The sequence below is a fragment of the Typopeltis vanoorti genome, chromosome 6, assembly GCF_054136105.1.
Source record: "Typopeltis vanoorti isolate ZY-2024b chromosome 6, IOZ_Tvanoo_1.0, whole genome shotgun sequence".
In the NCBI taxonomy this organism is placed as follows: domain Eukaryota; kingdom Metazoa; phylum Arthropoda; class Arachnida; order Uropygi; family Thelyphonidae; genus Typopeltis; species Typopeltis vanoorti.
Window position 1 is genome coordinate 147,898,237 of NC_143554.1, and position 72,089 is coordinate 147,970,325.

General features: G+C 34.4%; 2 protein-coding genes across 2 annotated transcripts; both read right to left on the minus strand.

Moving 5' to 3' along the window:
• Positions 1-35,237: 35,237 nt before the first annotated feature.
• Positions 35,238-36,349, minus strand: LOC150106064 (BTB/POZ domain-containing protein 6-B-like). The gene is made up of 2 exons (XM_090394619.1): positions 36,123-36,349; positions 35,238-35,364 (listed from the first exon to the last, which is right to left on the minus strand). Exons 1-2 carry the CDS (start codon positions 36,347-36,349, stop codon positions 35,238-35,240), a joined length of 354 nt encoding a protein of 117 aa, XP_090250745.1.
• Positions 36,350-40,190: 3,841 nt separating this feature from the next.
• On the minus strand, positions 40,191-51,523 carry LOC150106065 (BTB/POZ domain-containing protein 6-A-like). Its single transcript, XM_090394620.1, has 2 exons — positions 51,431-51,523; positions 40,191-41,265 (listed from the first exon to the last, which is right to left on the minus strand). The coding sequence occupies exons 1-2, from the start codon at positions 51,514-51,516 to the stop codon at positions 40,191-40,193; spliced, it is 1,161 nt and encodes a 386-aa protein (XP_090250746.1). The 5' UTR covers positions 51,517-51,523.
• Positions 51,524-72,089: the final 20,566 nt, after the last annotated feature.

Sequence of the window (72,089 nt, forward strand, 5' to 3'; positions counted from 1 at the left end):
ATGTTTGGAATTTTTCTGTGGGCATATGTGTCAATGACTTTAGTTGTTGTGTTTTGGTTCACGTATGGGATTATGGGTGATGGTAGAGATAAGGATTCGTGTCGTGATTGGTGGACACTTCTGACCAGATGAAGATCAAGATAAGATAAGGAATCATGACGTGAATGTTTGTTGTTATGAGATGCAGATAAGTGACATCATTTGTTAGTTGTAAATAAGTGACGTTATTGTTATGAATGGAGAGGGGGGATATATTAGTGGATAAGGAATCGTGTCGTGATTGGTGGACACTTCTGACCAGATGAAGATCAAGATAAGATAAGGAATCATGACGTGAATATTTGTTGTTATTGAGTTTTGAATGTTTGGAATTTCGCTGGGGCCCTTGTCTGTTGGGGACATCATGTGGTGTGTTTGGTGATATTTAGAGATAAGAATCGTGACGTTATGTGTTTGTATATTCACAGTTTCGAGGGTTTTCTGAATAATTAATTATATGCTATGTCACTCAAACATACAGTTTTTTTTTTCTTCTATAGATGGTTGTACTAATTTTCCAATACATTTTGAGGTATTTCTTTCCTGTTAAACGGTGGGATTCTTAGAGTAAGTCGTGATGGCGGCAGTGTAATAACCTATTCGAGCTTTTCTGAATAATTAATTTTATACTTAAAATACCTGTCCTTAAACACACACATACACATTAGACATAAAAACCGCTAATGTATCCATGTTGATACTTTAATATAAAGCCCCTGATTATTCTTATGGAAAAAAAAACTATTCAGTATTAGAATTATGCTTACCAAAAAACATACGAGCAGTTGTTATGTTTAAGTTAAAAAAGTACTTACAGCTTTCCAGATGACTCTTCTAAATACGAATATTCCAAAATATTGAATTTTATATCCACAACACAACACAAAAACCACAAAGAATGAAATTTCTGTAAATACTGTAACCTGAACTAGTTACGTCGTCCTTTAGATTACAGACCGTAGATGCTGTGGTTTCGTCATTTGCAATATCCCCCAGCGAGCGGTTTTCTTCAAAGGGGATGACATGAGTCACATTCCTAAATTGGGGTATTGTGCAAAAGGTAGCATTTCCTCAAGTTTGGATATTTCTCAAATACTTACATATGACTAAGGGATTAGTATCCACATGTTTGAATGACATATATCCTAAAATTATTCATTCTTCGTTACTCGGAATTCATAGGTATAGTAATTAATGCTTACATTTAATTTTAATTTAGAGTACTATCCGATTGGTTGTCTGTATTAATCTTTCCCACTGTTGCCCAAGGTTGGTGGGAAAGTCTATGCGCCATTTTGTTTAGGTTAAGTGTTATTTCCGGTTTCGAATTCCGATTGTTGTTAGAGTATGGAATTCTGACAAGTGAAATTATTATTATTATTTTTTTTAATTTTTTTTTTCAAATTGAATGGTTATTTTCTGTATTTTACTTTTAAAGGTCATATTCTAACAGAATAACTGAGCAGAATTAATAAATATATAAAATATATGTGAATTTATTTTCCAACACTGAATATTTCTCATTAAGTCTTATCTTAAAGTTGCCCATGCTTGGTGGGAAAGTCTATGCACGGTTTTGTTTAGGGTAAGTGTTATTTCCGGTTTCGAATTCCGATTGCTGTTAGAGTATGGAATTCTGACAAGTGAAATTATTATTATTATTTTTTTTTAAATTGATTCATTATTTTCTGTATTTTACTTTTACAGGTCATATTCTAACAGAATAACTGAGCAGAATTAATAAATATATAAAGTATATGTGAATTTATTTTCCAACACTGTAGATTTCTCACTAAGTCTTATCTTAAAGATATCTCTCTTATCTGGTTGCCAAATAGTTGTACCTAGGTGAAAAATAGTGTGTGTGTGTAGTAACGTGTTGGTTTAAAATATCTAATGGCTCTGTAAAATAACCAAATTCTAGCAGTATTGTAATTTCAGGTGAAATCTTCTGCACTAAAATTCTGGTTATTAATTTAATACTCGATTTTTTTTGCTTCCAAGAGTTGACAGTTTCTTGATATATTTGAGGGCTTGCATGAACAAATAAGACTTTTAATGCACTGAGTCAAAAAAAAAAAAAAATAAAATAAAATAACAAAAATTTGGTTAGTTTGTGGCATTAAATTTTACAAGGAGAAAAAAAAATGTTGTGGTCTTACTTAAATTTGTATTTTGACTGTTGTCCTCTCAGCCCGACTCTTTTTTTTTTTTCCACAGTAGGGATATTTATATATTTTAACACAATTATTATATGAGATATTCTTTCCAACACAAATAAATAATTATGCATTTTTATTTCAAATGAATATTAGCTCAGAAAGAAAGAAAGAAAATTGTAAAGAAAAAAAAATGTTTACCTTCAAATAACTATTTTGGAATCACAGCAAACAAGAAATTCATCACCTTTTCAAAGTTTTGAAATTCCTACCCATATTGTTTTCATCATTTGGTATCATTTAAATGAAGAACGGTTGTGGCTATAAAGTTTGTTAATGTTATTGATTTTTCTCTTCCAATGGCGGTAATTTTTTTTGATACATTCATACTGATTCTTTGTTATCTGCATGCTACGATACCTTTTTATTTTCTACAACAAACGTTTTTAGAGTTTAAGTAACGTGATTGGCTAAAATACCAGCTGTTTGTCTCTGTAAAATAATCAAATTTTAACAGTCGTATTGTTAAAATTTGGTACGACTGATTTTTCTAGACTGGTGAAGGTATTTTTCTAGTCTACTTCAGATGTAGTAACAAATTGTCACTTATCAGTTCATTTTTACTTTATTCACAAAACTACAAATTCGTTATTTGGTATGGTCTCTGTTTTTAATTCCCCCATTACTAGAATGTACGGGTGGTAAAGTTTTGAAATAAGTTTCGACTCGAAAGAAGAATAAAATGTTTACATTCAAATAACTATTTATGATCACAGCAAGCAAGAAATTCATCAGCTTTTCAAAGTTTGGAAATTCATACCCATTTTGTTTTCATCATTTGGTATCATTTAAATGAAGAACGGGTATGAGTATTAAGTTTGTTAATGATTTTGATTTTTCTCTTCCAAAGGCGATTATTATTTGATATATACATGTTGATTCATTTGTTATCTGCATGCTATGATATCATTTTTATTTTCTACAATAAACTTTTTTAGAGTTTAAGTAACGTGATAGACTAAAATATCAGTTGTCTCTCTGTAAATAACCAAATTCTAACAGTCGTATTGTTTGAATTTGGTACGATTGTTTTTCTAGTCTGGTGACGGTATCTACAGATGTAGTAACAAAATTGTCACTTTTCAGTTCATTTGTACTTTATTCACCAAACTACAAATATGTGTTGTCAAGTTTTGAAAAAAAAAAGTTTCGACTGGCAGTGATATGTTTTTAAACTTTTATCATGTACAAATATCTTAAAAGAAAAGAAAAATGTACCTTCTTTTCTTTTTTACATCAAGCTTTTTTAAGAGTTTGGTAACGTGATGAGTTAAAATATCTGCACTCTGTAAAATAACCAAATTTTTATCTTACTTTGTGTTGGGAAAGGTAAAATTTGTATTTGTGTTATCTGGAGAGTATAAACCTTTTTTCTATACTAAAGTTTAAGAACTTAAGTTATGTTTCAGGTAAAATTATCTGCTTTCTCTCTGTAAAATCACCAAATTCTAACAGGTAGGATTTTCGAGTATGCGAACGAAATGTTTACAGATAACTCAACAAAAATGTCAATAGGTAGCATTAGACAAATTTCTAAATGCTTAATTACAGGATATCAGGTTTCTCATGATCCTTGCATTAATTTCACAGTAGTGATTTTTTTTACAATAATTAAACAGAATTGCATTAAGGTATAAAGTTATGGATTTAATTATCAAATTCTAAACTGAATAACTGAGTAAAAATTTCACTGTGGAAAACACAACAACAACACACATCTTTGTTCATTTAAGTTTTACAAAGGCTTATTTTATTTTGCTGAAATATTACTTACAACGAAAAAAAAATCGAAACTTGTAATTACCTAAAATATTTCACAATATTTAGTTTACACTATTTTCCTGAAGAAAGAAAATTTCAAAGACTTTTGTGGTTCACTCATTATTTTACCTTACTGGACCTAAACACCACAACACAACACAACACAATACGATAACTGCACTGGATGAACGAATTGCAGTAACTGAAAAGACACTCGACTCGATTGTTTTTCTTTAGAGTACTGTTTACCTGACCCTTTACCCTGACCGTTCCTTCCAAAATGAAACTTTCGCGCAGATGACTCACAGACATGTTTTCGCATTCTGGTGGATTTATGTTGATGTGTGTTTATCTTACTTTGTGACATTATAGTACAAACTTTATCTCTGTGGCTCGAATTAATCCAAAGGAAGATGAGCGAGCTACCCATTTTTGTAGATATCTTTTAGTGATGTCACCTCAAACTGATAACCAATGAGATGAACGATCTCGCCATTGCGGATGTCCGAAATTGTTTGGATGGAAAAAAAAATAACATTATGTGTTGGGTGTGAAAGGGTAGTCAAGAGGTTGACAATTGTCTTCCCTGCAAGGCTCCCCCACCCACGCTATCCTCCAGAAGATGTCTGCTCATCTAAGGGAGATGAGCTAGTTTGCCGTTGTCGGATTTCTTTTAGTCATGTCGCTTCCAACTGATGCTAAATGCTCCCCCATCCCATACTCTAACCCATCATCCCTCTCTCCTCCAGCAGATGTCTGCTCAGGCTAGCAGAGATGAGCGAGCTTATCATTTGCGGATATCTTTTAGTGATGTTACCTCCAACTGATACTGATAACTTTGGAGGGAAAAAAAATAGCATCAGGTTGTGGAAGTGAAAAGGTAGTCAAGAGGGTGACTGAGGTATTCCCCGCAATACTCCCCTAACCCCCCTCTCCTCCAGAAAATGTCTGCTCAGCCTCGTGGAGATGAGCGAGCTCATCATTTGCGGATATATTTTAGTGATGTCACCTCCAATTGATACTGATAACTTTTTTGGGAAAAAAATTTAAAAAACGCGTTTTTTATTTTTTTTCCCAAAAAAGTTATAAAAAACCCATTTTTTTCGTAAAAAGTTATCAGAAAAAATGCGTTTTTTAATTTTTTTTTCCCAAAAAAGTTATCAGTATCAATTAGAGGTGACATCACTAAAAGATAGCGGATTTTATATCTAATGTGTCTTATGTCACATTCAAAACTCAATATGTGTGTGTGTGTGTGTGTGTTTAAGGACAGGTATTTTAAGTATATAATTAATTATTCAGAAAAGCTGGAATAGGTTATTACACTGTGGCCATCACGACTTACTCTAAGAATCCCACCGTTTAACAGGAAAGAAATACCTCAAAATGTATTGGAAAATTAGTACAACCATCTATAGAAGAAAAAAACTGTATGTTTGAGTGACATAGCATATAATTAATTATTCAGAAAACCTCGAAACTGTGAATATCCAAACACATAACGTCACGATTCTTATCTCTAAATATCACCAAACACACCACGTGATGTCCCCAACAGACGAGGGCTCCAGCGAAATTCCAAACATTCAAAACTCAATAACAACAAACATTCACGTCACGATTCCTTATCTTGATCTTCATCTGGTCAGAAGTGTCCACCAATCACGACACGATTCCTTATCCACTAATATATCACCCCCCTATCCATTCAAAACAATAACGTCACTTATTTACAACTAACAATTGATGTCACTTATCTGCATCTCATAACAACAAACATTCACGTCACGATTCCTTATCTTATCTTGATCTTCATCTGGTCAGAAGTGTCCACCAATCACGACACGAATCCTTATCTCTACCATCACCCATAATCACATACGCGAACCAAAAAAAATCACCCATAATTCCATACGCGAAACAAAACACAAAAACTGAAGCCATTGACACATATGCCCACAGGGAAATTCATGACTCATGAAGCCACGCCCACCGGACGCATTTGGTCAAAAGCGCCTACCCTACCCTACTACTGACAGGGTTTAAGAGATCATTCTGATAACTTGCCTGTGGTAGAAAACAGCATAACGCTGTGTTCTGCAGTTGAATATCCACTGTGCAAAGAATGCAGCTTGTGTCGCTTTTCTACATATTGCACAAAATAAAAATTGCATCATAAAAAAACCACATCAGAGAGAGCCTCTCGTGGTGAAGTTTGGATATCCGTTTTTTGCTTAGTTATCACTTCTGAATCGCGCACAATGTTATCCTGCAAGTTGGGATGCATTTGGTCACTGGATAGTGCTCCGAAAGGAAATAAATAGGAATAATTTGATTGTGATCATCGTGACCTCTTTCTTTCTAAATAATAAAAAACACAAAATATCCTTAGCCCAACCAATGTGCAAATTGTACTATAGGTTTGCAAAATAACCTAATTAGTAATAATGGAATTAGATTATATTCGGGTGTCCAACATTCAAAATAAAAATGCTTAGAAGTCATTATTGATAAGAAATTTCACTGTTACAAGCAACATTCCATGTATCGGAGACAAAACCTTGCAGAACAGTAAGAGTCTTCTGGATAAATTATGAAAACTAATCTTGGGATTAGTCCAAATTAGTCATTGTAAAAAATTATTGTAAAAATTAGTCCATTTTTTACAATGATGATGTATACTGCATCCGATTCGAATGTGAATATCAAGTCAAAGAAAAATCAACAAAAATAATTTAAATGTCCCACGCCTTAGGACAATATCTTTCGAGGCCGCTTTCCTTAATGATCTCACAGTATTCTCGGAGTGAACATGCATGCATCCTGCCTCATATCAGAAACTACATCCGGAAGATACAACAGAAATTAGATAATGATCAGCCATTGTACGAACTTCGTTTGACTGCAAGAAGTAGACTCATTCAACTAAGAATATACACTCAGTTGAAAAAAAAAATGCTTTCCTACCAACGAGAAAGAAGTAGTTGAAGAAAAAAGTTGCATATCTTCAACTTTTAAGAATGAAATGTGCCCGACAACAGTAGCTCTAATTTCATTCAGAACGTTCTGCACATAACAATCCGAGATAAGTGTGTATATATCTCCCAGAATTATCACTATTAGCGCCGTGGCTGGAATAAAGATTTTAAAAAGATTGAGGTTGCTTAAACAACCTCAATATTTTTCTGTATCATCTTAATAACTTTCATCAGAAAATTCAGTTCATCTATGATTTGGAATCCAACAACTGTCTTGATTTTTTGGACTTAAAACTTACAAGATGCTCTGAAACATATCAAAATCTCAATTTTTAGAACGCCCCCCCCCACACACACAGTACCTTCATGTTTCCTCCCATCACTACCTTCTGCATAAATTTGGTATCATTTCACCTCAGGAACATCGAGCAGGATCTTTATTAACAGACGAAATGGAGATTAAAAATTAACGTAATTTAATAAAAAGGACCTTTCTTAATAATGGCTTCAATCTTATGAAAAATTTATCTCTCACCGTCGTTTACCTGCTATTAAAGATTCTTCTTCCCCACGAGCATATATATCTTTGCCATACATCAGCTCCCTCTCTACCAAACTGGCAAAAATTATTAAGAAGTTCAACATTCAAACATATTTCACTACGTTTCCTAAACTTCGCTCCATACTTAGTAGACCTAAAGTAAGACATCTCCCTCTTCAGTGTCCAGGAGTTTACAAAATCATTTGTGAATGTGGCAGACCATACTAAGGTCAGACTGCTAAATCTGTGCTTTTACCTATTGAAGAACACAAAAGAAACATTTCCTGCAATAGGACCAGGGGCAGCTCTCTCTCAAGCCACGTCCTTTTCTCTATAAACTCCGACGAAGGTGCCAACTCTCATAGACTGGTCTCAGTCGTCCAATATACATACTTGTTATGATGAATTCGCGAGAAGGATACTTGAATCTAAAGAAATATCACTCGATTCAACCCACATGAATAACAGTCTCAGCTACAATTTATCTGAGGCGCACATCTCTACTGTCCAATATTGGCGTACTCGCAATAGCTCACGCACATAGCTTACTTCAAGTGGAATTTTAGTACGTACTCTTTTTTAAACTGTACTTCAGTTTTTTACATTAGATCTGTTGTTTTTATTTTACAAAGGTTCTGTTATTTTTTATGCAATTCTTTCTATTGGACACCTGATGAAATTGATTTTTTTCAACGAAACTAGTAGTTCCTCACAATTGAACTTATTCTTTTAAATCTCGGTGTTATAGTCATTAAAAACATATTAATATTCATAACATTATTAACCGAGTAAATATGAACTCCAATATATTACTGTATATTATATATATTATTCATCAAAGCTTGATTTGCTTCCTCAGTCTTAAGAAAAGGCTGGTTATATTCCGCTAATTCGGGCCCTACCCAAGGGCCTATGAGTTGTGGAAATACTTTCTGAAAATGAAAGCTGTGCCAAACAAAGCGGCCTTTTGTAGCTGCCCAATTTTTAATCCATCTCGAGTGCTTCTAGATGTTTTTTCAATGTTTTAGGGATGGCGACTAAAACACCTATTATTATGGCAACAATTTTTGTTTTCTTTTGCCAGATTCGTTCAACTTCGATTTGCAAATCACGATATTTTGTAATTTTTTCATTTTCTGTGTTGTCAATCCGACTATCTCCAGGTACTTATATTTCGATAAACGTAACACCCTTGTTTTCACTTTTTTCAACCACTGTGATATCGGGTGTGTTACATTCCAAGCTTTTGTCAGTTTGGATTTTGAAATCCCAGAGTATTTTAACTTTTTCATTCTCAACCACTTTCTGGTGAATTTTATGCTTCCAATAGTCTTTAGATACTTCAATCCCATACTTTTTACATAAATGCCAGTGGATTATCTTAGCTACATTATCATGCCTTATACGGTACTCAATTTGTGCGATTTTGCTGCATCAACTTATAATGTGGTCTACTGTTTCTTCCTTTTCTTTGCACAATCTGCATTTACTGTCTTCTTGAATTTTTTGTATTTTTGCCTTCATAACGTTGGTTTGAATGGCCTGTTCTTGTGCTGCAAAAATTACCGATTCTGTTTCTTTCTTTAGTGCTTCATTTCTCAACCATTGCCAGGTCAAGTTGCTGTCAGCGCTGTCCTCTATGCTGTGAAGGTATTTTCCATGCAATGCCTTATTTTTCATCTTTCGATTCTCATTTTTATTTGGTTGGTTTTGTATTCCAATTTTGTCTCCATGGGTTTAAATAAACCCTCTTTCCTTACCTCAATTAGAAATGTTTCCGTTGTTTGCTGCAGATAATCATTTAAAATTCGTTTTTCTTCTTCAATAACTTGCTTCACTTGTAATAATCCTCTACCTCCTTTTTTGCGTGATAGATAGAGCCTATCAATGTCACTGCGAGGATTGAGGGCATGGTGCATTGTCATTAATTTTCGCGTTTTTCGATCTAAATCTTCTATCTCTAGCTGGGTCCATTCAACAATGCCTGCTGAATATCTCAGAACAGGTATGGCCCAGGTATTAATTGCTTTTATCAAATTTCCAGCATTAAGCATTGATTTAAGGACTTTTCTTAATCGTCTTATGTATTCTGCTCTAGTTCTTTCTTTGATCTTATTGTGCAGAATTTTTGATGCTTCTAAAATTCCCAAATATTTGTAGCTGTCTTCGAATTTTATTGCTTGGATTATTTCACTATTGAGCAGCTCGATTTCGTTCATATCTTCAAACTTTCCTCTTGTTATTCCAGCAATTGCACATTTGTCTAAGCCAAAATCCATTGATATATCTTGACTGAATATGTGTGCACAGTGTTTAGCAACGATCTGAGTTCATTCTCTGATTTTGCATACAACTTCAGATCGTCCATGTATAAAAGGTGAGATATCTTTGCACTCTTTTGTGCAGTTTGATAACCATGAGTAGTTTTATTTAAAATTCTTGTTAAGGGGATCAATGACAATATAAACAATAGAGGAGATAATGAGTCTCCTTGAAAGATGCCCCTTTTTATGTTTACCTCTCCAATTTCTTCCCTATTTATAACCAACGTTGTTTTCCAGTTTTTTATGCTGGATTGCAAAAGTGTTTGCACGTTTTCGCTAATACCAAATAGTTCTGTGCATTTTAAAATCCAACTATGAGGCACCGAATCAAACGCTTTTTTATAATCTATCCAAGCCATACGCAGGTTGGTTTTTCTACGTTTGCAATTTTTAAGAATCATTTTATCAATCAGCAATTGGTCTTTTGTGCCTCTTGAATTTTTGCTGTTACCTTTTTGTTCAATTGGGAGAAGAGAATTTGCTTTAAGATAGCTGTATATTTTATCAGCTAGTATGCCTGTGAGTAGCTTAAAAGTTGTTGGCAGGCAGGTTATTGGTGGGAAGTTTTCTGGGTTTGGACTTTTTTCTTTATCCTTTATGGTCAAAAACGTTTTCCCTGCTGTGAGCCACTCTTCTTTGCATTTTCCTTCTAAAACATCATAAAATTGGTTAGCAAGGCTTTCATGTAGGCCTGTTAGATATTTCAACCAGTAGCCATGTAATTCATCCTTCTCAGGTGTTGACCAATTTTTTATTTTTTTTTGCTTGCTTTTGAACTATTTCAGTTGTTATTTTCATTTGGTCCATTTTTCGTTCTTGAGCTTCATTCGTAATTTGTTCAATCCATTTTGCCTTGTTATTGTGCCTCTTAGGGTTGTCCCATAGGTTTTTCCAAACCTTTAGTGTATTTTCTTTTTCTCTGGTATTTATATTTATATTTTCTTTCAAGTTATCATTCCTGCAGCAATCAATTTTCTTGTAAAACTGGTGCTGATTTGCGCGAAACATCGAATTTTGCTTGTACTGTTCAATGCGTGCACTGTATCTTCTTATTTTAGCTGCAACTGCAACTATTTTTTGCTTCGATTTTTGCTTTTAAATCTCGGTGTTATAGTCATTAAAAACATACTAATAATCATAACATTATTAACCGAGTAAATATGACCTCCAATATATATATATACATATATATATATATATATATATATATACATACAGTTTTTTACCTTGGAGATAATATATATTAAGGGAACCAAGAATTTTATAAAATTGGTTTTTTACTCCTTCTCCCAAGTAAGCAAAACAGATAAGTTTGCACCTGAACGTAGTTCAAGTCTAAAGGTAGTGCAACACCAGGGCAACTCGTTGGTAAGGTGTTAAAGCTCTGATCACTATTCTTAATATTTCCCATAACGTAAAACACATCTCACTAGGAGATGTATACTATTATACATTATGGGTGGGCGGGTCACTAGCCAGACAGGTTTCAAACTTTTTTGAGGTCTCCTCACTGAGGAGACCTCAAAAAAGTTTGAAACCTGTCTGGGTAGTAACTTGCCCACCACCCATAATGTATACATCTCCTCGTGAGATGTGTTTTACATTATGGGAAATACTAAGAATAGTGATCAGAACTTTATCCACCTTTACAACGAGTTGCCCTAGTGATGCACTACCTTTAGACTTGAACTACGTTCAGTCGCAAACTTAACTGTTTTGCTTACTTGGGAGAAGGAGTAAAAAACCAAGTTTATAAAATTACTTGGTATCCTTTATACAGGGTGTTCGGGATAAATTTGACATATTTATAATTAATTATATTTTTCCGTAAGTTACATGTATTAACACACACTTCTCTTCATTTAAAAGTTTGGACCCTTCTTCATTCATATACAAGATGTCAGAAAGGATGGATAGCTGGAACCCACCTGAATCATGGAAGAGAATAACTTGTATCATGATGATTCGTGCCCGCCATCAAAATAAGGATATTACGACTGCTGCCCAATGCTCCCTGAATACAGTAAAAACAATCAGGCATGAACTAGAGACTTGCAATGGTGACTACGAGGATGTAGCAAGAAGAAAGATCCCTAGCAGACGATCTGATTGCGTTCGTACAGCAGAATTCCTCGCAAATCTGCAGGAACAGGTGTTGAAGAACCCTGGCATTGGAATTCGGGCTTTGTTCGTGGAGTTGCTAACTGTAGTCAAGCCCTGGATAACAAGGGTAGCCAATGGTAGGCAGTATGTATGGCAGCAGGATTCGGCCCCTTGCCACACCTCTGGGAAAAGTCAAAAATGGTTGTCTGAAAATTTCTACGACTTCACCAGTCCAAATGTTTGGCCTCCAAACTCCCCAGACCTTAACCCCATGGATTATTTTATATGGGGCGCAGTTGAAAAAGACACCAATCGCACTTCCAGTAATACAAAAGCCCAGTTAATGGATAAAATTAAAACAGTTTTTGCGGCCCTTCCCAGGGAGACTGTAGCATCAGCTTGTTCGAGGTTTCGAAGCAGAATTGAAGCTGTGATCGATGCTAATGGTGGTTATTTTGAGTAAATCTTGTTGACAGTATTGTAATTAACTCTGCCTGTAATGTTTTTTTGTCAATTCATTAAATTTAATAGATACAAAGAAGATTTTCTTTTTCCTTACGAAACTGTCAAATTTATCCCGAACACCCTGTGTATATATATATATATATATATATATATATATATATATATATATATATATATATATATATATATATATATATATATATATATATATATATATATATATATATATATATATATATATATATAAGAAGGACGAAAGTGAGACATACATAAAAATAACCAGTCTTTATTCACTTTCCGTTAAATATTCACAAGCGATACTGTTCGATGTGTTTTCCTTCCCAGTATTCCTAAATTATCTTTCAGCGTGCTGGCAAGGCATCCGTATGATCCCTAGAAATCCTGTCCTTGCATAATCCTCAGAACGAGAAGACACAAGAGGTCTGATCTGGCGAACGAGGCGGCCATGCTTTGGGATAAACGGCTGATCACTCTGGCTTACATCAAATGTTCTCGAAGAACCTCCTGTAGGGTCGCGCGAGATGTGAATGACCGCATTCTGCATCAAACATTAAATCCATGCACAGTTGCCGCTGCGGCACGACAAAGTTGCTGTAGTATATGAACATGCCGCAGGATACGATTGGCGAATGTCCTCAAAGAAGAATGGTCCAATGATAAACGAAGCTGCAAACCAGCACCAGACAGTAATTTTGGTTAATATAAAAGAATTTGTTCTATTGCATGCAAGCGGCTTTTACGTAGTTATATCCGGCAGTATATGAGTTATCGCAGCTTCACAGCTTTTCACAGGCAGGTGAGAGACACAGAAGTTATTCTCACCTACCCAAAACCTCAATCACTACCACGAAGCGTCTAACTACAGTCGAGCAAGGAATACTAAAGCGAATGTCATTCGATTTTCAAAGTCCTGCAGTCGCATTTCCAGTATCAGGATTATCTTGAATGGGTAGAAATGCAGAATCTTCTGTAGAATTTTACAGACAGTTGTGTAAGGTAAATCCATTCGTCTTGATATAGGACGTGCACTCCAGGACCCGACGGTGTTATACATGACCTGGTTTCTCAACCTGAAAACAGGTTGAAACCGGTCTGGGTAGTGACCTCTCCTCATAATGTAAGTTCTTTTCACTTAAACATTGTTATCTTCCAGGTCGACTTATTCACTGATGAGACCTCAAAAAAGGTTGAAACCATCTGGGTAGTGACCTCTCCTAATAATGTAATTACAGTATTACATCCCTTAGGGGCTGTGTTTTTCCATTATGAGAAAATATCAAGGATAGTGAGGGACCTTACTCCTCCTTTGCTTCGAGTTGCCTTGGTGTTGTACTACCAAGTGGTCATTTGCACTTGGATTCGCCGATAGTTTTTCGGTATATATATGAAACTCATAGATTCGTATTTCTCGATCTTAGAGTTTTGCTTACTGGCAGTTGAAAAACAAGGGATTTTTATCCCCTTAATTATTATTGTGAACTCATTCGTTTGTCACGTCTGCCAGGTCTAACTCTGAGTGGTCCCGTTTCTTCAAAAAGACTCCTCATTCGTCGCAGAGAAAATGGACATAATGACCTCGTCGACATTGATTTAGGCCACGAAGTTCGTAGAGTGCAAAAACAGAATCGCAATTATTTAGGTAGTTCAGCTTCACGAGAAAAGCAAGTTGGACAACATTACTTCCATGACTGTGGACAGAATTAACAACCAACGGGAAAGAAGATACTTTAGTCCAACTACTACATAAAAAGAAATTCCAGAAAAACGTCTTGAATGATTTCATAGAATGCGTTGAGAATTGCACCTACAGTGGTTTTCCTAAGGCCGAGCATTATAAACACAATAAAACTGCTACAAAGTTATGAATTATGGTTATAATAACTACTACGGGAATTAAAACCATTGCAAATATAAATAATGGGACTGCACTGCTGTCGTTTTTTCTCTGCTTTGCAGTGATTAAAACCTAATACCCTAAGATTATCTTTATTACCATTAATGCCATCATCAGCCAGTTTGTGTGTAGGGAAATGAGTTGAAACTTACAACCATGCCTTGTAATCTCTTTCACTTCATGCTGTCATCAACCCTATCTCGAATGCTTGATGTTGGTTTTATAGTATAACAGCACAGTCTCATTCACATTATGAAATCTTGTAAATACCAAAAATTAACAGGGCTGGTTTGAAATATTATCGTATCAAACAATTTTGAAATCTAATAAAACTAATTAATATTGGTTATAACTATTTGTTGATGACAAGACATTTTTATAACTGAAACGGAAATCTTACTCTTAACGTAATAAACTGCAAAGAACAGCACTTCTGCTTTGTTGATTAGGTGAAAATTTAAAACATTTTTGATGTTTTCAATTTTCAACCGGTTGCTGAGAAACCGGTCGTGACACCCGACGCTCAACTCCAGGATCAACCACGCAAGGATGACCTATGTGAGCCCTTCTGTTGGATGTCTCTTCGTGGTTCATCCAGTCCTGGTATACTCTTGATATAGTCGTATGCGAGCAACCAGGACTGGATGAACCACAAGTGCTGCTGTTGACAAAATACTGACTCTACTCTCCAGGCCACAACTGTCTGCTTGTTCACCTATCCAACAAATTGGATTACCTCGCCATGTTTCCTCATTACTGTCAGACGTTTAACAATTACGTACGGAGAAGAGGAGTGCCGATTTATAGAAGCCGAAACTGAAGTTGATATTATGTGGTACTTCGCTATCGTGCCGAATATGGAAATCGGGGTGGGTGTTCCTAATGCGAAGCTGACTCAGTATAGTACATTTGAGAACTTACTGCTTTTCATTTTCATATATTTTTGTTTCATAATATTTTAATTTTAATTGTAATTATAATTTTAATTTTAATTCATCATAATGATTACTTATGAACGGCTTAGCATTGGCATTACAGTCTTGATAGAAATGCTAGAGACAGCTTACCTATTAAGACGATGCTTTGTGTTGTTTTTTAAACAAATCAGATACAAAGATAGCAGTATCTTCTTCCTTTCCCTAACGTTTCAGGAGTTTTTTTTTTTGTTTATCTGCAATCAGTTATTGTCGCTTGTATCACACTATGGCAACAGGCAGATAACTTTATCATACGTCATCTGAAGGGAATATTGCATTTTTCATGTAAGCTTCAGGGTGTACACAGCGTCTGCGGTTTTTTAAGGTAAGCAGTTAGTTTGATCTCTATTACTTTAACATCGATATTATTACAATCCGAATATTTTTGTTTAATACTTGTTTCTGTTTATTTTTTTTGTGTAGATTTAAGAATAAATTAATTCTTTGTCAGGTTTAAAATGTATCTGTTGTCATGGACATACTGGTCTCTGGACATCCTGATCGATGTCTCATCCACGAGTATGTCCAATCCATTAAAATCAATTTATTTTAATATGTACGTAGATGCATAACGTATATTTGAAACTAGTCCTGGATAACAAATTAAAACTTGCGAACAAAAATATATTATATAATATTACAGAATATTGTGGCCTTTGCTAAGGATTTAATGTGGGCATCGAAAACATATCGGGAAATCAGATGAAAATTATTTGTTTTAAATAAAGTTATCGCCATTCACGGCAGATTAAGTTCCGTGGAAGGGAAACATTTCCCTTCGCGCTGTGTTTGTGTGTGTGTGGGGGGGGGGGCAGTGATTTAATTTGTTAAATTTGTTGGATATGCTAAGTTTCAATTCTATAGACTTTTTTGTTTTGTGAAAATAGTATTTTGGAACATCGTTAGTGGTATAGAAAACCACTAACATGGTTTCCAAAATACTATGCCATTTTCAGTCATAAACATCAATCTTTGATTTAGGTCGTTTGTACTTTGTACTTAGTGATACAAGAAAACCTTATTTATGTTGGGGTGTGCACAATATAGAGAATGTGAGAGAGGGAAATGTTCAATTATACGGTGCCATTATTCTCAGTTCTCTGTGATTGAATTAAAATATGTAATTTTTCTAATCCTTGGATCGAATCTCGTCGCCGACATGAGGAGCTTAAGCTTGGGCGTGGACAGCAGGGTTTTCTCGCCAGTTTATCTGGAGTTTTTCCTAACCCAAGCAGGCAAACCGGCCCCGTGAACACACACGAATTTCAGTCAAGAATACCAAAGACCCGGCCAATGGCCTGATTCGTTAGTCATGCCGCTCCCGAGCCCGGATAAAATTAAAATATGTAATTTTTCTAATTGATACTAAACACGCGGGGATTGAGGTGACGTATACTTCCCGTTAAAAGGGAGCTCACGGCCGTTATATCATCATACACTAAAGCAGTGTTTCTCAAAGTGTGATACGCGTACAGAGATACGTGATGAATCCACGTATGAATACGTGATGAATCCACGTACAGAGATACGTGATGAATCCACGGACCCCCCTGAAGACCTTTCACGTGATACGCGAAAAGTCTTCAGGGGGGGGGGTCCGTGGCAATTTGCATAATTAACGCATGGAATAAAATTGAACGTATCAGTGAAGTTCGAGATCGTAAAATGTTTCTATTGCATCACTAAATAAGGTACAGAGACATCTGCAGGCTGTGTAATATGTTTCTCAACAAACAGTGCAATTAGAGGCAACTGGAATAAAAACGGCACTAACTAATGAATCGCATGTCCCCTCCCACATGATATGCTGTATAGTAGACTCAAGCAAAACACGTTGAGTGAACGTGTTAAAACTAAGAAATATATAGTGAATGTGTTTCAGATATTATATAAGGAATTCGGTTGAGGAGAATTGGCATTTGAACTCAACTGTCGGCTTGCTTTGTCATTTAGTAGCGCGATCTTTTGTTAATACCGCACCAATCATATGAACGTCTTCATAGCTGCTTTATCTCTACTGGCCTACCATTGCTGTCTGTTGAAGGACTTTCGTTAAATATGGTAATTTTTGTAGCCTTCAAATTCTTAAATATGGATCATTGTCTAAAAATTGGATTTTTGAAATGCACAAAAGAGAGGAACACAACAGATACAAGTAGCTGTCAAGTGCAATTGATAAGGGTGTGTCGTCTGGGATCTCTAAAGAACCAACTAGGAAGAAGATGAGAAAACTTCGTAAGTACGATACAAATTACATGAAATGTGGATTTTCATGGACAGGAAATGAAGAGGAACCTATTCCATTATGTGTAATTTGCGGTGATACTTTAAAAAAAAAAGAAAGCATGAAACCATCTAATTTAAATTGCAATTTTGAATAGAAACAATGAATACAAGGACAAACCTGTCTATTTGTTTTTCAAAATAAACTAAACAAATTTAAAAGAATCTCAAAACGTGATGTCGATTGTGTCAGGAGGTGAACATATGAAGGCTTTAGAAGCTTCGTATGGTGTGTCGCTATTAATAGCAAAATGTGGTGCAGTGGAAACAATTGGTGAAACTTTGGACAAGCCTGCAGCAAAAATAGCAGCAGAAATTGGAGATAATGTAAAAAGATCATTTGATCAGATTTGCATTTCAAATAGTACTGTTCATCGAAGAATCACTTAACTGGCTGAAAATATAAAACAAACATTGTTATCCGATATACGTAAGAGCCGTTATTATGCGTTGCAGGTAGATGAATCCACCGACATTACAAATTTTGCAAATCTTCTAGTATGCGTTAGGTACGAAAAAAATCAAAAAATTCATGACGACCTTTTATATTGCCAATCCTTGCCAGAAAATACAACAGGAGAAGAAATATTGAACAGTATAAAATACATTTATGCATCAAAAGAAGCTTGATTGGAAAAGTTGTGTTGGAACGCACGGAGGCGCGAAATCCATGATCGGATCTAAAAAAGGGCTTGTTTCAAGGATTCAACCTGTTTCACCAGATGCAAAGTCGACACACTGCTGCATACACAGGGATGCTTTGGCTACACGTATGATGTCTACAGACCAAAGAAAAGTTCTTGATAAAGCTGTAAAAATCATAAATTATATTAAAGGCCGTCTTCTAAACGCCAGACATTTCTCTAAACTTTGCAAATAAATGGGAAGCAACTATACACAACTACTTTTCCCATAATGTTCGTTGGCTTTCTCGTGGAAAAGTCCTTACTCATTAATTTGCACTTCGAAATGAACTACAAGTTTTTCTTGATGAAAAGTTTGAATTGAAAAAGCATTTACATAATTGGAAATGGCTCGGTCAATTAGCATACCTGGTGGATATATTTACTGTATTAAATAGTCTTAATTTATCTTTACAAGACAAGTAAATTTCTGTATTTCATGTCCAAGATAAAGTGAACGCCACGTTGACAAAAATGAAGTTATGGAAAAAGCAGGATGGTAATGGAGAATTTGACGCGTTTCCATCTCTTCATGAATTGCTCGCAATTTCAAATGAGCAAATTGATGATGATCTGAAAGTCATGCAGCATTTACAAAGCCTACAAATGAATCTAGAAAAGTACATCCATGAATTGGACATTAATATTGATTAGATAAGATACCCGTTCAATATCAGCAAATTTATCCCAAAGGGGATATCGTCAAGAGAAGAACAACTTTTAGACCTAGCTTCCGATGGTTTCCTAAAAAATAAGTACAACAAGAATACGTTATCATCATTCTGGCTACAAATACAGAATGAATTTCCTGAATTAACAGATAAAGCTCTAAGGTTCATTTTTCTATTTCCAAGTTCATATCTGTGCGAAGTTGGATTTTCGGCCCTTGTAGATATTAAGACGAAGAAGAGGAATCGCATTATAGATGTCGAACCGCATCTGAGATTGAAATTAACAACTATAGAGCCAAATTTTGCTGAAATGTTATACCACCATAAGCAAATCCATTCCTCTCATTGATGATGAATTATTTCAAGTAAAAATTTATAGTATCTTTATAAAATTTGTTCTATTAAAATAAATCACATTTTTTGTTTACATGTATATCTGAATTGAAATAAAATAGACATTTACAAAAAATGTTTTTTATTTATTATTGATATTATTTTGATAAGTGGGTACTTGGTAATAATGAAAATTTAAGAAGGGGTACGCGGATGTCTGAAGTTTGAGAAACACTACGCTAAAGTATTGGTACATTTATGCAAATGTAATTTGCATAACTTTATATACGCGGAGTATACGTTTGTATGATGATATGTTAAATGAAACAAAAAATGCTATCGATGGAAAATAAAACGATGATATGGTGAATTGTAAAATTTTGACGAAATTGTTTGCTTTTCGAGAAAACATTTTCTCGGAATTACATACCATTAGAATTAAATAAAGAATCCAATGCAAAATCTTAACGTACAGTCTGCATTACGCTAAGTTCGTAATGTTTTTTGAAGAGTCGAGTGTAAACATTTAATATAAACAGCGTGTGGGAGAGAAGGGTCTTCTATTTTTGCTTATCATGAAAGTAAAAAATCTGGAATTACATGTAAAATCTATAGCCTCTATGGTCGTAATGCTGTCGCAAAGTTAATTATCTATATGAACATGGTAGCATTAATTAAAAATTATAACATTCAGTTCTTAATAATTCATTCTATATTTCCTTTCATTCAGCCATGGAGACAGTGAAAGGAAGATTACTGTCCTTATTGAAAGATCCCATCTATTCTGACGTGACTTTCATAGTTGGTGAAGGTGAACGCAGAGTAATAGCAGAAGTCCATAAGTTGTTGCGTGCCATTGCCAGTCCGGTGTTTGCTGCCATGTTTTACGGGCCTTTAAAGGAAGAGGGAGAGATACAGATTACTGACGTCACTCCTGAGGCATTCCTGATTATGCTAACGTGAGTCGCTTTCTGCTGTTGTTTCCGAATAATTACATTGATCTGTCTACCTCGTATCATTTTTAAAAATGTAAGGAAATATATGTATTACATTTTTCAGTTAGACATGGAGACATATACATATCATCATCATCTCGAACCATGGGTTCACTGCCCGTTGGTGTCTGATGCCTCATTCACTATATTCTTCTTCCTTTCTTTGTCCAGTGCACAGTGATGCAGAACCATCCAAAAACCAAACATAAATGTCTTTATTTTCCAGTCCTCAGTCATTCTACAGATGTGTCCAAATAATTGCAGCTTCCGTTTTATAATATTCTGCGTTAGATCTCTTTTGGTTGTATCTTCCGAGGTGATTTTCTGTACCCATCCTATTCTTAGAATCTTCCTGTAACAAGTTCTTTCAAATGTCAAAATTCCTTTTCTTGATTCCTTATTTATTACCCATGTTTCAGATCCATACAGTAGACCGCTAAATATGCATGTTTCCAGTACTCTTAGTTTTGTTTGCAGACTGATCACTTTACTTTTCCAGATGTTATCCATAGCCTTCGGATTTGTTTTTCCCTTTGCAATCCTGATCTTTATTTCTTTTTTACAATCAAAGTCATATGTCAGTTTACTTCTCAAATATGTGAATCGTTCTACATTTTCTATATCAGTTCCATCCACTTGTATCTTTTGTTTCATGTTCTTCTCAAAAAATACCATTGTCTTTGTTTTTTCCAAGTTCATAATAAGTCCAAAACTTTTCCCTTCCTCATTTAACAGTTTCAGTTGTTTTTGTAGTTCTCTTTCGTCTCTTCTTCAATAATAACAATGTCATCTGCAAATATCAGATTGTTAATACTCATTCCTTGTACAGATATTCATTTTGTATCTTCCTTCAGTTTGCTCATTGCTCTTTCTAAATGTGCGATGAAAATGTTTGGTGATATTGGATCTCCCTCTCTAGTACCTCTGCTTGTTTTAAACCACTTCCCCAAAATATCGCCTGTTCTAACTGCTGCAACTGCATTCTAATAAACATCTTTTAATATAGCTATTAGTTTTTCATCAATTCCATAGGATTCCAGAACTGCTAATGTCACTTTCTGGACAATAATGTCAGATACTTTCTAAAAATCAACAAAGCAAGTATATATGTTTTTGGTTTTCCTCCTAGCTTTCTCTGCTATTAACCTCATTGTCAAAATCTGCTGAATTGTAGTTCTATCCTTTCTAAATCCTGCCTGCTCATCTGCAAGGTATGCTTCCGATTGTGTTCTCAATCTTTCTGCCAATATCATTATAATCACTTTACCAAGGTAACTTGTCAATGCAATTGTTTTTCTATACTTTTCACATTATAGTTTATTTTCTTTCTTGTAAAATGTCACTAATATTGATTTCACCCACTCTTCTGGAATTTTCCCTTCTTTCCATACCATATTACATAGTTGGTGCATTTCTGTAACCATACTCTCACCACCATATTTAATCATTTCTCCGGTGATGTTATCGTTACCAGGACTCTTGTTGTATTTTAGCCGTCCTATTGCTTTTTCTACCACTCCTCTTAAAATGTCCATATCATGCTCATTACCTGGTGGTGATATCTGCTTCAATTCTTCAGTCAGTTTCCCAATGCTATCTGAATCTAATTTTTCTTCATGTAACTCACTACACTATCTTGTCCACCGCTGTACAATTTTTTCTTTATTCAACAATAATTTGCCTTTTTCATCTTTAATTGTGGTCTGTTTTGGTTGCACTTTCTATTAATGGTTCTGATCATTTTGTATACCTCCCTTGTTTTATGCTCTCCATAGCATAGTTCTATATTGTTGCAGTGGGCTTCTAACCATTTCATCTTATCCATCCTGACTACTTTTTTCACATTACACTTTCTTCTATATTGCTCTTCTTTTTGTTCTGATGTATCCCTTCTTATCTTCAACATTCTTTTCTCCTGTACTAGCTTCAGGAGAAAAGAATGTTTTTTGTGTAATCCAATTCTTCTTGATCGTCTTTTCTTCTAGTACTGTTTCTTTAAATGCATCTTATATCGCCTTCATTACTCCTTTCACTCTTAGATTCAAGTTTTTTGCTTTCTCCACACTTTAAATTTCTCTTCTAACACTGTTCTGTACCTTCTTCCTCTTTCTGCTTCATTTATTCGTGCTATGTCTCTTCTATTCTGATTTGAAGTTTATATATCTTATTTAGTTTCGACTTGATATTTGCGATCACATATGCATATGCCTCTTGATATGATTCCATGTCCATCCCAATTAAATGAACTAAGTGTTCGAATACATATCCTGTACCAATATATCATCCGAATCATCGGAAGAATACACGAACACCTGTCCTGCATACCGCCATGAGAAAAATTTGAGAAAGTTTGTATAGCATACCATGAGTTGATACTGACAGTAATATATTATGGTCTGAAACATGCTTACAACCTCGTAACCACAGTTATTTAAATGTTTCTTTGTGTCGCGGTTTTCAAGAGACCACCGAAATATTACTCCTGTCCGAACCTGAATCGGATCCGTTGTCTCCTACTACCTAAGATATGTGTTATTCTTATTCTAATCAAACTGATTTCAATTTTTTTTAAACCATAATGCAATGTTTCCACTGTTTTTCCATTTGTTTATCTATGATGCTACACACAGAACAACATTGTCTTTAATATTTTAAATAATCCAATGTTCTCGTTCTTCTAGAGATTCAAATTACTTGAGGACCTGTTTTAATATTTCGTTATTAAATCTATCATTTGCTCTTTTGTATATATCGTCGTCTTAATTTGTGAAATGTTATTACACAAGTCTAACTGAAATACCAACGATAACTGTGAACGTGTGTTCTAAACAAACAAATTAAATTAATCAACTGAACAATTATGTTCATTTGTGGTCTAATAATTTTTGACATCATTTTTAGATGTTAAGGTTTCAGATAAACATCGACCTGGGTTCCATTCCGTTAGTGACGTGAGTAACTTTTATCTCTTTCGACAAGAGGTGAGATAGCCGGTCTCACGGAGGTAGCGTTTTTTTCACCCTGAAATTACTGTTTTTCTTCCCCAGAACAGCAAACCGGTCCCACGAACACACATGGATTATAGTGTCCCCGAGCCCTGAAGAAACTGGGGTATTGGGGAAAGCAATGGTGAACTACCCTATAAATATCTCACCAGCAATACTTTGTTGACAATGCCTACAAAGTTACCTAGGGTCGAAAACGACTGAAAGGGAAAATCAGATCGTTAGAAAAGGAAAATCAGTAGTCTCAGAATTTCTCCCTGTTGGTGAAAGACAATCTAATTTGTCTAGGGTAGAAAAGTGAAGGTGCTCTCACTTTTTAGTCATCGTTCACTAATTAGAAAATTGAACCTCATTAGTAGATTACTGTGCATTTGATATTTGCATTCCGATTTCTAATTCAGCAAAATTATTTATTTTCGGGTATCTGTACACAGATGAAATTTCAATTACTTCAATAGACACGGCGATGGAAGTTTATTTTGCGGCAGAAAAATACCAAATTCCATTTCTTAAGAAGAAAAGCGAAGAATTTCTATTGGAACATACAACAGCAGAGGCAGGTCGTGTATGTAAAGTTTACGAATTTGCCAAGCTGATGAGTCTCTCTAATGTGATGTATAAATGTCTAGACATCATTGACAGACATACGAAAACCATTCTTAAATCATCGGATTTTTTGGAATGTGAGAAAGACACCGTAGAAAATATATTGCGAAGGATAACACTGACGATTCAATCTGAATATTGCCTGTTTGAGGGTGTTCGCAATTGGGGTGTACATTATCTCGGTAAAACACAAGAACATGAAAAAGAAAGTTTAAGCAGCGTGCTGGATCCTCTTTTGAAATGGATATCGTTTTCTCTTATGTCGTCGAAAGAACTCGTTGATGTAACCGAAACAGGATTGTTCACATTTGACGAGATTGGACCCCTTTTATGCAGAAGTTTCAAGAGTAACACAACTGTAAAATGTTCTCAGATCATTGGCTGCAATCAGAGGAGATCGTATTGTGATTATCTATATAGCTCTGTAGCAAAATTTTATTTAAATGCAAATTCTTCAAAATCTGATGTTCCGGAAGACATAAATTTTCCTTTATCAACTGATAACAAGATCACTTTCATATTAGAGATTCTAATAAATCCAATACTGCTAGTGGAGCCGTTTATAAATGTTGAGGTTGTAGACAATAGTAGAATATATTGTAATGAGAAATCTTGTATAAAGTTACTCTCTTCTAATGAGGCCAAGGAAACTATCTATGAATGTTTTACTTATAAAACTAATCCTACGGCAGTATACGTTAAACCAGGTGAAAAACTTCAATTGACTGCGATATTTGAAGAGAAGTTTAAGAAATGTACACGTGGATCTATTCCTGAAAAGAAACTTTATCATGTGATATGTAATGAGTATAGTGTACAAACAGAAAGTAAGTGGATAGTGACATCTATTAATTTGGAACTGTGTGTCAAATAATGAAACCTTATGATTTATCTTAATAGAAACAATAAGTTCATATTCGCATAACCGAAAATTTTAATTGTAATTTTAATTCATTGTAATTATTCGAGGTATTTTTTGTCTTTAGAATATGATTTGTCATTTGCTTTTTCATAGTTAATCTCAAAACTCCCCATCTGAAATGAAAAGTAGTTATTTATTTAGATTAGGTGCAACTTAAAGTACTTTTTGTCATATTTTTATAATCTTTATCATCATCATACGTATCAAGGATTTAGGCCTAGTATGGCCTGTTCCGGCTTTAGAAGTCATCGTTGAATCGTTTAAGAGGACGTCCTGGTTTTCTTTAAGGCTTGTACTTTAAGGCTTGTTTTGGTAATCTTTCTGTTTTCTTTCTTTGAACGTGTTCCATCCATTTATGTTTATATTTTTTAATTTTTTCTATTACTCGTTCTTGGTTTAATTCTTTAATGACATCTTCTTTTCTTTTGTGATCAAATAGGGTATACTTTGCAGTTGTTCTCATAAACTTCATTTCTGCTGTTGTTAATCTTTGTTTGTCTTTTTGTTTTATTGTCCAGATTTCGCTTCCATACATTAAGACCGGTAGGGCTAATGTATTGTATACTTTTAGCCTGGTTTGTTTTTGAACTAGGTTTGGTTTAAATATAGACTTAATTACTCCTGTTATTTTTAAATATTTTGCAATTTTTATGTTTATATCTTTTTCATTTTCATAAGTGATCATACATCCTAGGTAGTTAAATGAATTCACCTGATCTAAGATCTTGTTATGTATTGCTATTTTAGTTCTTGCTGGATCTTGTCCTTTAAAGGACATAGTTTTTGATTTTTCCTTTGATATTATCATACCATAATCTTTGGATATCTCATTTAGATTTAAAATAGCTTTCTGTAAGTTATCTTCAGAATTTATAATTATTATTTGGTCGTCTGCAAAGAGGGGAGTGTTTAAGTTAACTGTAGGTGAATGTTTAATTCCTTGATGTAAATTTTTACTCCATTTTATTATTATTTCATTTAAGTAGATATTAAAAAGAGTTGCTGAGAGGGGACATCCCTGTCTGACCCCTTGGTTTATCTCTCTTGTATATGATAGCTCGTGATTTAATCTTATTTGTATTTGATTATTTTCATATATACTTGTGACAGCTTTTAGGATATTATTTGGTATTTGTCTTTCTTTTAATTTGTTAAATAATATGTTTCTTTTAACTTTGTCAAATGCTTTTTCAAAGTCAATAAATGCAATATGTGTTTCTAAATTGTATTCTCTTCTTTTCTCTATTATTAATTTTAGGCAAAAGGCTGGGTCTATACATGATCGTCCTTTTCTAAATCCATTTTGTACCTCTAGAATAAAGTTTTCGGAATAACGATCGAAAACTACGATCTGAACGTTTCATGCCAACGAACTGTCGGCGGATCCAAGCGTAAGTGACCGCTTGGTAGTGCAACACCATGGCAATCGTTGCAAAGGTGGAGCAAGCAAATGAATTTCAATAAAAGAAAAAAACTGAAGATCTGGGATGATACAATCAAAGAAATAATCAAAAAGAAAAAAGAAGCCTATCACAAATGGTTAAGCAGTAAAAGATTAGAAGATGAAATAGAAATGGGTCTGGGTAGTGACCTCACCTCATAATGTAAAGCAGTACTACATCTCTTAGGAGCTGTGTGTTTTACATTATGAGAAAATATCAAGAGTAGTGAGGGATCTTGCTCCACCTTTGCAACGATTGCCATGGTGTTACACTACCAAGCGGTCACTTACGCTTGGATCCGCCGACAGTTCGTTGGCATGAAACGTTCAGATCATAGTTTTCGATCGTTGTTTCGCTTACTGGCTGAATAAACAATGAGGGATTTTTATCCCCTTATAACGTATCAACCTCGCCAGAAAAAAAAAAAAAAAAATAGCCGTTTGGCTTTTCATCAAAGTTTTTCGGAATATTTCATTAGTTTGTTATTTAAGATTCTGCTATATATTTTGTAACATGAATTTAGTATACTGATACCTCTATAGTTTTTAGGGTCATCTCTATTACCTTTCTTAAAGATAGGAATCACAAATGCTTTTTTCCATTCTATTCGGGGGATACCAGTTGAGTAAATTTTATTTAAAAATAATAAGAGTCTTCCTTTGAATCTTGTTTCTGCGTATTTATATAGTTCTGAACCTAGCTTATCCTCTCCAGGTGATTTTCCGTACTTGTTTCTTTCAGGCTGATTTCTAATTCTTCTTCAGTTATTTGCTTTTCATTTTCGTTAATTGTTTGCCAGTTGTCTTTTTTAAAATATTTGTCTGTCCACAGTTCTGTGTAGTAATTTAGAAATTCTTCTAATTTCAATTCAGTGTTTAATTTTATGTTTTCTTTGGTATCTGCATTTAGGTGTTTCAAAATCTTATATACATTAGGTCTTATTTTATATAAATCATGTTCTAAATTAGAAACAAATTTGTTCCATGATTCTCTATGTCTCTTTCTGACTTCTCTTTTAGCTATGGCTCTTATTCTTTTATATTCTATTTCATCTTCTAATCTTTTACTGCTTAACAATTTGTGATAGGCTTCTTTTTTCTTTTTGATTATTTCTTTGATTGTATCATCCCAGATCTTCAGTTTTTTTCTTTTATTGAAATTTTTGGTCTTTCCTAAGCTTTCATTTGCTGCTGCATTTAGTATCGTTTTTATATTAAGCCATTCTATTTCTATTTCTTCATTTTGTTTTATTTTATCTAGTTATTGGTTAATTCTTTGTTCATATAGCCATTGTACATTTGTGTCATTCAATAGTCTAGTTTTATAAACAAATGTTTCAATTTTTCTTTCTGTTCTTGTTACTTGTAGCCATTTAGGTGGTAATCTTAATTTTATTTTAACAAGGAAGTGATCACTGCTTATTTCATATCCTCTGTGAACACTAACATCTAGTGAAAATTTTGATGTCTTTTCATTTAATATGAAGTAATCTAATATTGATTTCCATCCTCTTGCTGCCCAAGTATATTTATGTATATCCCTTTATGTTTATAGAAGGAATTCATTATTTTAGGTTATTATAAACTACAAAGTCAATCAATTTTTTACCATTTCTGTTTAGAGTGTGTTCTCCATGTATTCCTATATTATTATTAATTTTCGTGTTTCCAATTCTTGCATTTAAGTCTCCTGCTAAAATTATGTAATCGTTTTTATTTATTTTATTATATATGTTTTGTAGCTGATTATAAAAATCAATATTATCCTGTTCTCTTCCTTCTTCTGGGGCATATAAACCAATTATTGTTAAATAGCCTCTATCTATATTTATTCTAGCTTCTATTATTCTTTCATTCCATAATTTATAATGTTTTAACTGTTTAGAAAGAGAGTTATGAATCCAAATCATGACGCCTGCTTGTGCTCTTTGGTCTCTGTCGACTCCACTGTATATCACATTAAAATTTTCAGTTCTCTTAGTTCCTTTTAATTTCTTTTTTGTGTCAGTGATTACTGCTATTTTAAAATTTCTTTCATTTAATAACTGGTCTAATTCTATTTCTTTATATGCTATTCCTCTTACATTCCAGTTTGCTATGTGTATTATATTTTGTCGTTTCCATTTTCGTTTTCCCTTTTCCATTCTAGGGTCGTTTCCCATAGATTCAATCCGATTATCTTTTTCTGTCAGCTTACAAGTATGGTTATGTTCTCCATGTCAGGGGACTAGCCTGACGATGGAATAGTTCAGTGGTAGGGCTGCTACCTTTAAGGCTTCTGAACTAGCCTTCTTCCTAATTTAAACCCATAGGAGGAATAGGGTATATTGAAGGGGAAAGGGTAGATTATAGAAGAAATATAGTAAGGTTTATAGAGAGGGCATAGTTGTAAGGCCAGAAATGATAAGACCCCATGGCCCTCGAGTACTCTAATAGCATAAGAGTCATAAAGTAAGAAGAGTTGGCTGATAAGGCCTTATAGGAAAGATTAATATAAGCGGGTCTTCCTCAAAGTAGAAGAAGGAGAGGATAGATCCAGCTAGGGGTCCATGGGAGTGCCGCTTCCCTTACTATCAAGTACAATCAAAATCCCTTACAATTATAATCTTTATAATCAACCTAAACTCCAAGTAATAAGCTTTATTAGAAATATTTAATATCCACGACCACAGTGGAATTCGAAACCAAATGCAAGGAGAACCGATACAATAACAACTCGTCCATCAAAGTCGAGATTATGATAATTTGATTGCTGCCTGTTTACCCTACTGGAAACATTCCTTGTGCGACATTGTTATTTTCCTCAGTAGAACCGCATTAGATCTGATTCTAACCACTAACTATAACCGTCTTAGACACATCCCTACTTAGTTGCTCTGTGCAATAGTAATAAAGGTTTATTATCCCTGCTTTCTAAATCCAGATTACTGAAACATCGACTCTAGAATTTACGATATTTCAGAGGCTATTACGCATTATGTTTTGTATCACGATAGTTTCATATTCACAGAGGCGTAGCTTGGGGGGGGGGGGGGAGATCCGCCCCGGGCGGCACTTTGAACCTTTTTGAACTTTGGCAGTTAATTCTAAAATACACTCTCGAGAACTCGCTTGAAAATATCGTAATACTACTACGAATTTTCCTCACACTTGCTGTAAGTGTTGCTAGTTGTGAGCGGAGTCTTTCTAAATAAAATTAATTAAGAATTACCTACATTACTATGAAACAGACTTCGCCAATTTCATCGACGATTTTGCTAACAGAAAAGCAAGAAAAATAACATTTTAGAATGTTGAAATTGAAGTTTTACTTCAAAAATTAACATAATGTTTTAATTTATTTCCCTGTACGTTGTTTTCACTTTTTGTAGTATTTTTGGTGTGTATTGAGAGGGGGAGGCAAACTCAGGGACCGTTCCGGGCGGCAAAAGCTCTAGCTACACCACTGCATATTCAGATATGGTCGAACTAGTCTATCATATTGTCATAAGGAAACTTAGGGAGTATTATCAAGGTTTAACAGATCCAACGAATTCATTCAGAGTAAGCTTCGTTTTCCCTTCTCGCATCATATTAATTTTAGTTAAGCATTCACCATGTTAACGACATTCTTCATTTCCAGCTTAAACTTTAGAAACAATTAATGTCCATTCGAAAACATGGACTTTAAGAAATGCAGTTCCTTAAGAAACACTTCAAATAATGTAAATTTAATCTTTCATTTATATTTTATGATTAATCTAATATTCCATTTTTTGTGTGTCCTATCTCAAAAAAATTAAAATCCACCTACCATTCTCATGAATCGACTTTTATTAGTACCAACGGACCGGTTGAAACTAAAGTACCCCAGTACCCACTTTACATTCATTTTAAACGTAAACATAAAGGCGTGCTTCTCCTCTTTTGTTTCCATTTGCTCTACTTTCTGCAACAACCTTTTTCACGAAGTCATATTGAACCTCTATCTTTTCAGATAAAAATATTAACTGCTTTCCTTTTCAACCCTGACCTGCGTTCTACACACTGCATTGAAGTATTATAAATTCATATAAATCTCTCTGTGTCTCTCTTGTGTGGAACTGATATAAAAACCTGTAATCGCATTGCATACACACCAGAAGAATTGCAGAAACAGTGTGAACATCTACACAAGGGTAAGTTGTTATTCCGTTGATGTTTTAGCGGGAGTTGTTTCTCTTATAAAAAAGAAGTACAACAAAAATCTACTGTCTTTTACTTCGCAAGGAAAGACTCCGAAATTGATTTAGTACTAAACTTTTACGACTGATGGCAGGATTATCATGGATCTAAAGACATTATGGACGAGAGTACGGCAGCAGTACGTCCCTGTTGTTGTCCAAATAAAATACATTTTACTGCATTAAAATTACGAGTTTCCAAGAGGGAAAAAAACTTACTTGGCCCACTAGTTCGGGAAATTTGCGAATCTTAATCAAAAGTGCAGTGTTCCAAAACGCTTTTTGAGAAAGATTGAAGAAAAATTTTTTATTATACAAAATATGTTAGGGGTGTTTTGTTTATAACTTTTGATATTGTCGTAGTGTCTACAATAACGGTATATTTTATTATTATAAAAAAAATTAAAAAAAAAACATCTGGACAAAGTATTTCTTCCTGAATAGAAAGAAAAAAATATACCATCACTGAAAGAAATAGTGTTGTTGTTATTATTATTATTGTTATTGTTAGTAAAAAGAAAGAAGTTATTTGGTATGGTGATCTGTAATAAAACATGCTATAGATGAGAGAGTTATAACATCTAGATTTCCTGGAGCGAAAATTAAAAATATTGTATAATGCAAGTAATTCAAAAACAGAAAAGAAAAGTAAACTAAATCGTAGTTGTAGTAGGTACGAACGATTTAACTGGCGATAAGTTCAGTATGAGAGAGGACATGAAAGGGTTACTGGAAGAGGCGAGAGTGAAGAGTGAGAAAGTAAAAATAGTTAGTATTTTACCTCACTATGATAAAAATGAATTAAAAAAGAAGGGGTATGATGACAAACGATTCGATGCTTAGGCTATGTAGAAGGAACGGATGTGAGTTTTTGGATGTGTGGAGTTGAGTTTGAGGGAAGATTGGATTTGCATAAGAGGGATGGCCAACACCTGAATACGCTTGGTATCAGGAGACTAGAAAAACTAATAACTGGTATGAGACCTAACAAAGAGAGTCAGGGAAACTAAATTATAAAGGGAGGAATGGTGCGAATGTGAGTGTAAGAACGACATTGGTATATATCTGAGTTAATGACGAGAATGGGATTTGTCATGGAAATTAGATTTGCCGATCGTCGACTGTCCTATTTTGATAATGAATATGTTTCAATTTTTTTAAAAAATACAACTAAAAAAGAGGACACAAAATAATCCGGTTCATCCCTAGATCTATCCAACCAAACACAAAACAACCAACTGATAAATAAGCAATTATTCCCAGGTTCGTATTCAACACTTTTTTGTGACAAGTAGAATCGGAACATGTGTGTGTGTGCTCGCTCACGTGTTTATTAGTTTCACTATCTCTGAACAAAACATTTTAAACTGACGACTTGATGTATTTTTCAGAACTAGAATACAATCGTAATGAACTGCACCTTTTTTAAGACTGTCGATTTGACAATACTGATTCTATAATATGACAGATGAAAGTAATTACAACGAGAAAATCATTTATTTCAAACTTACCGTAAATGAACGACGTAGATAGGAAATATTAAGTTCGTGTATCAGTACATTTTGAAACTAAAGCAAATTTATTTTGTAATTCTCAAAAAAATGTACAAATTAAAATTAAAGGAAGAAATCGGCTCTTTAAGTAATTATAAATAAATACTTTTGCCACTGATTTATAAGATGAATAAATAGAAAAGATCGACTCGTCCAACTTACCGTAATAGTATATTTAAACTACACACGTTTTGAAAATCACATGAAAAGTGAACCCTTTCCTTACATACCTAAAGGCCATCTCTTTTTGCATATTGAGAATAAGAAGTGCTAACTGATAAAGACGGAAAACAAAACTAGAAAAGGGGGAGGGGGGGACAATTGCTATTATTCGAACATTGTTTTGTGTTTAAACCATGCATAAACTAGATAAGATATCTTCTAGGCAGATTAGGTTGCAGTGATAAAATATTCAAGACATCTAATCAAACTAGGTTGAAATAAAAATTGATTAAGAATTAAAAAGCAATAAATCCTTTAAGATTAATCATGTTTGGACGATCACAAAATTTAGTATCCTCTTCACATATACAGAATATTTACAAATATACTATTGAACGACGTATTAATACTGAAATGCGATAGTAATACTGAAGTATTACTATCACATTTTCTGTTTACTGAAAATATTTAGTACAAAATATAAAGTAAATAATGTTATATAAATATGCTTAAACATTAAAAATAATCTTGCGTTTTATTCACATACATATTTACAATGATTCGTTTGGTGTGCTAAGAGAGATCTTTTTTCATTTCAATGTTCGTTCTGGAATAATTTTAAAATATAAACAATATGTTTCATTTGTATCATTTCCATTTAAATTTCAATCTTTAGTTCCTTTTAATTCACAAATTATATTTTACGGTTTCTTTCTTTCTTTTTTTTTATCAGCAAGGAATGCCGAATGGAATCGTTTCCCTTTTCAAAATTGCTATTTTTTCAAAATAATAATAACCAGATTCTTATAGTAACAATAATTATGATATTTATAACCCCCAGAAAAAAATCACCAAAGGCATTTTTAGTGGATCTTTGTTTTACTTTGTCTTTTTTTTTCATCTCTTCATCTAACTTTAACGTATAAGTGTTTTGTTCTTTTTTCAAAAAAAAAAGACAAAGCACTTTTAGTTTTCTCACTTGTATATTTTAATCTACACTTCGTAACTGCGAAATATACCTCTTTTCGTATTTTTAGAAATTTGGCATATATTTTGTTTTTTTTCAAAGAATATCATCGTTATCCTTCTCGACATTCTATCTCCAATCACTTTGACCTCAATCTAAAAGCCTCGTTATCAGCTAAAGTAATAAATCAAATTGAGTTTTATCGTGAATTTTGAACATATGTTGGCCAATTTTGCTACATTACTCCCTGTACAGAACAGGGAGAAATCTAGATGTGTGCAGAGAGGAGAATGGGGTAGCTGTTCATTGCACGATATAACAGAAACAAATAATTTTAAAAAATCCTCACTGGTACACACCAGTAGCAAAGTACTTTAAGAGTACTGCATAAAACATTTCTCCCGAAAGAATAGAACCGTTCAAGCTAAACGTGTTTATTATAGCAAGAAACTGAAATACAACATACAAAGACAGTGCACTGCGTTTAATGGGAATTATAGTAAGTACCGTTTTTAGTGCAGTTAGAGAGAACTGAGAATTATGAACCGTACAATGGAAAGTTTCCTTCTATCACACTGACTATACTGCAGAAACTCAAGCCCAAGAACATTAATTACGAGAACATGGTACAAACAACCTACATCAAATGTTTGATTGATGTTTATGACTCGAAATTGCGTTACATTTAAGTTTTCTATACAACTGAGTTGGTTACCATAAACAGTAGACATTCGGTAGACATAAAAGTCTACCGAATTGATACTAGCTTGTCACAATGCATTTAACAATTTATATATATTCCATCCATATACCGAAATGACATGTTATACTTCTTTGAAATCAATCTGGAGTGAATACTGACGTCTGAAACTTAACGCTAACAGTATTTTACTTTGTCCATGAAGTTGATACTGGCATTATACACACAGTCACGTTATACAAAAACTAGTTCACGATACGCATGCTGTAAATGTTGATAATTGCATGCAATCCGTTTTTAACATTCTGCTATGGCAGTTAAGAAAACAAAAATAAAACAGATTTCAAGTGATATATTGACGATAAAAACGTGTACGAAATAGTAAAAGAATTTTAAATATGTTTTATTTCCATGTGAATTTTAGACTATCCATTTTACCGATATTAAACATAGTTTTCATCATTTGACATACAAGTCAAATTGAAGAAACGTCACTATCCACTTTCGTTCTGGTTGTACGCTAAATTTAAAATATGGGGCATTAAAGTGTTTACTTACAGTGACAGAACCATCTCTTTGCCACATAAACGTATGACTAAATATGGCAGTCATTTGAAGTTTTTCTCCTTGCTTAACATATAATGCAGAAGCATTACTTTTATTACTAGCATTTTCACAAATAATTTCCTTTCTCTCAGTCGTGAATAATTTTATGCTGCATTTGTCACAGAAGTATGTTTTACCACAATCTTCAATCTTAACATTTATATATGGCTTTATGAGCAGCATTGAACCCTCTAGAATTTCTACCGTGAAACAAATATTGTTATCGGTTGACAAAGAGTGATTAACTTCACCCGGGATTCAGACGTTGATATACTTGATTTTAAATCAAACATGTTCAAAGAACACCCAAATCGTGAACAATATGTTCTTTCAAAGTTGATACTACTTCCAATAGAACAAATCCCAAACCTGTTTCGTACTTTAACCGCTTGACAAAATAGAGGTCCAATTTCATCAAATGTGAATAATTCTGTTTCCATTAAATCCACAAGATCTTCCAATGGCATAATAGAAAATCTTATCCCCTTTAACAGAGAAGACAGCACGTTTCTCAAGTTTTCTTTTGTTTGCTCTTTTTGTGTTTTAGCGAGGTGATTTATGCCCCATTTGTATATCGCTTCAAACAGACAATATTCCGATTCCAGTAACAATGTGTCTCTGTGGACTATGTCTTCTAAGGTGTCCTTTTGAAACGCAAAAAATCACATGATTGAAGAATGGATTGCGTGTTTCTATCAATCATGGGCAGACATTTATAGATCACTTTAGAGAGACTCATGATTTTGGCAAACTCGTAAACTTTACAAATAAATTCTGCCTCTGCTGTCATGTGTTGCAAAGAAATTCTTCACTTTTCTCCTTGAGAAGTGGGATTTGATATTTTTCAGCCACGTAACACACATTCATCGTGGTGTATATCGAAGGCATGGAAATTTCATCTGTGTACAGGTACCTGAAACGAAACAATTTTGGAGTATTAGAAATCTAAATATTGGAATCAAAATGATCTCGAAAAAATAATCTGTAGTTTTTATATTACCAGGTTGTACCTTAAACATATTCACAAATTTCATACTAAGACGCTCAACTAAAGTGTTGTAGTATGAAATTAGGATCCCATTAGAAAGGATTACCTAAATATCATACGAAAAGTTTGAAGTGAACGAAGGTTGGCCATTCATCTAATCTTCACTTTTATGGTGGAGGTGGATCGGTTTGTTTCGAATATCATCTCTCATCCGTAGAAACTGAGTCCAGCTGGAAAGCACCTGCAATTAACGGACAAATGACACTATCTATTAGTCTTAATTTCTGCTCTACACCAGCTCAATCCAGTTCTAAATACTGGCTTGCATTTGGCAGAAAGCTACGGATTATACGAGAACTAGCCATGTTATACTTTGATAGGTTGGTTCTAGCATTCTCATCATGGTTGAAAAAATTAGGAAAAATCTGAGTTTTCAAATGAATGTAAATAAAAAAAAATCTAACCTTACATACTTACATCATCAACACCTAGAGAAAAGATGCAGTGATACTATCTGGCAATCCATCTTCTAGCAATTCGACCACAGCTCGTGTACTCGTTAACCAACCAACAACGTTTTAGGATATTTTTAAACGACATTTTTTCTCATGATTAATAAAAAGTTTAAACTGATAAAAGAGATAAAGATTAAACTTTTAAATTAACAACAGGAAATGACTCACCTGAGTATAATTTGGAAGGCTACCGGGGTGACGTCTGAAATTTTGATCTCTCCTTCCTCCTTCATCGGACCATAAAACATTGCAGCAAAAACTGGACTGGCAATGGCGAGCAACAACTTATGCACTTCTACTATTGCTGTGCATTCGCCTTCACCAACTACGAAGGTCATATCAGAATAGAGGGGATCTTTCAACAAGGATTGAAGTCTTCCTTTAACTGTTTCCATATTTCACTGAGAAGTATATTACAGGATAAATCATTAACCAAATGTGATCTGTAAGTTCATTAATTTACAGATATCCTTTCGTTTTATGTAATTTATATCAATTTAAGAGTAATAAATTAAAAACATTAAATGTAAAACAAACCCAATCAATAAATATTCCACTATGACAAAATATTTGAATATAAAATTCGCGGCAGTAATTAAACCTCATATCTGAAAACCCATATTTTTTTTGTGCTTTTAACCTACAGGCTTTTTACATTATGCAGTTATATTTTTTAACTCGGTCGCATGAATTTTTAATTTCATTTCAACCCATTTTCGTTAAGAAAAGAAAAAAGATCCAATGTACACTTCAGACTGCTTTTTTGGCTTTTTAATTCAAATTTAATATTTGAAACTACTGTTTGTTTAATTTCTAACCCAACCCTCAGATCCATAAGTTAAAATTGGATTGAACACTGTCTTGTATACAACTAATTTAGTGTTTCAACTAATTTCTTTCTTATTCCATATAAATGTATTCAGTTGACTTCCTAACATACCATTTTTGTTCATTCTACTGTCTATTTCGATATTTAATTTACCATCTTCACAAAAAATCGTGCCTAAGTATCTTAAATGTTTTACTTGTTCTGTAGGTTCTCCATTCACCATGCAGTTAATATTTTCAATGCTTCTGCCTATTTTCATTGTCTTTGTCTTTTTAATGCTGACCTTCATATCATATCTATTATTCAATTTATTCCGGGAATATTGCAGACTTGTACGGATTTATTTAAAAGTATAACATCATTCACATAAAGCAAAGAACTGCGATTAACATCTCCAATTTGGATATCATGTTTAATACCACTTTCCTTTATGACGTGATCCATATAGATAACGAATAACAGAGGGGACAATGTAAATCCTTTTCTGATGCGACATTTAGCATTAAACCACCTTTCTGCACTTCCTTCAGTTCTAACTGCTGACGTACAACTCAAATAAAAACTAAGTATTGCTTGATATAATATCCCATAACACCATATAAGTGTAGCGTTTTGAATAATTTCTCTCTTCGCACCTTGTCATATGCCTTTTTCAGAACTACAAAACTTAAATACAGATCCTTGTTATATATCCTCTGATTTCTCAAATATCTGTCGTAAAGTGAAAATCTGATCCTGACAGCCTATATTTGGCCTGAATCCAGAATGTTCTTTACCAAGATTCTCTTCCACAATCATTCACAACCATTTCTCAAGTATACTTGCATATATCTTACCAGGAACACTCAATAATGAAATATATCTTATTGGAAAAGTGGCTGTTGCTATTTCCAACTAAAACAAGACAACATGCGAAAGTTTGTACAATAAGTTAGCATACAACAATTTCGTTAACTTATTAATCTGTTACCGCAGATTAATAAAAGCTCGTGCTGTCTCCCGGAATAGTCAACAATTCTTTTCCATGATTACTTCTTTAGTTTCTCATGTCTACCCTGCTTGAATTATAATTAATGTGTGGTAGATTTTTAATCTACGTGTTCGTCAGTCCCTTCGTATCCTAAAGGGAGTAGACGAGGCTGTTTAAACCAAACGTTTCAGACAACGGGAAATAACCAAACAAGATAACTAGCAGAAGATTATGAATGATTTTAAATGGCATCAGGTGAGGAGAGTTCGGTAGACAACTGCCGCCTTTTCCTTGTCCCTAATCCTCATACTATATATAGTTATTATCTAAAATACTGTGAAAGGTGCTTAAGAGTAAAGGCGTGGAAGGAGAGTGGAAGAAGAGTGGAAGGAGACTTCCACATGCCTTTTCAGGAAATGCGGAGAACTGACCAGAACTTCAAACCTGATGACCAATACTCACCTTTCATGGATACTGAACGCACGAGGATGGGCTGGCAATTTGGGATTTAGCCGACCAAATTTTATTCATATTGGCTTAAACCATTACTGAAAATGATGGTAGGACATGATGGAATTTCATGCCGGTAGCGGCTTTCAAGGTTTAAACAATCCGCATTGTTTTCGTCAGGGAACAAAGACGAACAGCGAAAACAAGAAGGAAATGAAAATAGACAGAAACATCAACTGCATTCTGAATGGGAAACCTATAGAACACGTAAAACATTTCAGCTATTTAAGCAAAAGAGATTATTCAAAACACTTCTTCAAACCAGTTTTATCTTATGGATCTGAGAGCTGGGTTAGAAATAAAAGACTTGATGAAAGACTAGAGACCACAGTATAGGAGTTCTAAGAAGGGTTTGGGACGTGAACGGATGGCATCAATGGTAATATCATATTATAAACGAGGATATTAGGAAAGAACTTAACATTGTTAACATCCACGAATGTTTTAGCAGAACTAATATCAGGTGGTATGGTCATTTAAACAGAATGGGACAGGAAAGATTAGCAAAACAAGTGTTCTCTGCCAGGCTGCACGAAAAAGACCCAGAGGAAGACGAAGATGTGAGTAGATTGATACAGTATAAAATGACTTTGAAGATAGAAATATAAGATAGGATAATGTTGGGGTCTTGACAGATAACAGATTGATTTGTAGGAAAATGGTTGATAGATATTTAATAATGATGTAAATGTTCATGTAGCACTATCATCTTTTACACACCTGAGGGCATATGTCAGGAATTTCCCTACGATTAAACTGTGTGAGTTACATGGATAGTTTGATGTAGGCTTAAAAGCATCACTGCACGCAGAAAAATCCTATTTAATCCGTATGTTACTTTGACACTAATATATTTTAAAGATCAGTTTAATTTAACAAATACATTTTTAAAAAAATACAGTTAGTTACAATACTAAAACTTCCGATACTGACCACACTTGCTTAATTCTGCTTTCTTGAAATAAAACTCGCACGTACCGTAATAAAAAGAGGAACATTTTTTTCCAGTTGCATTTATTTTTTTCCAGTTGCATTTATAGCAGTCGGGAAAAAAAAATGAAATGTACAATACGTATCACAAGGATTAGCTGAACTGTCGAAAGGGATTCTACTTATTCAGTGTATTTTAATCATTAGATGACTAGTTATGCCAACAAATGTAAAGCTAACTCTACGTCTATGAAACGTAGTGCTGGATCTCTATGGAGTGGAAAAATATTCCCTGTATCATTTGTTCTTTAAACAATATGTAAATTTTGTTCTATAACTCGGGTTTTCTTCTCCTAAATTGAACAAAATGGACATTTTAGATCTCACGCAGTTTCGGAGAATAAATAGATTATGGTAAGTGCATGATTTAAGCTGAATCTTCAATTGATGTTACTTTCAGTAAGTGACAGTTTTGTGCCAACTACCTCTATAGTTGGCAACAAAATAGCTACCGATGGAGATTTTACTGCCTCCTCTCACTCTCCAAAAATTAGACAGAGATAAAAAGGCAGTCACTGTTTCTCATAAGGAAGTAAAATGGGTATGCGACTTCTTTCTTTATTATTTAAAAATCTCTAATACGTTTTAGTTCATAAAATAATGCACACTAAAACGTTTAATTTTAAACGTTTATTAAAACTCTTTATACAGGTTGGTATACAGGTTGGTACCGACATTATACACACACCTAAGCAAGCACGCACACACAAAAGATAAACAACAGCTACGAATACACAGAATACACATACTCTAAATCTTAAAACCATTACATTCAGTTTACAAGGTTCTGCTGCAATTTAGGTACCTGTAATGTAGCACACTAAAAATTTATTTAAAGAGAAGCAAACTTTTTAAAATGGTTAACAGAACATCAAATATTTTTTTCTGCAACGTGAGTAAAGTTTGTTCATTTTACACAACTGGAATACCATTGTCATCATTTGGCATATAATTCAAATATGATGGACGTTACTATAAACTTATTTTCTAGTTTTACGTTGAAAATAAAATATGGTCGATCGTAATGTTCCTTTTCGGCGATTGAACCATCTGTACATTTCCTAAAAGTATGACTAAAGATCCCAGTCATTTGAAGCTTTTCTCCTTTCTTAACGTACAGTGTACTAGGATTACATTTATTGTTCACATTTTCAAAAGTAAATTCTTTGATCACAGAAGAGGATAGTGATTTTATGCAGCACGTGTTATTATAATGTGTTTTTCCGTTATCTACAACCTGAATATTGAAGTATGGCTCAACCAGCAATATTGATTTCTCTAGAATTTCTACCACGAAACAGATCTTGTTATCAGAAGTTGTTGACAAAGGGTCATTGATATCTGCGGCGATTTCCGCTTTTGATGCATTTCTGTTTAAATCAGATATTTTAATACTGCACTTTAAACAAGGATAGTATCCTCTACGAAGTCCTATGCTGCTACCAATAGAAGGCCAAAATTTATCTGTGATTTTCCCTTTTATTTTTTGTCCTAAGAGAGGGCCAATCTCATCAAATGTAAATAATCCTGTTTCCATCACATCGGCGAGTTCGTCTAGCGACATAAGAGAAAACCTTATCCATCTCAAAAGAGGAGAGAGCACGCGTCTTAAACTTTGTTCTGTCTTTGCTTCTTGTGTTTTTGAGAAATAATATATACCCCATTTATAAATAACATCAAATAGGTAATATTCTGAATGAATTGTAATTGTGTTTTTGCATGCTATATCCTTCACAATATTTATCTCAGATTCCACGAAATCAGGTGATTTAAGAATGGTTTCAGTATGTCTGTCAATTATGTCCAGACATTTGTAGATTAGTCGAGAGTGACTCATACGTATGGCGAATTCATAAACTTTACAAACACATCCTGCCTCTGCAGTCACGTGCTCCAAAAGAAATTCTTCACTCTTCACCTTGAGAAATGGTATTTGATATTTTTTGGCCATGTACCACACTTCCATTGCTGTATCCATTGATGGAATCGATATTTCATCTGTGTACAGGTACCTGAAAATAAACCATTTTGGTGAATTACAATTCTGAACAAAAGAATTAAATGTGGTGTGAAATGGATCAAACGCCATAGGTTCTGATCCATTTTGATCCATTTCATCCCATCGCAAAGGACTTGATGTACATTTCAATGGGCCTCTAGTCAAGCGGAAATGAAAGCTCTGATTCGGATATGAAAAATATCCTCATTACGGGTAGATATTTATAATAATAAGAATAATAATGATAATAATAATAATAATAATAATTATTATTATTATTATTAGAGGGCGCTGTGTATGCATATGAACGGGTGATTTAAAAGTGTCATAAAGTAACTCTACTTGTCTTGCTGAAGACAAGTAGAGTTACTTTATGTTACTGAAAATTGAACACAGTTCATCAGGGTCACTAACGAGCATAGAGCGAAGGACGTCGCCATCTTTACAGTTGTCCAAAGGAAGAAAGAGGGAAGAGTCATGAAGTGCAACAAGTGCGTGAAGGAATTACCGTCCGACGAAAGTCATATAACCTGTAGGAAATGCCTTAGGAATCTTCACTTTATATGTTTCAGGTTTTCAGAAACAACATGGCAACGCATTTCCAATACCAAACGAGACGAATGGAAATGCTTAAACTGCAGAGAGAACAAAGAAACTCCTCCACCCACTGAGCAACTGATTACGCCGGAGGCAGAATCGGACGATGAACTGAACAGATAAAAAAATATCGGTGATTATAATTTGAATTCCGTAAATTTATTAGTAGAAAAAGGTTTAGAAAATATATAAGCCAGCTTAATAGATCTTGACCAAGACCTATTTGATAAAAAGAATAAACAAATAACAAAAAATTTAGTGAATATGCAGAGTTTGTTAAATTTAATAATTTATCGGTCGAAGAAGTCTTACAAACGGTAAAAGACATTAAAACTACATTAGCGTACTAACTGACAGGCAACATCGGAACTCCGTCGAGAATGTAATTCCCTGAAACTACAATACGAAGTTTTAAACCAACAACAACATAAAGAAGACCTTGTCATAAACGGTCTTCCAGAAACTTAATCCACAGAAAATCTCAGAGACGTAGTTTTAAAGTTAGGCCATGCAGTTAACATTCCCTGCAGAATAATGATATTCAGATCATAAATCGGATTCCCAGGAAGAACAAAAAACAAGGTTCGCCACGAACGCACCAGTCATAGTTCGTCTGACAAGCAAGGCTACAAGCGTCAATCTCATAAAAGCCAGCAGACTAAAAAATCCAGTTGTCAAGGGCTTAAGCGCAACGTAAGACAATACACCACTCTTTCTATCTGATTATTTAACACCTTTCAATGAATCTGATGTACCAAGCAAGAAAAGCAAAAACAGAAAAAAATTATAAATTTTTTTGGATCAAAGACGGCAAAATATTCTTGAGAAAGTCACAAACTTCAAAGTCTATACAAATAAAAAGCTCAGAAGACATAGATAGGCGGCCAGAGTAAATAAAAGACTCCAATTTATTTCAAAAAGAAGACCTCAAGACAACAAAAATGAATGTGAACCATCAGACAGATGTAATCACACCACAATACAACAACAATTGTACTTTCGACTCGCTTGATACATGGAAACAACACACAGTACAAGCGGGTCTCTCAATCTTGCATATTAACATCAGAAGCAACCGAAAACATTGGTTATTGTTACAGGCTTATTTAAGGAATTACACTGCTATTATTGATATATTGATTCTTACAGAAGTATCCATAACTAATGACGAAGCGACTGCTTTCCAAATTCCAGGCTTCCAACAACATACATCATGCCGACAAACAAAAAGAGGGGGGATGGAATATTAATATTTATCAAACAAAAATTAATAGCAAAAGAAACGGCCTATCAGTTTGAGCATGCTGAAACCCTTTGCCTCGAAATCACTAATTCCACCAATAGACAGCATCCCATAATACTAAACGCTATTTACAGGCCACCAAACCTAAACATAATAAAATTCTTGCACGAACTCAATTGCTGGCTTTCAAGCCAAGAAATATGCTCAACCAAATACCTAATGATAATTGGCGACATAAACATAAATATTGCAAACGAAAACCGGAACAACACTGTACAATACCTAGACACGCTATCCATGTATAATCTAATACCAACTGTAACATCATGTACTAGAGAAGAATTATTCGGAAATACTATCACTGCTTCCAGCCTAGATCATATAAACGTCCGAGCACCACCAAACAGTTACACTGCATTAGTCATAAAATCCAAAGTAGCAGATCATTTCTTCACGGCTCTAAACCTACACACTAAAACAATATCCATGCAATGTCCAACAGAAAAAAGCAACACAAAACAAGAATAGACGAAGAAATAGTCAACCACGAAATAAGAAAAACCAACTGGGAACACATGGCATCAGATTCAGCAGATATCTTATACAAGAACATTAGACACTGGAGGAAATATATACGAAATCTGCAAAGAGTCAGAATTCACTCAAAAACAATCCAAAATCCTTGCATAACACAAAACTTAATCCTAGAAATACACAGAAAGGACGCTCTATGTAAAGAATTAAAGTGATATCCAAATAACACAGCTTTAAGAACTGAATATAGGATAACAAGAAATCGCCTTACAACACAAATAAGAAATGCAAAAAGAAACTACTACAGAGACAAATTAATCTCTGCACAAAACAACATGAAACAAATCTGGCACCTGATCAACGAGATGCTAGATTGTGCTCACAAAATCACCGCCTCCGAAACCATAAAACACAGCTTTATGAAAGACGCAAAACCTATCCAACAACTAGCAAATGACTTTAACCAATACTTTGCAGACTCCTTCCAAAAACTGCACAGAAATATTCCTCCAGTGGCGGATCACAAAACGTGATCCTCCACTTGGACCACAATCAGAACAGACATTATGGTTCCCAACCATAAAAGAAGCAGAACTTATCTCTGCAATACATCAAATCAAACCAAACAAAGGCCCAGGAATTGATGGTATAAGACCTAAAGATACCAAGCAACATTGAACTAGCTTAGGTTCTATCCTACTAAAATTTATAAACAAAATATTTAAAACAGGACAGATACTGAATATGCTAAAGTCCGCCATAATCACGCCCATATACAAACATGCAAAAAGAAATTTAATCAACAATTACAGACCCATAGCAACATTACCAATTATCAATCAAATTATGGAACGGATCGTACTGAAGAAACTCACAGCATATACCGAGACCTTTCGTATTATCCCAAAACACAATACGGTTTTCAGAAAAATAAGGGAACAACATCTCTCTTGGAAGACTTTAAAAAGTAATTAATACTGCCATGGTAGTCTTTATTGATCTAACTAAAGCATTCGATACACTCACACATCCAACCTTGTTAGAAAAGCTAAGGTATGTTGGAATAGATTGGCCTCTGCACAGGTGATTTACAAACTACCTCCAAAATAGAAAGCATATGACACATATTGGGTCAAATCGAAGTAGAGAGCTACTAGTAACTTGTGGCACTCCACAGGGAGCTGTACCAACTCTATTCAATATTTACACTCACGATATTAATCAGCTACCTCTCAATGGTAAGATCTTGCAATACGCATATGATACAGCGATAATATCCGTCCATAATAACAGAAACATAGCCCAAACAAATATGCATCATGACATAAATCTGATCACAGACTGGCTGACGAAAAACTTCATACACCTAAACTCAAATAAAACAAAATTAATGATATTCAGAAATCCACTGACTCGACCAGTTGATAACAAATATATAACCATCCAACATCCACTTTCCAACATAAAAAACACACAGAACAGCAAAACCAGTACAATCACTCAGGTTGAAACAATACGATACCTTGGAATTTACTTCGATGCAGATGTGAACTGGAATAGCCACATAAACCACCTACACAACAAACTCCGAATAATAAGTGGCAAACTCTACAGGTTAAAAGATATAGTTCCCATAAGCCTAAAAACACTAATATACAAAGCACAATGCCAAAATATATCAAGATACGCTATAACAACGTATGCTTTCTGTGCACCCTACAGATTAAATAGATTAATGTCGCTACAGAACAAAATGATAAAACTGATCATTTGGGAACAAAGAGAAAATAACGACCTTATATACATTGCAATGTCAGAACAAATACTGACAGCAAAACATTTATGTCACTATGCAGTCCTGCTAAAATATTATTTTGATGCCAACTACAGGACAGTGAGAAACACATGTCGCATAACAAGACCTCGGACAACTAATTATATCACATATAAATACAATAATCACTACGGAAAGGCCGCACGAAACTTCTACAAACCACACATGAAAAACAAATCACCTTTTGAATTCAGAAACCTTACATAAGCCATACATACCTTACATACACTACAATAGCCTGAAAAGAGCTCTAAGGACATACTATGAACAAGAAACACGCACCCAAAATACCGTACAAAACTAATGAAACACAATATATTCGTTCAGGCTTCCAGTTCAGCGATGTATCAATACATTCCAAGTTATTGTGTGTGTGTGTGTGTGTGTGTGCGTGCGTGCGTGCGTGCGTGTGTGTGTGTGTGTGCGCGTGCGTGCGTGCGTGAGTGCGTGCGTGAGTGCTCGAATTTCTCAATCATAGATTTCGTAGCTTCCCAACACACCAAACAAGCCAATAAATAATAACCAACTAGTGACATCATCAGACCTCAGATAAGCTTACATATAAGCTTCGAGGATGAAAGCTGAGAAATTCAAGAAGGAAAAAAAAGTATGTATCATATGTAACCAAGTGCATGTAATGCACCCATTACATGTAAACCAATGTATGTAATGTAAGTATTATATGTAAACAAATGTAAGTAATGTATCATATGTAATCAAATGTATGTAATGTATTTAATAACTGTAACAAATGTATGTAATGTAAAAAAATATAATTTAATGTAGTTTACACTGTATGTTTGTGAAAATAAGGAAACATAATATTTAGATTGCATATGTGTAAATACTGTTGTTTAATCACACCTTTTCAAACTTTGAAAAAAAAATAGTGAACAACATGTAATATTATATAACTCATGTAACTCTGAACAATATAATTGTAAATTATTATAATTATATTACAATTGTTACATGAGTATTACATGAGTAATTGTTAACTGTAGTATAATCACACCTTTTCAAACCTTAAAAAAATAGTGAACTACAACATGTAATATTATATAATTTATGTAACTCTGAACAATTGTAAATTATTACTGTGATTGTTATTTAAAAAAAAAAAAAAAAACTATGTTTTATCATCATTACTATTTAAATCTCATTATATGTAGAACAAAGTGCTGAACCTTGTAAAATAATATACTGAATAGTGATCATTGTACATATGTAAATACTTGAGAGAACAATAAAAATAAATATATAAATAATAATTATTATTATTATTATTATTATTATTATTATTATTATTGTTGAAAAAAAATTATTAGTCCCTGACTCCTAAAGAAATTTGGGGAGTCAGGGACTCATCGTGGGAGACCTATACTACACGCACTAGATATCATACTTATTTTTGAATTCCTTCAGGAATTCAAGAATAAGTATGATAGCTAGTCAAGTATGATAGCTAGTCAAGAATAATAGTCAAGATAGCTAGTCAAGTATGATAGCTAGTCAAGAATAAGTATGATAGCTTTCCTTCCAAATTCCTTCCAAACTCAACATCCGATGGCAATCCATTTCTTCTCATTCCTTCTTAGCGACATTCTTTCTCAGCTTCCAAATGTAAAAGGATATTAAAGAATATCCTTTAATATCCTTCCTTGATATCCTTTAAAGGATATTAAAAATGTGCATTTATGAAGATAAATGAATATTTTTAATAAATTTGGTATAAAGATATACATTCGACTAATTATAACAGGCTGGACACATTTTATGAGATAATTATTGATCGGTTTGAAGGGGATTAATAAAATACGATTATATTACAGAAAGATATTAAATAAAAATATATATTAGAAACATCTCATTTTCCTAAATGGCAGGTGTCGTGGTAAACTAGCCACTCTAGAGTAGTTCATGTAAGCAAAACGTTGCATGAACTCGGTAAATGAGACTGTGGTTTTTGTGTAATGTTTCTTTGGTATCGCAAAAGAAAAACAATACATTTAGCATGTCGATTATCCTTTATTTATGCGTCATACTCATTGCAATGAAAAATGTAACTATCTTTGTGATCCGCGAATTTGTGAACTTAGGAAACATCCTCATAATTTCTATAAGGCTATTTATCCCCGGGAAAGTTAACAGATTGCCTGAGAGCGTAAGGGGATTTTCATCCTTGAAACTTCTTGAATCGCAATTTTTTTTTTTATATTTGAATATTTTTTTATATTTCGGTATTCCGAATTGCAATTATTTGGAAATCAATTGCTATTGCAATGATTTGAAACAACGAGAAAGACTATTACAATAACAGATAATTGAATTGAAGGACGACGAAATATTGGCTCGATATGTTTGGAGTTGAAGTGTGTTTGAATGATAACCAATGGTTGTTTGTCTTCCCGCATGATCTGAAAAAGAGTGGGAATGATAGTTGCGGTGAAGAAATGTAGATGAAAGTAGATATAAAGAAGGTACAGTGCAGAAGCCGATCGAGCATTAGAAACGGATCGCCTATTAGGTGGATTAACACTAATGTAGAAAGAGAATGGAAGAATCCATATTGGTGTTTTTCTAATTAGTTGCTGAGTTGCAGATGGTGAAGGAGCCTGCGACTTCTCAGTCACTTATGAGAGTACTAAAGTATCAGGTTTGGAAAATAGTTTGACTGCAAATTTTATCTCCATATTTTAGGAATACGATTGATAAAATGTTTCTTATTTGCTGTTGGATAGATGCCAGAAGAATTTGGCCATATATAGCAGACAAGGAGGGGTGATAATTCTTGAACACAACTGGAGGATCTGGACCAAAGGACATTATATCAAGACTAGTGAGGATGTTTCTGATGTCGATCCAATAGATGCTGTGAACTGCTTTGTTATTGTAGGAGATTATTTTTATTTGTCATCTGTCTATACAAGAGTTGGAGGAAAAGACCGATGTCAAGAGCTCCGAGTTATCGTCGGTGATAATCGTACCATGCTATCATCTATGAAAGCGGAGAAAACAAGTTGGAGCAGAGGTTTTGCCATTCTTAGAGGAAATAGAAGTCTTAATTGCTTTTTACTAAATTAAAGAGGCAAAAGGTTTCATTTCGACGATGCAAAATTATATAAATTAAGTGGATATTAAATCCAACATCATTTCAAAGCTTAATACAGAAACTATAAAATTTTCTTGCAGGAACTATAAAAGTTTCGTGCGAAATATTTATAGTTTCTGCTCGAAATTTTTTAGATTCTGTATTCGGCTTTGAAATGATGTTGGCTTTAATATCCACTTAATATATATAGTCTTAATTGCTAGTTAAGCAGAACACAGGTTTCTTCATTGTGACACTAAATTGCTTTGGGTTTGTTTGCAATTTTAGTACACATATTTTGGGTTGCAGGAGATTATTTGTAACAAGAGTTGGAGGAAAAGACGGATGTCAAGAGCTCCGAGTTAAACTTTAACAGCTATCATGGAACATGCGTAGAAAAGGCTCGTCTTTGTGAAGCCGAAAATAGAAGCCTTTTATGTGCTGTGATTTTTCATAAACTGATAAGAAAAATCTCATTATATTTAATTATAATAAAAAATATAATAAATAAATAAGATATTAAATGTTTAAACCTTTCGTGATTTTTAGGCTACAGTACAGGAGCGAATATTCCGTGTGTGCAGTGCTCATCCACGAAATATCAGTATCACCGATATTATATTTTTGCATTTATTCCCGTTAAAGACTCACCCAATTGTTTGCAGTCGTGCGATTCCTAATATTGAATACAATATACTGTACTAATGCTTCATTGTCCTCTTCGCGAGGGTAATAAAGCATTAGCGCTTCATGAAGGAGGCGCTTTTCCCTGCGTAAACATTGCGTTACACTCGCGTTAATAGCCTGTGTGTGCTTTCAAAATGCATACACCTTTGAGCCATTCGAAAAGATGTAAACAGGGTGCAGCATGCCAAATTCTTAGCGTTGTATTATTTTTAAACCGCTGAGAACGCTTGACTTGGTGAGCTTAAATTTTCAGCTCATTCAATACCTAGTGGCTGTGATTGGTTATTTTTCAACCAATCCAATTGAATGTTGTCACTGTCATGAGTTGACAGATTGCTATATGCAATGGCTTTATTACAAACAGCTGTTACACATATTTTCTGGAACTGAAAATCTGAAAGTGGATGTTAGGAGAAAAATGCTAATTCTTTTTTCTTTTGCTAGTGAAGTATAGCATCTGTTGAGATTGCAGAGCTTTTTAACGGTATATAGACATTTTTATTCTAGTCTTCGGAAACAACAGACAGCAAAAATATCTATTCCTGAATAAAAATGAATATTCTATGTATTATAAGACGTTGTTGATCTACAACAAAATACCAGCATATGTGAGATTGATAAGACAGAAGAACTGCTGATACTAAAAAAAATAAATAAATAAATAAAAATAATAAAATAAAAAAATGAATAAAATAAAATAAATAAAATAGAATACTAATGAATTTAGTATTCCCAGAAGTGTGGATAATTCCGATAATAATCGGATGTTATGTATACTGAGTCTCAGTAAACAAAATAAAATTCTTGGAAAACAGGGCGAAATATACACAAACCAGACAAATACACATAGCATGTGCAACAAATTTTACGAGATGATTTACTGATCCATCAAACCATAATCATTCCTGCAATATGCTCTCTCTCTCTCTCTCTCTCTCTCTCTCTCTCTCTCATAAGTTTCTTTTTATTAATTATGCCATCATAAATTCACTTATTCATGTTTACAATTTATAGGATCATGCTATTCGCTTTACCCAGCAACTTATAGGACACACATATCACAAATGATAATTTTTAATTATTCTTTACCATTAATGAAAGTGCTTCTAGTCACACTTATTTGTTCCTATTCTCACGTCTATAAATGATGGTTCACATATTTTCATTCTTTGAGTATTTTAAATACTTCCAACCAAATATAGCATTCTCCTGCATTGTTGTTTTCTAATCAATCATAAAACAGATTGTTCCCCCCACTCCACACAGAAGTATTCAAAGCTATCCTGCAGTTAATTGCATTGGGCCGATTGAGATGAGTGCTGATGTGCTATGCCCTCTCAAAACTTTCATACATCTATAAAATGCAATCACGGGAATCCGCACGGGGGATACGGGGCACTTTCCCCCGGGATCAATTAAAACATTCCACAAATTATAATCGTAAAATATTTTGAGATATGTAATCTTACACACTGGGTTACACGTTTTCTGTCTTAAAATTTTATTATGGATTGGCCAGTTACTAAGTGCCATAGAACACGTATTTTATTACTGCAATAAAACACGTGTTCCTGTTTTTGGTTGATGTTTTTCTTTTGTGAACAGTGACCAGTTAGTTTGCCCTCTGTCTAGTAAGTTACAAAGTGAAGTGTGAATTGTAAATTTATAGTGAAACAAATTTAAACAAAAAAAAAACATTTTAAAAGGTAAGTGTATGTAATTTAATATTATTTTGCTGTTAGTTTTATGATTTTTTTGCTTTTAAACTGAAATAATTTAATTTAGGATTAATAAATTAGTTGATTTATAATAAAATATGCCGGTCAATTTTTTAATATACGACTTGTGCTAAAAACTATTAATTCTGAATACCTTCCCGTCCCCCCCAAGAATTAAAGATCATTAAAATCGATGCAAAATGAAAATAATGTATTTGTAGTTTGCATCTACAAATAACTACATAAAAAAGCTAAAAGACGTTTATTGATGTAATTATTTAATTAAATTAATAATTATAAAAATTTATTGATGTAATTATTTGCCTGCAAGTCCTCCCCCCACCCGGGAAAACATGCAGCACACCCAACCGAAATGATCACGCGACGCCACTGCTACAGTACATATGCGCACAAAGAGGAAGGTGTAGACAGATAAAGATTAAACTTTGTAAACAACTGTAGGAAATGACTCACGTGAGCATAATTTGAAATGCTTCTGGAGAAACGTCAGGAGACTTGATCTCTTTCTCTCTTTCCTCCTTTAGAGGACCGTAAAACATGGCAGCAAACACTGGACTGGCAATGGCAAGCAACAATTTATGAACCCCAGCTACTGCGGTCCGTTCACTTCACCAACTATAAAGGTGACGTTAGAATAGAGAGGATCTCTCAACAAGGAACGAAGTCTTCCTTTCACTGTTTCCATATCTAAGTGAAGAAACATTTATAGAATATTTATTCAAGTGTGTAAATAATAACAAAAAAATGGAAAACAACAAGAGAAAAAACATGTACTTCTCAATATAATAAAATAGAAATAGCAACAGTCGTATTTGAACTGGTGTCCGCGTGGCAGGACCAGCGTGAGTTGTAAGTGAGTGGCAACTGATTCGAGAGCGGCAGAACTCAATCACTGCGCTGTGGGCGTCAGGCAAACTGTAGCTTAAATTGATTTTTATGTGTGGTGAGTCCAGAACTATCTCTTTTGATTCTACCATACATCTCTCAAGTTCATCACCGCATTTATAGATATTGTTCATAAGATTCCAGTCTATCTGGTGTTGAAGCTCTTCTAGATTGGAGTTAGCGAAGAAAATAGCATGACTGGAGAGTGTGCTTGCACGGGTTCTTTTGTAACAGATGTCGCGCTGGTATTCCTCAAGCCGTAGTGAAATAGACTTATCAGTCTGTCCATAATAAGCTTTACCGCAGTTGCAGACGACTTTATAAACTCCTGGAAACTGAAACTGCTTGTGTTTCGGTTTGGGGGTCAGAAAAGAACGAAGCTTTGCTAGGGTGGTGAAGTAGGTTTTAATGTTGAATTTATTCATTATTTTTGCCAGTTTTGGAGATAAATAGCTTATGAACGGCAATTGGATGTGAGTAATAGGATTGCAGTTATCATCTTGTCGACGTTGGATACATGGGTGTAGATGTTTAGTGATGCTTCGAGAATAATAGCCGTTGTTTAAGAATGTGTTTTTCAGATGGTTGAGTTCTGTTTGAAGGTCTTCTACTGATATAAGAGATCTTGCTTGATGGGTCAGAGTGGAAATAACACCAAGTTTCTGTGGAGGGAAGTGATGAGAAGAGGCATTCAAGTATCTAACTCTGTGAGTAGTTTTTCAAAAAACGAAAATTTAAGACAATCAGGCATTCTAGTGATCTTTAAGTCCAAAAAAGCGAGGACGCCGCTCATCTCTAGTTCTGACGTTAATTTGATGTTCTGATGTTGATTATGTAAATGATCTAGGAAGGTTTGTAGCTTCTCTAGACCATATTCCCAAATAACGAAGATGTCGTTCAAGTATCGCAACCACAGTTTAGGTTTAAATGTTGCGTTTGAAATAGGTCTCTCTTCAAAGTCTTCTATAAAAATATTGGCTAAGACCGGAGATAATGGGCTAAGCCACTGGTTTTTTTATAAATTTTACCTTCAAAAGAGAAATAGCCGGAATTCATGCAGTGCGTTAGTAGAGCAAAACTTTTCTTGGAAACTTTGTTTTTAAGTAGACTGAGTACTTCTGTTCGCAGATTTGTAAAACGAGAGACAATGTCAAAACTAATCATTCTGTCAGATTCTCGAGTTTTAAATTTTTCCTCTTCGAAATGAAATCTTCAGAGTATCTAATATAACAGGAGGAATTACCAATGAGATGTTTTAAGGAAACGGCGGTGTAATTGGACAGGCTGTAAGTAGGTGAGTCAATACCTTCAACTATTGGTTTTAAAGGTGTGGCTGCCTTGTGGATCTTCGGAAGGCCGTATAAACGGAGAATAAGGGGATGAGATAGTCTGGTGTGTCTAGGAATTTCTGAAGTAAATCTGAGAAGGGTGTTGGTACGGTTAAAGCTCCCCTGTAGGGTCATTTTGTAAGAGAGGTCAGATATTAATATACCGTTGATCGCGGAACGGTAATCAGATAATTTTTGTTATTATTTTCACACCTAAAGAAGCCGAGTCAATATATATATGTAGAAAGTATTTTACCTTGGGTGTAATAAATGTTAAAGATACCAAGCTATTTTAACCTAGTTTTACTCCATTTCCCAAGTAAGCAAACAGACAAACAAGTCAAGTCTAGATGATCCTGCACGTAGTGCAAGACCAAGGCAACTCATGGTAAAAGTAGAATAAGCTCTGATATATATATCATTAGACACATCCGACTGCAATGAAGAGTTCGTTTGTTTGTTTTATATTTTTACTTTAGGTTTTTCTTATATATATATGTTAATTCAATAGATGCAAAGATAATCATCCACTTGACTTAATATAAATCAAGTTAAAAACCGTGCATTAAGACAAGCAATTAAATATATATATATATATATATATATATATATATATTTATATATATATATATAAATTCCCGTAACGGAGGGGGAGGGATAAAACATTTGTGTGTCGCAAAATTCCTCTGATTTTATAGATTAAAGAAATTTAACTTCCCCAGGTTCGAATTTAATGGTTTAAAATTATGAGGTCATAATGAGGTAAAATAAATGAAACAATTTCTTTATTTTCCCATCTATAAATGGTTTTGTGTAGAATTCTCTATTCCAGATTCTTTCTTGGTTCAGTTCGCATAAAAATCGTATTGTGATTGATTAACTAAAACTAGCGCGGTTAACCTAGTGGCTTTGCGCTTCGCAACCATATGCCTGGGGAAGGAGTGTCCTAGGTTCGATTCCCGTCTACGACGTGAGGAGCTTAAGGATCTTCCTCAGCCATAGCCAAGTTAGCCGGTCTTGGGCGCGGGCAGCAGGGTTTTTTCTGCCAGTTTATCTGGGGTTTTTCATCCCGCAAGCAGGCAAACCGGCCCCGTGAACATACGGGTTACAGTCATTAATACTTACGGCACGGAAGGCAATGGGAAACCACCTTGCTCATAATCATCTTTCCCTAGAATGGTAACATATAGCTACCCTCCCGCGGCCGTATTGCAGATGGAAACCAGAAGAAGAAATTAAAACCAAGGGTCTGTGTTTATTTAAGAACATTTTAATCTTCGTAATAACTTACTTCTTAAAAGTAATTTCAAATATCTAGAGAACAAAAAATAAAACGCAAATACAGTGTTTTACTGTCTCTAACGGAGTGGTCGATGTTTTGAAGAAGCCGCAGCCATTGCATTGATGTACAAAGATTTGCAATGAATTACAAAGTAAAAGAAAAAAAATACGTTTATTCTTCTTATAAAGATTCTGTCGAAACTGGCTTTCTTTTCTTTAAAATTAGACATAGAGATGAACCACCGGGTAATGATATATGTAATTTAATTGATTCTTGATTGACTTTAAATCGTGAATTTCTTGATTGCAATAGTCTATTTTGCTCTATAATTGTTTTCTTCGAAGAGATCTTTCAGTTTTAGAATATAAAGCAAAGAAACAAAAATCGGCTATCGACTTTTATCTTCGTATAGAGAGGTAGATGAGACTTTTTAACCCTATCTACCTTTTGGAGACCAATATATTTTACTTTCTCTCTCTCTTCAAGATTTCGTATTAAAGTTCGACAGATTGTATATCTATGGTAGCATCATGAGTGAGCTAAACGTCAGCTCTGAGAGATGAGAACCTACGTTAGGGACCAAATAATGAAAATTTCAAACCTCCAAGAAGTGAGTCAACCCACAGCTTATGTACTAGTGTATAATGAGATATTGTGCGGGACTGATATAAAAATAAATAAATAAAAGAATTACGTCAAAATTGACAGAAAGTGTACTGAATTCAGGATATTTTACTATTCACATGTGCAAAACAATGTTGCTGGTGGTTTATGGTAACAAAATTATTTTACTTAAAATATGAATGGAGGAGAATTACAAAATTAAATGAATTATTATTATTTGGTTATTTTGCTATCATTTCATGTTAACTGACTTTTCAATTAACTGAGCGCTACACCACCTATTTATTCTCAAAATGTCAAAACATTTTGTGGTAACAACAGATGAAGAAAAAGTCAACACTTCAATAGAGCAGATTGGTTTGAAGGAAAATCAGACACACACACGCACAAATGCTCTTTTTGACAGGGTTGCTATATAATTCTATAAAATAGGAACTTGACGCATCACAATTGACTGGTTTTGTGATTTTCGTGTTGGTTAAGTGACATTTTGTGTGTAGCGGGAGAGCTAATATATCTATCTAGGAAGCGAACAGGATTTTTTTTTTTAATGTTTTGAAAGGTTTTTTCTATTCCGTGAATGCATATCTGAAATCTTGCTGATATTTTATTATGGAATTCAGATTTTCATGGGACTTACACGCACAACAGGTGGTAATGATACATTATGTTACAATACAATACAAGACCACAGTAACCCTGTAAAGTACCTTCAGATCTCCCTTTACTAGCAGGCAGTCTCATTTCATACAGAAAAGAAAATTAATCTTCGACTTAAAATATTTTCAAAAACACCCTTACTCTCTTAATGATATTCTATATTTGCGAATGGTGATAATACAAAATGAGTTGTGACGTCATTTATAAGTTAAATGATGACTGGCTGAGGTGGGGGATACTATAATTATTAAGTTTTCCGATCAAAGATATTAAAAAACAGTCAAAGTATAGAAGGGTTGCTTGAAGTGATGTAGAACGTGTGATGTTAAGAACATAACTTCAAAATAAAATTAAGATGCCTGGTTGTATAAATTACTTTCATAGCTATAAGTAATATAATGCCACATATTTATCACTACTTCTACATATCAATCCATGAAAATTTCAGCTATGGAAAAAACAAAAAATTCATCTTACCGAAAAAAAACTGGAAAGAAAACTTCTCGGTTGTGAAGGTCGACTGCGAATGAATTCTTTTAAAAGATTTCACTTATCACTTATCACGTGATTTCATTTATCACTTGCAGTCAACACGCAAGTGTTGACTGCAAGTGATAAGTGAAAAACAAAAAACGCAAAATGAGAGCAGTGAATCACGAACGTGTTTCAAACTTCTAAAGAACAGTTTCAGTTATATTTTTATAACGAGGGAAACAATTTCTGTTTTGTTTTGTTTTGTTTTGAAATTAACAACGAAAACCATACAAAATAAGATGATATTTTCTGATGATAAAAATAAATACTTGAATCAATATAAGCACCTGAAATTTGCATACGCGCAGTTGCATCCCAACTTAGAAAATTTTCAAATTATATTGGAGTTATGGTGGGTTGGGTTGAGCAACAATAAACCGAAGCTCCCTGTTAACTTCTCCGTTTCCTCCCTTTAGAGTAAGGGTCTTAAACGCATGGCCTGCGGGCCACCTGTGGCCCGCGGAGCTCTTTGCCGTGACCCGTCGGCCATTTTGAAAAAAAAAAAAAATTACTTAACATTAAAACCCGATTAAATAAAAAATTATTTCAGTATAACTTAGTAGTCTCGCGGGCTACTAAGTTATACTACGGTATTTAGAATCGAAAGATGCTTTCCAGATTCACAAGGAACGCTGTGCATTTGACACTTTACATGAAATCCTATAAAAATAAATATTAAATAGACATGCTACTTCAGCCATCTAACAGCGCAAAGCGGTACTTAAGTACTAGCACTAAGATCGCAGGTAGATGGCTGAAGCAGTAGTTCGTTCGAGTGCTCTGTCTAGTGCCTTCCAGATACATCTCGAGGGTTCTCAATACATCTTTATTTTCATATAAATACAAGAGGATCTCACTCACAGTCAGTCAGTCAGTCAGTCAGTCAGTCAGTCGTGAACAGTGGGATATTCGTGTATAAGCGCAAGCAGGTCCGTCGTGTCAGCCATAACCTATTGTGGTTTTATATTGCCAGACGTTTTTCAATAGAGTGAGGTATATTCAGTGTATAATAACCGTTACACGGCCATTTTTAATCATTTTTGGGTTCCCCTTCCATCACTATGGCGTCTACGAGTAAAAAGCGTAAATCAAGTGATTCTTGCCGGGTTTTTCCTGGCAAGAATCACTTGCCAGGAAAAATCTTCAAAGCATGCCGGGGATCAGGGAATGCGCCGAGGGCGCATTCCCTGATCCCCGGCATGCTTTGAAGATGTGCGCTTTTTTAGGAAGCACATACTTATGTGAGCAGTTCTTCTCCAAAATGAAGCATGTGAAGTCCAAGACAAGAACTCAGATTATGGACCAAGATATTCTACGCATAGCGACTACGAACATTGATGCCAACATCGAAAAGATGGTCAAGGAAAAACATTGCCAAGTTGCCCATAAACATTGTAAAAAATGAATGTTTTCTTCATTAAATTATCGTTTTTTCAAGTATTGATTGTATTTTCTTATCATGACCCCGACTCCTACCTAAGCTCTTAAAGCGGAGTTTGTGTATTTTTATAGGATTTTTTGTAAAGTATCAAATGGACCGCGTTCGTTGTGAATCTTAAAAGCATCTTACAATTCTAAATACTGCAGTATAGCTTAGCGGCCCACGGGCTTCATTGAAATTTTTAATGTGGCCCGCACTGTCTGAAAGGTTGAAGACCCCTGCTTTAGAGTGTAAACTGTTTTCAGAAAAAGAAATCTGAAGAATTAAGCGAGCGTTTTATAAAGCAAAAACATATGTTTTTTTTTTCTTCTTCGTTTGAAGGATTGCAAATCTACACCAATTAAGTGAGACACGACCATTCTCATGTGAAGTGACATCATGTCGTGATATCCTTTGAGCACAGAAGAAACGATTTCTTTGTAATGCAACGATTTGTGGAGGCCCCAAAAGCTTTTTGGAACTGACTTAAAATGTGTCCATGTATTTGCTTCCTCTTGGAAAACTTGTTCAAATTTGGAATCGTTCATTAATAACCTAATTTCCGGCAATTGAAATCTAATTTCAATAAATAAATAAATAAATAATCTAATTTCTGGAAATGAATTTCTGGAAAAATAATCTAATTTCTGGTAGACAGCGAAAATAAATTACCTAAATTCAAAACACACGAAATTTTTAAAATAATTAAATGGGCCATGTTTTTAGCTGCAGAAAGCTGAGAATAACATCCACACCCCTCTCATCCTATTAATGATTATATTGTAAAAAAAAAAAAGAGAAAAGAATCTTACTCGCCTTTATCTAGAATTTTCTAACATTAAATTATAAAGATTTAAAATAAAATTTTATTATTATTCGAAAAAATAACTAGAACTAAAGCAAGAAAATGACAGTTTTCCCGTATGGTTAGAAAGTATATTATATTTGACAAGAAATCATATCCTTGTTTTTATCATTTGCCCAAAGGTGATCAATGCATCAGCAGATTAGAATCTCTTCCAAATGAACGGCAAAATCGGACATTACCTACTATTTCAATCAATCGTGCAACGTGTCTGAATTTTCTTATATGAACTGCAATTACATCTATTGAGTTGTGTGGAGAGGTTCAAAATGTATAGAAAATGCTCCATTAAAGTTTAACCCATTTCAGCAAAATTTTTCAAGGATTCATGAAAAGCCGTAAAGGTCATGGATAAAGATGATTTTTTGTATTGCTGATGGTTGATACTCAACCGTGTAAGAATGGGGGTCAGTTTATCTGAGAGCCGGAAAACGCATGTTCATGAAATAAACTGTGGATCTCTATCAATCAAATAAAAATTACCTGTGGAGTTCTTGTTTAATATTAGACTTTTCAATTCTCTTGAAATCATTTTATATGTTTACACTGAATGTCTGATTCGGTCTCTTAGCTATTTGCATTATGGACACCAGAATTAAATTAAAAATTTTTAATTTTGTGTTAGCTTAGGAATTTTGCTTTAGCTTTAGGATTTTCGTTTCATGGGTATTTTTGCTATGCCCTACATTAATAATTATATAAATAATGTAGGTATAAATAATTTTATCCATAATTCCAAGTCCAATAAACTGAATTATTTTTAGAAGTGAGATCACATATAAATCATTATCTTCAGTAATTTTTTATGGACAAATTTTCACCGAAAGGAAGAAGTTAACACTATGCGAACGTGGAAAGACAATTAACCTATCTCCTCTTCTTAATCCTCGCGAATATAGTAGTGTGAATCTTGTGTGCTTATTGTGTCATATTTTCTGAGTTGCAACGTTAACACCAAAATATATTTGGGCTAAAACCACCTTACCAATTCCACCTGGCACGAAGATCCTGAAAAAATAAAAAGAAACAAAACATTTCTCTAGTAAGCGAGTACAATCGGACCTGAAAGTCTTATTCTAATAATGGAGAATTGTAGGAGTTATTCCGAAGTTACTCTCTGCTTATACCTCAATTAGTTTTGTTTCAAAAATTATGAGGTCAAAGACTATTGAAACCGAACTTCGTTTCTTACAGTTACCCTCAAGCGTTCCAGAAATATGGGGTCAAAGCATGGCTCTATTGACCTCAAGTCTAATATTTGGCTATATTATAAGAACGAAATATTATGAATTTGGCCAAATAACCTTGATGCGCCCCACATCTTTTCAAATATTTCCATTATCACAAAGTTCACATCTGAGAACTATCGAAGTTTGAACTTCTAGAACTTATTTTATTTTTTTTTTTTCAGCGGATGCCCATTTTTATACTTTCATTGTTTGTTCTGATGCATTTAGACTGATAAACGATATCGGAATGATTGAAAACTTTTATCAGTCTAAATGCATCAGAAAAAACACAACTAATATGACAAGACTGAGTTTCCTTTTGGAATTGTGCGCATTTCTTTTGGCCCATTGCGTTGATACCTATGTAGAAGAAACCCAGCAGATAAATACAGATATATTATTTTTATTAGCATTCTTTGTTGTCTAAAATTTCTTTCTATCTAGAATTCATTTCTTCTCTCTTCGACTGCCTATAGACACAAATAATCCGATTTCTAGAATTGACCATTCCGATCTTTACACCAAATCATTCCATTTGACCCTGTCCATCATTCAATCTCAGTATTTAATATTTAATAATGTGAATATTTACTATCTGGTTTCTGATTTTCTGGTTTCGTTGTCTGCAAAGGTTCAGTGCATGGTTGATTTTATTTTGAAAAGGGAGATTGAAAATGAATTCTGTTTGTCAGTTTAAAAATATTTGGCTAGAAATAGATGTTATCTGACTAAAACACGGTACTATGACACAAACAAAAATCGAAATATCTGTTTAACCAAGAAAGTCAAGAAACACTGGACTGTTCGAATGTTAGGTCTGTCTCTTAAGTATCAGAAATTTCTTAAACTTATCGAAGCGCACTAAAAACTTAAGATATACAAGGTACAAGATATTTATTTTATGTAATTCAAGTTGAACAATTCAATGTACAAGATTATACAATACAGTTCAAGTATTAGTAAAATGTTCTGTTGGTATTTATACTTATTTTACACTATTTATTTGGAGTGTTTATTTTGTTATAGTTAATAAAATTTTTCTTATATATACAAACAGAGTAAAACACATGTCGGATAGTTTTCGTAGTTTATAATAAGTTACTGGTTTTAGGGATAAAGTAAGTTAGTTTATGTATTTATTTGTAACCAAGGGCGTTAGCCATATTGTTAACTAGAGAATTAAATTAGTTCGAAGCAGTCACTGCGAGTCCAGATACCGCATCTATGAGGGCTCACCTTACACGGTTTGATTTGATGTACATGTTAATATATTAGGCTCCTAAGTGAATGAACTAGTTAGTATATTGGTACCTTGATGTATATGATATGTAAGTTATAATGATCTCTTATACTATACGTTTAAAGTAATTGTCAACATTGTTTAGACCCATCAGCTTCTTGTCACTAAGTATTCGAATGATTTATGAAAAATTTCTTTGTTTGCCTTGGGTACTACCTACCAGCATTTTCCAGCCGCAGATAATCCATAGTCCAAATTATATATCAAGAAACTTTCAGCGTTCCTTTTTACATATAATAGACAATCATAGAGATATAGTTTCTGTAGTGGTAGAATATTATGAATGACAAACAGATCGTTGGTTGAATGTGCGAAGTTTGTAGTGGTTATGGCTCTAATTATTCTGTTTTGTATTTATCGGTATTAATTTCAAGTTCATTTTTGCTAATCCATTGATTTGTTTTTAACATATCACGATTATTCCGAATTTTTAGATGTTCAAGGGTCGTTTTCTTGTATATTAATGTCGTGTCGTCGACGAAGAATATCATTTTGCCAAAAAGTTGGTATTTACATAAATCATTAACATATATTAAAAATAGGATGAGTTCTAGTTCCGACCCTTGCGGGACTCCGTATTTTATTAATTTTGTTGCACTTTTAAATGTGCCGTAGCTGGTATATTGTTTTCTTTTATTCAGATAGGATATTAAACAGTCATTAGGAATTCCTGTAATGCCGTATTTGGACATTTTCAGTATTACAATAGGTCATGATGAGCACAGTCGAACGCCTTAGATATCTCAAAAAAAAGGGCTGCTGTGTGCATTCCTTCATTTATTCCACTAAACCGTTTTAGTGGAATAAATAAAGGAATGCACACAGCAGCCGTTTTTTTTTTTTGATATATCTAAGGCGTTCGACTGTGTTCATCATAACCTATTGCTACTGAATATTTTCAAATAATTTCAAATCCAGCTAAGAGCCTGCGGATTCGAATTCCGCCGTGGGCATGGATGTTTGTGATTGTCCTACAAACTTTGCGTGGAAAGGGAATCTGCTACCCTACCACTTATTCTAGCAGAAGACATCATTGCCAAAACCATGTGAGTTACGGCAGTGACCATATGTCGTCTACGGACATCAAATGTGAAATTTAAAATAGTGCTTTTTCGGTATTGTATTATGTTCTAAACCCATTTTGATTAGTAGCGTAAAAGGATATGACATTTAAATAGCAATTTAAGTTTTTTATTAGGATTTCAATAACCTTAGAGATTGTAAATAGTATATATTGGTCTGTAATTTTTGATTTCATTTTTGTTACCTCTTTTAAATAGCTGTAAGAACACAAAATTATTGGTAAGGGATAAAAATAGAGATGAGCGTCACAAGGATTCACGTGTATTATGTATTTATGTATTAGATGGATTTATTACATGACTTCTATTCATTAGATACCGAGAGCGGTTAGGCTGCTAGTATGATAATGTTCGGTCTGTTTTGTCTGGTTAAATATTCGCCGTGACACATACATATTCCTTTAAGAATTATAAATTTTATTCATGCTTATTTTTCAGTTTGATTTGTTAGTATAAAAAAATTGCAATATATATATTAGAGCTAATTTGATTTTGACAGCTACATAGAGTACAGTTTTAGCACTCCAAAACGTCTCGTAAATGAAATATTTAATTATTCGTGTTAATGTAAATTTTCGAGGTACATACTGTGAATGCGACATTTATTACCAACTGGTAGTGAATCATTTAAAAAGTAATCAGCGTTTGACTTTCAAAACCTAACGACGCTGTTATGGAGTAAGGCTCTGGTAGCCAATTGGCACTGAGAAATTAAAGTTATTATGATGAGTAATTATTATAAATTATATTATCAATACATTATTTTAATAATGTATTAAGCCAGGATAAAGCCAAATTGCTCCCTCGAAGCTATGATCATCAAGCAAAAATTGTCATACTTCGGACATATTGTGCGAGCAAATGACAGTCTGGAGAAGAGGATGATGTGCTTGCTAAAGTTGATGGAAGCAGGAGAAAAGAAAGACCAAGAATTAGATGGGTAGATGGAGTTAAAGAAGCAACTGGAGTGCACTTGGAAATTCTGAAAGACATAGTCAAGGACAGATCTAAATGTAGTGTTTTGTTCGTGGGATCACTAGGAGTCGAAAACGACTCGATGGACCATAACAACAAGTCTTTCAATGAAAATCACTGTCGTTTTACTTAATAAAAGAGTAGAGTAAAACTTTTAATACTAAAAATAATATTACTTGGCCTACAGGTTTAGCATAGGTGTCATAGACACCGGATACAAAAAACGACTTAATCTTTCACACACTGTAAATCTTAAAACCAATTATTTTTTAATGTTGTGCTTTAGAAATTAAGTAGTTTGTTGCACTGGAGATTACAGATATTTGCAAAGACAAAAAGCTCCCAAATTAATAATAGAGCATTACATTTATTTCTGCAATATAAATAGCAATTTATTTACTTTACTAAAATTATATTTGTCATAAAAGCGTGACTTGTTGCGCTCACTTCCACAATGCATAATTGTCACTTCAATTGTAAACTTGTATCACCTACCACCCACTGTTTTGTTAAAAATGACAGAACAACATGATATCCCAGAATTCCTGGCATGGAGAGCCATTGGTCGATTAGAAGCTGGACAAAAGCAGCATGTTGTCGCTCAAGCATGTCGTGTACCTCGAAGCATAATTTCGCGACTTTGGAGTCGCTTTCTGGAGAAGGGAAATGTTTCCCGAAGACAAGGCCAAGGTCACCCATCATCAACAATTCCAATATACAATCAATATTTGTCATTACTTGCCAGAAGAAATCGAACACTTAACACAACTTCGAAGCGAACTTGCCGCACCAATAGCAAGGCCGGTATCGACGCAGACAATGCGAAATAGTCTTCATGCCATAGGTGTATATGCGCGAAGACCAATGGTTTGCATTCCACTTATTACAAGTCATAAAAGAGTCGGAAGAATCTGAGCACACACCGCAATTAGTCAAATGAGGATTAGTTGCGTATACTTTTTAGTGATGAGTCCAGGTTCAGTCTGCAACCAGATAACCGATGATTTACTTGATATGGAGTGAAAGTGGAATAAGAAATAATCCACAATAATTTGTTCGTAAAAGACACCAACATCAAGGTGGGTGTTTGATGGTATGGGCTGGAATAAGTATACGTGGCGATACTGATCTCTATTTTATTAGAAAGGGTTCCTTAAGAGCCTAAAGGTATCGCGATGAGATTTTGGAACCTATGGTGTAGTTCGTCCATATGCTCCTGCAATCGGCCAAGAATTGTTTTTTATGATAACAGTGCTCGTTTACACCTTGCAAAGTTGGTACAAGAGTGGTTTGAGGAAGAAGGTATTGAACGAATGGACTGGCCTGCCTGTTCACCGGATTGTAATTAAATCGAATAAGCCTGAAATGCTTAAAATTACCTAAAAGGTAGGCCCGTATCTGCTCGACTGGTGCCACCACGATCGCTTAAAGAGCTCGAAATTGCTCTCACAGAAGAGTGGGGAGATATCCCACAAGAACTGTTTGATCATCTTATCCGGTCCATGCAATCAAGATGTACTGCTGTGTTGGCTGTTAAAGGAGACCATATGCCCTATTAAAAAAAATTAACCGAAGAGTTTTTGGCTATTCTTGTTGTTATTCTTGTTAAAATTATTTCACGCTAAAATGTATAATTTGTTAAGTTTGTAATAAATATCATTTATTTAAACAATATCCCATCAATTATACCCTATCCATAAGTAGGAAATATTTATTAATGTATAAAGTAATCAATAGTTATAATTATTTGCAGAAATTTATAACTATGCGACAGAAACTAAAATATGCTGTCATTGTTTTGAGCAGTGTATAATAGTCCTCAGTACTATTGTCAAAAATGACAGTTTCTTTACTACAGTGGGATACCTTAAAAATATTGGCAGACTTATATATAATATATATATATATATATATATATATATATATATATATATATATATATATATATATATATATATATATATATATATATATATATATATATATATATTGATTCCATAAACGAGTAGATATAATGCCTACAACATAATATGCTCATATTTCGACGACAAAGGAAAAAAAATATACTATTAAAATTTTTTTTGAAAATCTGACAGATGTGTTTATTGATGAAAAACAGAATAGGAAAAGCTCTTCCAATTAGAAATAATAAATGAAGAATAAACATTGGTTATGTATGCTTGTAAACGAACTGTGTATGGATGATTGGAAACAACGTCGAGGAATGGTAGTGGCTAGTTCGGAGGATAAATGCCATGGAATTATCTATAAAATCACACAATACCTGAACTGATCATATATGGGAAAGTGATTGCAGAAATCTTGGAGAGAGGTTACTTATTGAATAGATTGTCTTCCTTCCGTACACAACGAATAATTCTTCAAAAGATTTCTTGATATGTGAAAGCAATACTCTAGGATTGGTCGGAATTGAGATTTATAAAGTATCAGAAGTTGAACTGGAGAGAAGTGCATTAAGCAAAAGCTTTCGAGTAATTTGGAGCCTGATGAGGCATGAAACTAACATGTTTAACCCAGGATAAGCTGGATTTTAAAGACAGATAAAAAACCTGATATTCAATGGACATCGAACATCAAAGGCATTTTCTTGAAAAATATCGAATTTCTCATTTGATTGTCTTTTATTGAATATTATTTTTTAATTATTTTTGTCTTAAATGAAATAAAACCATGAATAGAAGAAAGGAGAAGATACAAGAACACGCTCACGAGCGCACGCACGCACGCACGCACACACACACACACACACACACACACACACACACACACACACACACACACACACACACACACACACACAAGGTGAGAGTGCGAATGCATGATGCACTCAAAGATTCATGTTTTTAAAACTTCAGAAAATAACTCACGTGATCATAATTTGGAATGCTTCCGAAGTAACGTCAGTAATCTTGATCTTTCCTTCAATAAACCATAAAACATGGAATCAAACACAGGACTGGCAATCGCAAGCAACAATCTATGACCCTCGGCTATCGCTGTGTGTTCACCTTTGACAACTACAAAGCATTTGACAAACAATAATTCTTTAGAAATATTTCATTTCGAAATACACCATAATAGAGAGGATCTCTCAACAAGGATCGAGGTCTTCCTTTCACTGTCTCCATAGCTAACTGAAGAAAAAAAAATTACGGTATATATCATGTACCCTCAGGGTGCACGTAATTATGAAGGTCTATCTATCTCTCCTTTCCACATGATTCAGACTGGTTGGGTCTCCGCCTAATGAGGAGTGACGGCGAAATAATGCAGCCGGCACGCCACTCCTCTGCTGCATCTCTAATGAAGGCATTCATGACTGTAGTCCGTGTGTGTATTCACGGGGGCGGTTTGTCTGCTTGCGGGATGAAAAAACCCCCAGCTAAACTGGGGCAAAAACCCTACTGCCCTAGCCCAAGACCGGCTAACTTGCCTATGGCTGAGGAAAATCCTTGAACTCCTCACGTCTCCGACGGGAATCGAACCTAGGACGCTCCTTTCCCAGGCATATATTTGCGAAGTGCACAGCCACTAGGTTAACCATGCGGACAATTATGACGGTACTATATGAAACGTTACATCATTAGTTACTTTAGGTCAAAACTTTTTCTCCAAATCAATCTGTTATCTGTCAAGACTTCAACATTATCAGATCTTATATTTCTGTCTTTTAAGGCCCATTTTACTGTATCAATCCATCTAGATCTTGCTCTTCCTGTGGGTCTTTTTCCTGCTAGCCTGGTAGAGGTTTTGCTAGTGTTTCCTCATCCATTCCGTTTAAGTGACCATACCACCTGAGATTAGCTCTGCTAACACAGCATATACTGGATGCTAACAAACGGAAGTTCTTTCCTAAGATCTTCATTTTAAATGTGATATTACCATTAATGCTATCTGTTCGCTCCACTAATATTTCTCAGAACTCTCACGAGAGAGGTCTCCAATCTGTGATCAAGAGTTTTATTTCTTCCCCAGCTCTTACATTCGTGACACAAGCCTTCCAAAATCGTTGCTGATCAATCAAACTAGTTACCCTAATGTATGATTTGCACTTCCAACAGGCAATCCAACGCAATCGCGGACTACGATTATTTTATCCCATTTCGTCCTCTTTTTTTTTTTTTTTTGCAATGTATATGCGAAATATTGTAACGCACTCAGATAGCCATATATCTTTTGTCAGTCAGTAGGATATCTAGAAAGCGCAGATTTCCAAACATTCTTCATGTCAGTAAATCACTGCACTGTTTCATAGAATGTCAAAGAATGAAACTCGAACAGTTGTAATCATCTCATTTTCTGCAGATGATTTGCGGCCTGGTTGACCGAGTGGTTATTTTATCCGCTGACCAGCCAAAAGGCTGCAGGTTCGAATCCTGCTATGGGCATGGATGTTTGTTCATGAAAATTCTACTGGTGGTGGTGGTTGGTGGTGGTAGGTGGTAGATGGCGTCGGTGTAGATAATGAAGGTAGTTGCGGCTGGTGGACACGGAGAGTTGTAGAGTAGTACCCCTCCCTCGATGAGTCTTTGGACTCCCTTGAGTTGTTATGAAATAATAATGATTTCTTGACTAATTAAATAATTTTTATCCATCCATCTTCAAGGCTCACCTTTCCTAATTGGGTTGTGGTGGCAGCAGCTTCAAGAAGGACCTCCAAAGGTCACGAGCCTCCGCCACCAAGCTCAGGTGTTCTGGTGGGACTCCCAGACGTGTCCACACAAGGTTTTGGATATAATCTTTCTAGCGAGTCCTAGGCCTTCCACGTGGCCTCCCATCATCTGGTTTGGCAAAAAGGGCCTCCTGGGGGAGCCTCTTTTGTGGCATTCTGGCCAGGTGCCCATACCATTGTAACTGTGATCTCTCAACACTGAAAAGCAGCAGTTGAGTATTGAGGATTCCTGAATCGCAGAGCTTCTGACTCTGTTGAGTCTTGTCAGTTCCGCAACCCCTCGAAAGAACCTCATTTCAGCCGCTTTGGTTCGTATTTGCATTCTTTCGGTCATTACCCAGCTCTCATGACCATAGGTGAGGATAGGGACATAGACTGTATTGAAGACAGCCAGCTTTGCCTTCTTAGTTAACTCCAGCTTCAATACTACCAAACGGCCAAGCTTCCGGAATATTGCATTTGCTAAGCCGATTCCAGTATCTGTCTCTACGTCCCACTTTCCATCACCCGTGAATATGGATCCAAGGTATTTAAACTTCTCCACCGGCCTCAGTGGGACTCGACTCACATGCAGAGGGCACTGGGATGATTTTCTTGGGACTACAAATGTTTTTCCGTTTTTACCACGCTGATTTTAATCCCGACTTCTGCACAAATAGCTACAAACCTATCCAGGGTCCACTTGGAGATCATCCGTGGAACAGCTAAGCAGAACTAGGGCATCTGCAAAAAAGCAGACGTCCAATGCTGCATCTTCCAATTCTGTCACATTCATTGCTTAGGCTGTGCCTATCAATCCAATCCATAAATATTATGAAAAGGATGGGTGACAGTACACACCCTTGGCGGAGACCAACGGAGACTGTGAAAGATTCAGACTGAATATTTACCCTGACACAAAAACTCCGGGCATTCATTCAGACTTGATGATAAATTTATTATATTTATAATTTTTAAAAATTCTTCTTAAATTTCTCTGATCTTTAATTTCAAATTTTAAATTCAAATTTCAAAGTTATTCAAGGAATTAAACCAAACGACAGGTCATTTGTGATTCCTTTGCATGAAATAGGATTTTAGTCGTATCTTGGATGAATAAGTAAGTTATAGCCGCCAGGCACGCATGCGTGTTTTACTGAATTATATTAGTCTCTTGATAATATAGAGTTGTCTTTCCTAGATATTCAGTATCCACATCTCCTTTTTAAAATTTTAGAAACAACTGCATATCCTTAATCAAGCAAAGGCGATTTGAGAGTAGTTATAATAATATTTCATTCAAGCACGAATAATTATGAAGGCATTTATTTTATATCATTTTGCTATAATAAATTACAAACCTGTGAACACATTTTTTAAATTATTAAATTTTTACTTATACGATTACAATGAACATACTGTAGAAACAAATTTATGAAATTTAAAATTTTAGTAATAAAAAAGCTTACTGAGACGAATGAAATTTAAAGGAGAATTCCAAGCTCGTAGCTGAACTATTTCATTTAAACTTTTTATACTTTCCTCTTTCCATTGGAGTTCTTTAGGGAGACTTTTTTTAGCACCACATATTTTTATTATTACCTTCGATTATGTATTCAGACTCACCGAAAATGAATACGGAATAACTATTGAAAACTTCGTCAGGACAAACAAACCATCATAATCAGTTTCTGTTTTGCAGATTATGTTGTACTGACTGAATCTAATATTCAGAATGCTCAAGACCACTTCAATAATATATGTACTCGTAAAAACAACACCGACTGGATTGGCAGTCAAGCAGTAAAACCAAAGTCCTGAAGAACAGAATAGAAGGAAATAATAGGAAATACTAAATGACCATATTCTTGAAGAAGTAAATGACTTTCAGCACCTTGATTCCTACATTGATACTCGAACTAAAAAAGCGAAAAGAAAGCTCAAAGCTCTTCAGTTCCATAAAAGTCTGATGTCTGGAAATCCAAATCATCTCCACAAATACGCAAATTCGTCTGTACAAAACCACTAGTCAAGTCTTATTTACATATGGCTCCCAGACATGGAACATCACTACTCAGCAAGCAATTAATATTATCAATATCTTTGGGATGACACGCCTTCGAACAGTATCATAATATAGATAGCAAGATCACATTCCTAATATTGTCATTATTGAAGAAAATCAGCAAAGGCTCCTAACAGGAATATTTAAAACAAAGTCGACTGAGAAGGTTGAGATACCAACTTAGGCATTTAGCTTCATCTACGTTCAGTGTTAGTACACTCTGCAGGCCAACTAGTGGATACAGAAGAAGAAGTAGACCGAGAAAACCGTTCTGGCAATACATAAACAAACTTCGTTTTGAAGGTGAGACTCACGAAACATCTGGCATTTACCATTTATCACAAAACAGAGCGACCTGGCTCACCTTCATCTGACAAACTTTATTTTCATGAGGTTTTATTCTGTGTATATTTCCTTCTTCATACATGAATAAATGATGATGATGATGATGCAAACATTTCGAACCACGCAGTTCGAAAACGGCCGTATGGTCAACTAGACGTAGTCCTAATAGAAATCAGTCGATACACGCCAAGAGACACATTTTTATAAACTTTGTTTGCATTTTTTAATTATTAAACACTATAGAATAAATCGACTACCATCTATAGGAAAGCCTACCACACTTTCGGAAACATTAATGGTTGGAATTTATATCTCTGTGAGCTGTGTAAGACAAAAGTATTTCATATGTGGCATACACATTCCATCTTGAGTGTATTTGTATTTATTTTAGATGCATTGAGAGGATTTTAATTTGGTTTATTTCACAGAATCATGGAAGCGGTGAACGAAAGACAGATAGTTCCCTAACGTGACGTTTATAATCGGCGAAGATGAACACAAAATGAAAGTCGAGGCCCATAATTGTTACTTGCTATTGCAAGTCCTGTGTTTCTTGTAAGTTTCACGGTCCCTTAAAGGAAAAGGGGAGATGGTAGTTCCTGATGTTCCACCAGAAGCATTCCGTATCACGCTCACGTGAATAATTTTTTATGATTGATTCTATCTTATCATAATGTTGTCGTCAAACGCGAAAAAATTCCATTTTGATCATTGAAATTTAATATACAAATATTGTGTCACATTTAGATTTTTCATATAGTTTGCAAACGAAAGCACTTCGCTTAATAATTTTTAAGAAAAGTATATTCAGATACGTTTTCTTTGATGTTACAAAAATAAATAAATAAATAACTACTAAGATCCTTACAGGAAACAATTACGAAAAACTGAAATACAAATTTGCTAAAATGAACCATAAACTCACGTAAAATCATGTCTATTTTTTTGCCCTGAGATTTGTACATTCTCTGTTCTATCAGTAGGTAGTTCTGTGTATAAAATACAAGTTTGTATTAAGAGTGTTTTGCATAATTAACGTGTGTACATCGGTAGTCATGAGTTTTATTACCACTTAATGGCATTGTCAGGGAAGAATAGAGTGTGACAGCTCAGGCTGATTAAATGAGCATATATGACTGTATTTTGTTCAATTCTCTTCCTTTAAAAAAAAATGTCGTGACAATGGCTACTCTTTAAAAAGTACCAACAAACAATTAGCCCACCGTCAACATAGCAACGTACAGACACAGGACGACTCCAAAGGTTATATCTCCTTGCCATATATCAGCACGCTGTCCAAAAAACTGAGTATAATCTTAAAGAAATTTAACATACAAACGTGCTTCACGACTCTTCCAAAAATAAGATCAAATTTCAGCAACTACAAACAACCTCACAACCTTGTACAATTCATAGGTGTATACAAAGTCACGTGTGAGTGCGGAAAGCCTTACTATGGTCAAACGGAGAAATCTATCCTCCTACGTCTCGAGGAACACCAGAGAGATATTGCTTAGAAGAAAACCAGAGTTAATGCCCTATCAGGCCATGTCCTGTTTTCAATAAACACGAACAACGAAAGCCGCCAACATGAAGTAAATTGGACATCAACTTCAAACCTACACATTTGCCATGATGAGGTAGAACGCCGCATTGTATAGTCAAAAGAAATCACCTCGAACCCTCTTCATATGAACAATAATCTCAGCTATAATTTGCACGACTCTTTCAGCTCTACATCCTTACCTTCTTGTCCCTTGCAACGCCTGCTGGAGCAATTTCTCAAATCTTAGTCCAAATTCTTTACCCCAGATGGCGCGATTACAACAACACTTAAAACGAAAGT

Bases quoted from the DNA above. Each gene is read 5' to 3' on its own strand.
- LOC150106064 (XM_090394619.1), bottom strand. From the start codon at position 36,349: ATGGAAACAGTTAAAGGAAGACTTCAATCCTTGTTGAAAGATCCCCTC. The intron at 35,365-36,122 runs GTGAGTCATTTC...GTTTCGTTTCAG, and splicing joins GCCTTCCAAATTATACTCAG to GTACCTGTACACAGATGAAA.
- LOC150106065 (XM_090394620.1), bottom strand. From the start codon at position 51,516: ATGTTTTACGGTCCTCTAAAGGAGGAAAGAGAGAAAGAGATCAAGTCT. The intron at 41,266-51,430 runs GTGAGTCATTTC...GTTTATTTTCAG, and splicing joins GCATTTCAAATTATGCTCAC to GTACCTGTACACAGATGAAA.